Source organism: Salvia miltiorrhiza, chromosome 5 (genome assembly GCF_028751815.1).
Source record: "Salvia miltiorrhiza cultivar Shanhuang (shh) chromosome 5, IMPLAD_Smil_shh, whole genome shotgun sequence".
Taxonomy (NCBI): Eukaryota; Viridiplantae; Streptophyta; class Magnoliopsida; order Lamiales; family Lamiaceae; genus Salvia; species Salvia miltiorrhiza.
In genome coordinates this window covers 41,723,554-41,795,642 of record NC_080391.1, presented here as the reverse complement: position 1 = coordinate 41,795,642, position 72,089 = coordinate 41,723,554, and the positions used below count along the sequence as shown (strand labels likewise).

Here is a 72,089-nt window from a genome sequence, read left to right as displayed (position 1 = left end):
TCGTAAGCCGTGAAAGTTGGTCGTGCCACCCGGGCCTTCCATGCTCCACGCAGAGGGTTACTATTTAATCGTAAGCCGTGAAAGTTGGTCGTGCCACCCGGGCCTTCCATGCTCCACGCAGAGGGTTACTATTTAATCGTAAGCCGCGAAAGTTGGTCGTGCCATCCGGGCCTTCCATGCTCCGCGCAGAGGGTTACTATTTAATCGTAAGCCGCGAAAGTTGGTTGCACCCCCCGGGTCTTCCATGCTCCGCGCAGAGTGCTCAAGCTTGGATGGGAAGCAGCGCGGATGGGAAGCAGCTTGGATGGGAAGCACGAAATCGCTAACAAAGAAATTAATCAAATCCTCGTCAGAGGAGTCAGTGCAATCCTTTCCAGAGGAATCAACCAAATCCTCGTCAGAGGAGGCGGTGAAATCCTTTCCAGAAGAATCAACCAAATCCTCGCCAGAGGAGTCATCACTATCCTCGCCAGAGGAGTCATCAAAATCCTCGCCAGAGGAGTCATCACAATCCTCACCAGAGGAGTCATCACAACCCTCGCCAGAGGAGTCATCGGGATCCTCGCCAGAGGAGTCATCACTATCCTCGCCAGAGGAGTCATCAAAATCCTCGCCAGAGGAGTCATCACAATCCTCACTAGAGGAGTCATCACAATCCTCACCAGAGGAGTCATCACTATCCTCGCCAGAAGAGTTATCAAAATCCTCGCCAGAGGAGTCATCAGAATCCTCGTCAGAGGAGTCATCGAAATCCTCGCCAGAGGTGTCGTCCAAATCCTCGCCAGAGGAGTCAACGGAATCCTTATAGCAGAAATTAAAAGAAATCCCAAGGGAGGGGATCAGAGGAGCATCAACAACAAGCATAACAAGTCAACTCAAATCAGCAGGGGAAAGACGGGAATATAAACTCAAACATCAATGAGCAGGGAGAACAACGTAAAGAACGAAGGGAGAAAAGCGGCACGAGCAAGGAAAAAACTTCACATAAATATGCCAATGAGGCAGAGCTATACACCCCAAAACGAGAAGTAAGTATCCAATTTATACAAACTAGAGAAATTACAAAATTTGTCATCAAGTTAGGCAGGAGGGACGGAGGCATCTGCAGGGGAGGTAAAGGAAGCAGGGACAGAGGCAGAGGAGACCAGAAGAGGGACACCACTTGCGGAGGTCTGGCTAGCAGAGGCTCCCCCTGCAAATACTGGCAGCATGCCAGCTTCCTTCACTTTCGGAAGACGAGCCCCCAGATCCAACAGCTTCACAGCCTCCTGCACATATAGGTTCTCATCTTGATACAGCTCAAACAGTTGGTCCACCGCAGCAGAGGAGGAGGCAGAGTCGGAAAAAGCTGAAGGCGCCAAGGTAGAGGGCAGGGGAGGCTCCATGCTGAACTGAGAAAATCTCCGGGTGCTCTTGCCAGAGGGATCTCGCAGCCGGTTCACAAAGCGCACCAGAGAAGCAGAGAAAGCAGGCATGTACATGGGTGCGGAGGGCAACGAGTCAAATCCAATCCCGAGAGTAAAATAGGGAATGGCTTTCTCCAGCACTGGGTACCACCATTCCGGTTTCCTTGGAGAATTCGCAGGGATCCCCATCAACGCATTTATCTCCTCATCCTTGAGGTTGTCCATCAAGGCGTGCAGGTTCAGGGTAGCAAGTTGCTCTGGGGTGGCTCCCGCCATCTCCAATGCCTTTGTAGCAGTACGCTCTATCACGTAAGCAAAAAGGGGTCCGAAGTCCTCCAGGTATTCGGGAGTCTTTTTGAAGCCTCCAGAGTGCCTTCCAGCATCACCCCCAGGAAGTGTTGGCCCTGCGGAGACAAAAAATACTCCAGGCGTTGATCTCGCGCCCCCATGACATAGGCACGATTTTGCGCTTCCACGAGCGTCTTCTTCCAATCACGCCGAGTCGCCTTGTAGGCTTCTTCGTATCCCGCCTTGAACCTAGCCAGGTTCTCATGACCTTCCTTGGTTGTCCTTGTTAGCTCAGAAACCAGGGAAGATTTCTCCACCTCTACTTGAGCCAGCCGAGCCTTCAACTCAGCAATCTCTGCTTCAGCTTCACTCAGACGCTCCACCACCCTAGCAACATCGTCATCATGCTTGGCGATATCCACCTGCTCTTTCTCTCTTTCCTTCTCCGCCATGTCATAGTCATGAATACACTTGACAGCTCCCCACATCCGAGCCTCCACCTGCAAGAAGACAAAAAGGGTGCCGATAGAACAATAAAAAGGTTAGTAACTTCGTTTTCCTTTTCTATGATAAAAGTATAAGAAGTAGGATACCTGAAGAGCCAACTGGCATAATTGAGTGGCTAAAGTTCCCCGGGGCAATTGCTCCACTTTCTCCTGGTCCTTGGAGTGGACACGAGCTAGCAAGGCATCAATTAGCCCTTGACCTGACAAACTCGAGATCGGCCCAGGAACAAGATCCTCTGACTCATTAACAGAGGGCACCACAGCCTTGCCCTTACCCTTTCCCCCGGCAGAGGGTTTCCTCGCTGGTCCCTTGCCCTTTGCCGGTGCAGAAGAGAGGACCTTCGAACCACCAGCGGACTTCTTCGCTGGCTCTGGAGATTTGCCGGCCTTCTTCAGGCCCTCCTGCTTCTCCTTCTCACCCACAGAGATCAGGGAGCCCCTCTTCCTTTTCTTCGAAAGCTCAGTAAGGGTGGCACCGGGAGCCGAATCGGGCGAAGGAACCTCATCAGTAATATCCACGATCGGGATATCTTCTTCACAGGCGCCAGTGGCATCACCAGCGCTGAAACGTCTGCCCTTGTGAACGAGGGCTCCCGCATCAACTTCCTCCGCGTCAAATAGGCGCGAGGCTTCCACATTCCCCCCTGGGATCTCAACCACAGGAGGAATGGGGATCAGCTCGGTCCCAATGGGCTGCTCCGAGGGGTTCGCTTTGGAAGCAGAACCGCCCGTGCCATGTTCCTCGCTGTCAGCAAGAGAGGGAATATCAGGCAAATTGTCCCCACACTTCTTCCTCCAAGACATATCTGCAGATCAAAATTCTACATCGTCAAAATCAGGGTAACAAAAGTTAATAAGTTTTCTAATTTATATTTTTTACCTATCGATTTCTTGGGATATAGGGGAAATAGGCCATTGTGTGCCAGAGCCGAATTGTTCTCAGCAAGGTATCTACATTCTAAAGGCTTGGCTGCGTTCATGGCATTCAGACGGGCTATAACTCCCAGGTCAAAGTTCGAGGGAGGTTCTAAGGAGGCTGGCCTATAGGAAGTCCGGGAACTATGCCATTCTAGTTCTAAAACTTTGTAATCACGCCAATTGCCGACAAGGGTGCGCACATAGCAATAATTGTATAGAAAGTCCTTATCAAAGGAATTCAAAGATGAAAGAAAAGTGGTGGGATGTTTCGGATGAGCAGTGAAGCTATACAGGGGACTGCCCTGCATGCGGAGAGTCTGGGTTTGACAAAATAATTTACCAGTATCTCCAACACCGTGGGTGCGGCAAAGGATATGGAACGCGTATAACCGTCGGATGGCGGAAGGAGTAACCGGATAAAATGGGATGCGATAGTGGTTACAAACGCTGGCTAAAAGGGCAGGGGGAGGAAGCCTTAGACCAGCATTTATCTGGGCTTGCCAGATAACTATCACTTTGTGGTGACGAAGGCTCTCGGGGGGCGTTGAATCCTTAGAGAAGGCTACGAATTGTAAACTTTCAGGATGTCGGCACTTGCTCTTCAATTTTTCCACCTCAGCGACACTAAGACGGGAGGCAGGAACACGCTTGGGAGGTTGGGGTGTCTTCTTACCCCTTTTCTTAGGTGGGGAGAGATCGGGGACAGTTTGAGAGTCATAAGAGGCAGAGGGGGAAGGGAGATTCTCGAGATCCTGAAGTTGGGGTGAGGAAGATGGAGAGGCTCGGGAAGAAGAGGAAGTCGATTGCGAAGGCTGAGGAGCGGAAGTAGAGGCCATTGTCAAAATATCTAAAACCTAGGGTTTCTAAGCACGCTCAATCAGAGCACCAACAAATTTCGAAACTACTTGTACCAAGCACAAAAATTGCAGGAGAAGAAGATGCACGAATTACCTAGGCCAGAGAAAGATTGATGATAGAACCTGGAGTGGAAAGGTTGCAGGAGAATACGCCGGAACAGGAAGAAAATCACCGGAAAGTGCAGATAAAGCCGTTTGGAAAACTTGGAGAAGAAGAATAGTGAAAAACGGGAGTTCGAATCGACTAAGTAAAATATACGCGGGCAACTACCAACATGCGGGATGAATGACACGTGGCATACGGGAATAAATCGACGGCTAAAAATCCCTGCGGAAAGGCAAAAAGATGCAAGGGTTAAAAAGTAACCTCGGGGTACGGGAAAAAGCACTGTAGATCGGGCAGGCATTTAATGCAGGTGACGTCACCTATGCGGGCGAGTCCTCTGACTAGTTGCACTAATCCAGAGTGAACTAGCCAGACCAGGGGAGGGGGGTGACAAAAACACCAGAGAACAACTCACAGGACTTACCTTTATCTTCGTAAAATATTAGATTGTTTATTTCTTCATGGCTTGCAGGGATCAGGGAAAACATCATAGCACCAGCTTTAACAATACTACAATGGTTGAACACGAAGAATACTCGGTTCAACCAGACCAGAGGGGGGAGTGGTTGATGAGGAGTAATATGTGCAGAGTAGGGAAAGAATATAAATCAGTGGAATCGACCCCGCGGGCGGGATGAATATGGCAGAAGAGATACACTTACCAGAGAAGTCAATTCCAGCCGAGAAGTCACTATCACCAGAGGAGTCATCCTTCGCCAGAGGAGTCATCTTCGTCAGAGAAGTCACCCATGTCAGAGAAGTCCTCCATGCCAGAGAAGTCATCCACGTCAGAGAAGTCCTCCACGCCAGAGAAGTCATCCACGCCAGAGAAGTCATCCATGTCAGAGAAGTCCTCCACGCCAGAGAAGTCCTTCACGCCCGGGAAGTCATCCATGCCAGAGAGATCGCCTCTTTCAGAAGGATCGCCAAAGACGCGGAGGATTTTCCCGCGTGAAGATGAAATTCCTGATATACCCTTTAACCACGTCAAACGCATGCACTAGCATCGATTTTACCTTTTTACCCTCAATTGTAATCTATAAATAGGCTTCGTGCTCGTGTATTATTACTACGCTATCATTTGCTCTTAAATACAATAGTCATATTCTGCTATCGTGTTGAATTCTCCGGTCATCACTTCACTCTTGCCGATTAATTTTACTAGGTATAGCTTATGTTTTTCATCCCGTAGTTTAGGTGTTGGTTTTTCATCCCGTAGTTTAGGTGTTGGTTTCTTTCCCTACTCTGCACATATTACTCCTCATCAATAAGGAAGTGAAGAAATTGGAGCCTAGATGCGAATTAATGTTGTTTATAGGATATCCTAAGGGAACGAGAGGTGGTTATTTTTATAATCCTAAGGATCAGAAAGTGGTTGTTAGCACCAACGCACGATTCTTGGAACATGATTATATAGATAACCACAAGTCAAAGTCCGAGATTGTCCTTCAAGAAATCGAAGGCAATGGACAGGCGATTCCATCACCCCAGCCAAGTGTGCAAGTGAATGCACCACAGGATACTGCACAAACCATTGTCACAACTGTACCACCACCGCTTCGTCGTAGTGGGAGGGTTGTTGTTCAACCCGATCGATTTATGTTCTTGGGAGAATCTTCGGATCTTCTTCCTGTTGATGAACAAAAGGATGTCGACCCTGATAACTATAGACAAGCGATAAAAGATCTAGATGCTGATTCTTGGTACGACGCCATGGTTTCTGAAATAGAATCCATGACTGCTATGGGAGTATACGAGAAAACTGAACTACCTAATGGCTTTGAAGCTATAGGTAGTAGGTGGGTATACAAGAGAAAGCGAGATTCGGATGGCGAAGTCGCAGCTTTTAAAGCTAGACTGGTGGCGAAAGGCTATACCCAGGAACAGGGTATAGATTATGATGAAACTTTTTCGCCGGTTGCCATGCTTAAGTCTATCCGAATACTCCTTGCCATAGCAGCCCACATGAACCTTGAGATTTGGCAAATGGATGTCAAAACCGCTTTTCTAAACGGTTTCCTTGAAGAAGGAAGGGACATCTATATGCAGCAACCCGAAGGGTTTGTGAAGAAGGGCGAAGAGCATCTTGTTTGGAAGTTGAAAAAGTCCATTTATGGACTTAAGCAAGCTTCGAGGTCATGGAACAAGCGTTTTGACGAAGTGATTAAATCCTATGGATTTACTCGCTGTGAAAACGAGAGTTGCGTGTACCGTTTAGATGCCGATGGTGACGTGGTTTTCCTTGCACTTTATGTAGATGATATCCTCCTCATTGGCAACAATGTTGAGCTATTATCGGACATAAAGAAGTGGTTATCCGAACAGTTTCAAATGAAGGACTTAGGAGATGCAGCGTACATCCTGGGGATCAAGGTTGTCCGTGATCGCCAGAAAAGGATGTTGAGCTTATCTCAAGCGACCTACATTGATACTGTGATTGCTCGTTTTAGCATGCAAAATGCCAAGAAAGGCTTGCTACCTTTCAGACATGGCATTCCTCTGTCTAAGGACATGTGTCCTAAGACGCCTAGTGAGGTTGAGGAGATGAGGAAGATACCCTATGCTTCCGCCGTAGGTAGCCTCATGTATGCAATGCTTTGCACGAGACCTGATATTTGCTATGTCGTTGGCATGGTTGCAAGATATAAATCGAACCCTGGACCAGGACACTGGACTGCGGTAAAGCATATTCTCAAGTACCTGAAGAGGACTCGAGATTATAGGCTAGTTTACCAGTCAGACAGTCTATCTCCTTTAGGTTACACCGATTTGGATTTCCAGGCTGACCGGGATGAGAAGAGATCTACCTCTGGATATGTGTTTACCTTGGGAGGTGGAGCCGTATCATGGCGGAGTGCAAAGCAGAAGTGCATTGCAGACTCCACCATGGAAGCCGAGTATGTAGCTGCTTCCGAAGCTACTAAAGAGGCTGTATGGTTCCGGAACTACCTCTTGGATCTAGGAGTGGTACCTAATTTGCCTAAGAGTATCATAATTTATTGTGATAACTCGGGTGCAGTGGCAAATTCTAAGGAACCCAGGAGCCACAAGGCGACCAAACACATAGAGAGAAAGTACCACATCATACGAGAAATCGTAAGCAGAGGAGATGTGCTAGTTGAGAAGATTAACACTTTGGAGAATTTAGCTGATCCTTTCACGAAGAGCTTACCGCAAAAGGCCTACGAGAAGCATGCTCGTGGAATGGGGCTGCGGTTGATGCCACCCACTTAGAGAAAAAACTTTCAGTATAAGTGGGAGAAGAAGTAAAGAGTGAAGTAGATGTTGTAATAGCTAGTATTTAGACACATTGTATACTAAAAGTTTTGCTTTAGTATAAGTGGGAGATTGTTGGATTTGTATACTGAAAGCAAGAACGTTTTATGCTTGTATACAATGATTCCTGTTTTCACTATTTAATCTCCTATCTGATTGGGTTCATGATTGCATATGTATGTTCTTTATCTCTATATAAGTAGATTATATGGTGTGTTGTAGATCACAGAAGACCATATAATTGGATTAACCTTAAGAGATATAATATGATCACAACCGAAATAACTCTAGGACAAGTTATTGGTTTAGGTTGCGGTATAGATGGAAGTAGTTTGTCTTGACTACTTATCTATACTGGTACGTAATACGTATTGATAGGACCACAGTGAGATATATTCTTCTATCTGACTTAAGTGAAGAATTAGAGATCTCGGTGACTTATAAGATCTTAATACTAATAAGATGTCAGATATATATGTTGATTTGTCTATCACTTTGACTTACTATGAGCGAGAGTTATATAGTAACTTGAGTACTCTGTATCTTGGGTGATAGCAGTTAATATATGATATCTGATTATCTGTATTGGTACTCGTATCCGTATAGGATAATGACATCCCCTTAAGGAGCTCAATAATGTTTATTGCGCTAAACCCTGCAGGTTGATTAAGTTCAGGCGCGATAATAAGGTTTGAGTGGTACTGCTTAAGGATTACAAAGAGATTAATTAATTTAGGCTGTCAGAGCTCTAATTAATTAATGGATGTCGGATATTTTAAATACGAGAATTTAATAAGTCTAAATACAAGCCCCGACTCATCACCGGTAATAAAGGGGTAAGTCAATATTGGTTCTCTAGTGGAATGAAATAATATTTATAAATTAATTATGGTCTGGGCTGACCATAGATAAATTAATTTATTTGAGGCCCATCTTTATTCCTTGTATTTGATCCCTGGACTGGCCCAAAGCCTTCCAGCCCAGAGAAAGGCAGAAATCGCCCAACACCCTAGAAACTGGCGCCTCCCCCTTCTGTATTATTTAATACAGCTGTCAGTTCTCAGGAAATACACACACTGATAATTATTAGGGTTTGAGAACTGAGAGAGGCGCAGGAAACGTGGGAAGCTTTCTGTCTTGGGTTTTCTCACAGTTCGTTGTCCATCCAACGGTGAGACTAGAGCGGGATACAGTCTAGAAGATCAGAACTGGAGTTGTTCGATACGATCATCAATCATTTGTGCATCCAATTCACAAGTAAGTAAATCCTAACACCTGTGTGCAGCTGTTAAATTCATAGGAGCATGATTAATCGTTGTATGATAGATTAATAATAATCCAAGAAACGATCATCGGGCAAACGGAACGTTAATTCAATTTAATATTCCTTCAGAGGGGATAAGGAAGAGAGATCGTTAGTAATAAATAGGTTCTCGCGGAGCCGCAGCAACACCATCGGTCTTTCCCCCCTCACGCACTGCTTGATGTCACACGGTCTAGCAAGGAAAAATTTGTGCGTCACTCCCATCGTCTTTGCCTCCACCGGTTGCTCCTTTTTTTGGACCTTGGCTGCCTCTTTGAGTAATTTCACTTGATCCTCATACACTTGTTTGGGACTGAGAGGAACAAGGGACATTCGCTTGTGCTGAAACTCGAAGGAGTACTTGTTTGTGAAGCCGTCATGGGTCACACGCCGATCAAACTGCCATGGACGACCCAACAAGATGTGGCACGCCTGCATTGGGATAACATCACGCAAAACCTCTTCCTCATACCTGCCAAGTCTAATAGGCACACGGACTTGTCTTGTAACTCTAATATTGCCGGCGTCACTCAACCATTGTAAGCGATATGGTTTTGGATGTTTCACTGCGGTCAACCGTAGTCTTTCCACCATGTGCTTACTCGCCACGTTCGTGCAACTCCCACCATCTATAATCACACTGCAGAGCTTGTCATGAACAAGACACCTCGTGTGAAAGAGGTTCTCCCGTTGTTCTAGCTCATCTGGTTGCGGTTGCACGCTCAACGCTCGTCGGGCTACTAAGAAATGTCCTGTGAGTGCATCCATGTCAACCAGCTCTTCCTCCTCGGGCTCTTCCAAATCTGGCATCTCTGGGTCTGTGTCTTCTCCATCAGTGACGACTTCACCATCGTCTCGAAGGATCATGATTCGCCTATTCGAACACTCGCTCATGATGTGGTCGAATCCTTGACAATGGAAACACTTCTTGTCACGGTATCTGCCTTCGGACGCTGTGGCAGAGCTGGAGGTCGTGGTCTTCGGACCCCCGCTACTCTGATTCTTCCTGGGATAGGTAGCAGAGCTGAAAGAGCTCTGGCCTCTGCTCTGACTGCCGCCAGAGCAGAATGAGCTCTGTCGCTAACTCTGGCTGCCGCCCGCGCTGGAAGTATGCTGCCCGCTGCCAGAGCTGAAATTGGTGCGCTGGTTGCTGCCAGCGCTGACATTGCTGCGCTGACCCCCGCTCCTCTGCTGATTGCCAGCGCTGAAAGGGCTCCGCTGACTGCCCCCATAGCTACCTCTCATCTTGAGTTGATTCTCAATCTTAACCGCCATGTAGACCATATCTTCCAACTCAACATAGTGTTGTAATTCCACTTTATCTCTAATGTCCCACTGTAAGCCAGCCAAGAACCTAGCCATGGTTGCCTCCCTTTCTTCCACAACATTAGCTCGTATCATAGCCATCTCCATCTCCTTGAAGTACTCGTCGACACTCTTACTCCCCTGCTTTAAAGTTTGTAACTTGTTGAAGAGCTCCCGGTAGTAATGGCTTGGCACAAATCGCTTCCTCATCACTGCTTTCATCTCGTGCCAGGTCTGGATAGGCGGCTCGCCATTCCGTCTCCGACTAGTCACTGTTTGATCCCACCATACGAGTGCGTACTCGGAGAATTCGATTGCAGCTAGTTTCACCTTTTTGAGCTCTGAATAGTTGTGACAATCGAACATGAGCTCCACCTTTTTCTCCCATCCAAGGTACAGCTCTGGATCATTCTTCCCTTGGAACGAGGGAATATTCATCTTGATATTGCCGATGTTATCATCTTGATAGTTCTGACCATTTACTCGACGCCAACGCCCCTCGCCATCTTCCTCATACTCGGACTCCTCGGCCTGCTCTTCACGAGGGTGAACATGTCGAATCGGCATGCGCCAGCCTCCATTACCATGACCACCTCCTCGTCCTCTACGACCACCAAAGTCACCGCGATTTGAATTGGAGTGAGCTTGTTCAAATTGGTCCATCCGCTCATGCATGCCCTCAAATTCAGATCGCATAAGCCTGCCAAACTCCGACCGCAAAGCTTCCATGATGAACTTTGTATTTGGATCGATGGTAGGGTGCTCCTCCGTCGGTGACTCCTGTCCATCTTTCTTAGACATTGTGACCCTGAAACAAAAAGGTTAGCAAAAAGAAAAGGAAAAAAAAAACCTCACCGCCACATAACACTCGTGTATAACACACAAAGATGAATCGCTCACACTCGTGTATCACACAAAGTACGGTTTTTTCCCTTTAATGATCTCACCACTCTTGCCTTTTTCCACTCGATTTCTCTTCTCAAGAAAATCAAACTCCCTCGATCTACCACTTGAATTCAACGTACCAACTGCACAACGAGAACACCAAGTGCACTCGACGAGAGCACTCGATAACACGCCCCACAAGTAACCACAGTCAACACACAGAATTGATAGGACTCGACAAAAAAATTAAAGGAAAGACTCCTAGACGCAGACTGGGACCCAAAGTCAGTGTTGCACAGAAAACAAGTGCCTCAACTAGTTATGCTACCCAATAAAGTAAAGAACACACGAAGAGCTAAGAAACAAGAGGTTTCGAGACTTGCAAAAAATTTGATGCTTTCTGCTTCCTTTTTTCTTTCTTTTTGTTTTTTTTTATTTTTTTTTTGTTTTTTTTAACGTATGGAATATGTATTTCCGAAAAGCTAACAATGGTAAATTTATATGGAACGATGTAGTAGATGGAATGGAATATGATATCGATGTGAAAGGTGTGAATATGGATTATGGAACGTAAAGTATATAGAGAGAGCAAAACCCCTGGAAATTGCAGCCCTTACGAAACCTGGAAAGATCGATACCAGATTATGTGACCTTCACCGGTAATCTCTCGAACTTCACCGGATTGTACTGAACTCACGCACGGAAGATTGAAATACCCAACAGAAACAAGATAAAGTATGGAAGTTTGTCCCAAAACCCCTGACCTAATCTACGAAGCCTAGAGAACGGATCTCTAGACCCCAACGATGTGATCGGAGCAGCAACTCAGAGACGTTGAATGACACACGACGAGGGATGATGAACTCGTCGATTCGCCGATATGTTGAAATCTTGTTTGGTAAAATCAAGAAGAATTCGAAACTTGAGAAGAATAAGTCACTGTATTATTATAAAAAAATCAACTCACTCTCGTCCAACACATAGCATTCATATTTATAGGTAACAAGAAACCCTAACGTAAAGAAGGAAACAAACGTAAACAAAAGACATAACGAAACTTGCTCAGCAAGCTGAAAACCCTAGCGAGAAATCCAGCTCTGTAAGCTACAGTTCTGGCATGCGTCGGCCCCGAAAGAACGCGCGCTCTGAAAAGCATGACTCTGGCGAGAATGCCAGCTCTGAAACTTGCAGCTCTGAAACTCTAGCTCTGACCCTCAGCTCTGAACTTCAGCTCTGACCCCTCAGCTCTGCTCTGCAGATCTGTTCTGCTCGGCATGTATGCTCTGCTTTGCGGCTCTGCTCTGCTTTCTAAGTCTGCTCTGCCGATATGCTCTGCTCTGTAAGTAATAAGGTTTACCACTTTTGAGCTCTGCTCTGACGACCCTTCTCCAATTGGCTTTCTCAGTTCTTGCCTCCAGATTTCTTCCACCAACGCCATTAAGCTAGCCTTGAACGTTTTGGCTCTAGCTCTCGTCACTGGACCAACGAGCACATGTACCGGATCTCTGCTCTGTGCTGCCTCTGAAACTCGGCTCTGCTCTGTATCCGGAGCTCTGCTCTGGACTGCATCAAAGGCTGTCACTAAAAAATGTAAAACAACTGATAGCCCTCCAACTGTTCGTAATAATGCTCAAGAATGAAAATAAGTCAATATCTCTTGAAGGTTGAAAATCTCAGCCACCCTCGAGATCTGGCAACATGCTGCTGTTTTGTCCTCCAACCAAAATGCCAACCCCCATCGCAAATGTCATTATCAGCTGAAGATAAATGACATTATCGCAAGTAGGAGAGATAAATGAAGATATTCTTTTTAAAATGAGAAGATAAATAATTATGTGTGAGTCACAATGACATGTGATATATATATTAAATTATGTGAGATTATTTGTTATGTATTACCTTTAAAGAAATGACCTATTGAAATGAAACGTGTAAATAAGAAATGTAATCTATTAAATTCAGAGGAATAGAGTTATATATATATATATATATATATATATATATATGGTTGATTCGTAATCCTATTGGATGGATTTATGGTCCTGAGTTCGAATCCCAAAGGTAGCAAAAATTTATTTTTCACAATTCATCCAACAGGATTACGAATCAACCGTAGATCTTGATGATCTAAGGACTGAAAATTGTTTATATTTTATATTTTAAGAAGTGTTTTTATTTTAGCCCTCCCCTATATATATATATATATATATATATATATATATATAATATAGGGTGTGGTTCTAGAGAAAACTCAAAAAAAAAAAAAATTGCTCCCTTCAGGATTCGAATCCAGGACACTACTACAAAAATGCACATACATAACACTTCATACATAACGGTTTTTTTCAAAAACCGTTATGTATGAGCGCATTTTTTGAAAAGATAACGGTTTTGACAAAAAACCGTTATCTATGTACTGTTGTCCATGGAAATAGATAACGGTTTAAGTTAATCCGTTATGTTTATGCGTTATCTATTAGTTTCATACATAACGGTACTAGAAAACCGTTAAGCCGACCGTTATCTATGAGCATATTTTACAACGGTTTATAAAACCGTTATGTATCAGCACTTTGAAAACTGTTATGTATAATTTTTTTTAATTTTTTTAATTCTTTTTTAATTTTTTTTAATACTTATATTATATTATATCATTTGAAACTCATGTTTCTCTCAAATCCCTCTCAAATCCCTCCCAATCGAGCTCTCCTAAAAATTTACACAAAGAAAATTCTCTCCCCCTTCTCTTTCAAGCTGAGCGGACCAGCTAGGGCTCCGCCGCCGCCGCCGCCGAAGTTCCGGCGAGGAGAGCCGGCCTCGTCCGCCTTATCTCTCTTTCTTTTGACTCAATTCGGGCATTCACAAACTCACACCACCGCCCGACTTCTCAATCTCCGGCGAACTGCAGTGAGAAGCCGCCGCCACTCTCCCTCAAAATCTCACCTAACCACCGCCTCAATTTGAAAAGGTTCCAGCCGCCACCACCGTCTGTATCTCAAGCGGCGGCGCCACTCTCTCCTCCAAACCCTAGATCCCTAATTCCTCTGTCTGAAACCCTAGGGCCCCAGATCTAGACTCCATCCTCTCCGACCTCCGGCATCAATAGCAGCTCCTCGCCGCCGTGCCTAGACTATCCGACAGGAGTTTCCGGAGCTTTTCTACCGAGAGCTAAGCTTTTATACACGCATTTTTTGCTCGTTGATGCGTTTTTTAGCTTTCAAGTTTAACTTAATTATTCGTTTAGTTTTGGGGATCATAGTGAAGAAATTAACAAGCCTACTTTGAGTAAATGAAGTACTTGGGACTGGTTCACTGAATTAATACGAATTGTTTGATATGGTAGTTTTGGGGATCATGGTTCTCTTGATTTTTGGCTTAACTATAATAATATTCATTAAGGGGATAATAGAATCAAGCATTCCATCTTTAACATTGCTGAAATTCTTGGCCCTCTTCTGGGAGGGGATACAAACTAGAAACTTATAGTTTGTCGTCTTGGTCACAGGATCGTTCTGTATTGATGGAAAGAGAACTACCATATACTCCATAGCATGCCCTTAATACTGCTATCATGTTCTGAGGTGACTTGACTGGTGATGCTTGATCCAGAACCTAAGTTGTCTAGAAAGTTGGTGGCTTCTTCTCCTGCTTTAGAGTTGTGGCCTTGAATAGTTTTATGATATTATCCATTAAGGTTCCTGATATCTCAGTATAGACTTGTTAAGATTGGCTCCTTATACAATTGGACAATACCTCTAATCTAGAAAGTTGCTTGTTTTGTGGTTTAAACTTTGGCTACAAAATTGAAATAATGAGATGTTTAACCATTCAATTGATGTATGAAAATAGTGTTTGAAAAATAGATGCTAGTCACATAATGGTCATAACCTAGAAGTTTGTTGTGTTCTCTAGGCAATTAGCAAGCTATTTATAACTTATGAACGCATGAAATGTGCTGACATTTTGGTGATGCTGTTGTTATGTTTGCTTAAGATCAAACTTAGTAGGTTAATGTCATATTTTTAGATGCTGGAGTGGTGTTTGAAAATGTTTAGTAGTTTCAGACTTAGAGATCAACAATGGAATTACTCTCTCTTTTAATAAGAATCGAATGTGTAATGAGACGTGCTGCTTTAGGCGGCCAAATGAATGTGCAATGTTGCTTACTGGACCAAATATATTCTTGATTCCTCTCTACATGAATAAGATATGGTTTTATTAAAGTGGGAATTAAATATAAGACCACACTGGCATATGATCTTTTCTTTTGGTGTAGGTTGTGTAGAGAATGAAGGTACTAGAAATCTCTTGTTCTTATTAATATTAATATGGCTTTGAAGTTGGTTCCCGAGGAATAATTATGGGCTAGATGCTTTTCCATTTATATATATGCTTGGCTCATATATTTTCTGACCCTCTTTAACTTTTTTCAGAGTGTATATAGTAACTTTTTTCAGAGTGTATATAGAGGTTATGTTGCTGCTCCTCCTGATTTGCCTCGATTATGCTCTCTCAAACGGCTGCAAGTGCATGCTCATACAGGTTGGGATTCACCCCTTGACATCTTCACATCGTTGATTGAGGCATCTCCACACTTATGTGAATTTAGGATTGAGGTGAATAAGCTTTTGTTGAATTGATTTTGTATACTCATATATTCATACCTTTGACTCGACTCATCTGATTGTATTTTTTTGTGACAGCTAAGCTACTTGGAAGAACCTTATGATGTACTACACTCTGACTCTACTTGAACAATTTGGTTTAGTTTTATATAAGAATTCGAGTATTAATCTGTTGGTCTTGATCATGGCAGGCACGTAGGTACGAACTTCCTCGTATAGTAGGATCCAAGGTTGGGAAATTCGTTCATAGAAATTTGGGCATTCTTGAGGTAAGATAGCTAAATGTTTGATGCTTATGTAATTGAACTCTTGGAAGCGTGGAATGTGATTATATGATAGAAATTGGGGGATATTGAGCATGTTACTATGTGTTGAGCCAATTTTGATTTATGAATAAGGGAAGAACGACTTTTAGTATTGTTGCTCTATGTTTGAATTCATCTTCTCTTTCTCAAAGCATAGCTGACTACCAGCTTTTAATAAGCTCACTCGTCATTGCAGGGAAAAGCTTAACTCCATGAATTTGATGCTTTATATGGCACCGATTGCTGTTGTAGTTTGGCTGTGTTTGTAATGGAACCTGATATATTTAACTTAGTTGTCGCACTTGGAAAGGAACATAAATTCATGTGGATTCTTCTTTTCGTTAATTCAACAGTGGATTATGAAGCGAACTTGTGCAATTTCCTGGTGACTAAGCATACAAGTGCTCTAACACTCCAGGTTCGTCTCCCTCGACCAAATTGTGTGTAGGGTAGATAGTATGTAATATGTTTATCTCAGGGGCATTTACTTTTTAGTATTAAGAATATAGTATATGATTGTGTATTTGAAAGATAATACGAGTGATGTGATAACATTAGACCAGTTTAATAAAAATTGCCAACTTATATGGAACTCACATCACTGTCATATTTGCTTATTCCTACTGAGTTCTTGCATCAATTTTGGGTACTTTTAGTGTTTAGTAATATTTCCTAAAAAATGTGAAATGGAGAAGTTTTTAGTGCTTAGTAACTTGATAGGTTTTGTCCATTTTACCAATCACTTTGATATGCTTTTTAAGTGTTTATCATGATGCTCTATATTGTGATTCTTGGTTGGCTCTTTGTATGATTTTGTGGCAGGTTTGTGGTGGATTAAATGAGTCGTACGTTGAGCTGAAGAGACTTGTGAATTCACAAGAAAAGTTGTACCATATGGCTAGCTAGTTGCATATTTAATATGTTTAGTATTTTTGTAAGGCATAATAGTATAGATAGAACAGTTGTTGAATTTTGACTATATTCAAATCTTGTATGAATTCTTTTTTATGATAATAATATAAAATTAAATATTTTGGATGATATATAATATTATTATTGTTGGTTTTATCATTTATATTGTTATGTATAAATTAATAGATAACGGAGAAATAGAAATCTAATTACGGTAAAAAACGTTATACATAACGGATTACCAAACGTTATTAATATAAAAAAACCGTTATGTATAGGTGTGTACATAACAGTGAATATTAAACTTTCATGACGGTTTGAAACGTTATGTATAATACTATAGATAACGGATATAATCCGTTACGTATATATAAACAATCGTTATGTATAATAGAATAGATAACGGATATAATACTATAGATAACGGATATAATCCGTTATGTATAATACTATAGATAACGGATATAATCCGTTACGTATATATAAACAATCGTTATGTATAATAGAATAGATAACGGATATAATACTATAGATAACGGATATAATCCGTTATGTATAATAGAATAGATAACGCTTAAATCTCCGTTATGTATGAAATCCACATACATTACACCATTATATATTACGGATGTTTTCGCACATAGATAACGGATAAAATCCGTTATCTATGAGCGAATCTGGCGTAGTGGGATCTGCATTCATCCAACAAGATGATGCATCCACCGTAGATCTTGATGATCGAATGTCTGAAAATGGTTCTCCGTTCTTCTTTTATTTAGTCGTTCTTTCTTGAACCTCTCCCTATATATATATATAAACTAATAAAGAAATTGTAAGTTCGGTTACAAGTAGATTTTGAAAATGACCACTTTGCAATACTAAAAATAAAAATTATTCACTAAAATAAAAAAATTAAAAATTAGCTACACTTATCATTTACCCTTTACATGAAAATTTAAAAATTATCCACTGACTTTTAGTTGTGAATTCGAGTTTTTGAACGACAATCAATAATATTTCTAGTCGTGAATTCGAGTTTTAAAGCTTGAATTCACATCTAGAAATAATTTTGGTTATGAATTTGAATTTTAAAACTCGAATTCACGATAAACACTATTTCTAGTTGTGAATTCAAGTTTAAAACTCGAATTTACGACTAGCACTATTTCTAGTTGTAAATTCAAGCTTCAAAATTCGAATTCATAATGAACACTATTCTAGCTGTGAATTCAAACTTCACAACTAGAGCTATTTCTAGTTGTGAATTCAAATTTTAAAGTTTGAATTCACAACCAACACTAACTATTCAGTTGTGAATTCATTGAATTGGTTATGAATTCAAGAATATTAACAACTCAAACTCACCTCCACATTCGTAGCTTTAGAATTTGATATCTCCATATCAAAAATTTACAAAACTGCAAAAAATAAAATAAATAAATATTGAAATGCATAAATCTGCAAAATCATCAAATTTGAGTGGATAATTTTTAGTTATACTATAACAAATTGGTCATTTTCATATATTGACTCAATATATATGCGACTTACAAAATCTTATTATAATTTTCCAAAAAATGAGAGAAGAAAAATCCCACATTACTATATTAGCATAACTTTATACCTTACATATAACGTATATAATTAATCGACACCAGAGTTTAGAAGGTTGTGTGAGTACATATAATTCGAAGGGTAAATATAATTTTTGGCCTATCGTTTGATCGTTTTTTTAAAAAATATTCCACCTAAGTTAATACACGTGGATTATTTTAGGTGAGCTGGAAATTCGATTAGAAATTAAAATAAATAAAAACCGTCTCTTTTGAAACTCATGCACGCACACACACACACACTAACACACAAACCCTTACTCTCTTTTTTCTCCTAGACTAAGTTGTCGTCTCCTTCTCCCTTGGCAGCAACAGTCACCAACATGGTCACCTCAACCACCAACGTCTCTCTGTCTATCGCCTATGATTCTCTTTTTCCATCGCTCCTGAACATGCACACAGCACAAACATTGCCCCACTCTTCTTCCTAAATCAACTGCCATCACCTCCTTCAAATTGTCGGTTAAACCGCAACAGCACAATCGTTGCCTTAAGCCCTCTCGTTTCTTTCTCTCTGATCCACCTCCTTTGTATTTCTCTAAAAATTGAACATAGAATTAAAATTCCCCATTTCTATGTTCTTTTACAAAAAATTTGGTGAGAATCAGATGACATCAGCCACCGCGTCCAGCCTACCATCTCTAGTTGCGTCGCTTCAAACAACACCAACCAGGATTCTCCTCCCTAACCTCTCTCTTTTCCCGAGTGAACAGTAGCGGCTAATTGAGCCGCCGCCATCGCTAGCTACTTTCTCCTCCACTCAATCTCCTCCTCGCCTCTCACCTTGATTCCCTCCTCTCTCAAACACACGCACGATAACAATCAAACATTGAGCCCTAGCTCATAGCAACGAATCTAGCTACAACAACAATACAATATTCACTTATTTCTTATATTTTGTTATTATTTTTTGAATCTATGATTATATTATGTAGAATTTTTATTTTTAATTTCCACCTGAACTTCCAGCTCACCTAAAATAGTCTACGTGTAATGACAATGTGGATGTCTGCCAAAAGACATTAACATTCAGTCGCTAGATTTTATTTTTTCAGATCGCAAACAATAACAAAAATGCAACGATGTATTATTTTGTAATTAGTCATGGAGTAAAATATTTTAGAAAAGACGCTCAAATAAAGGGCTAAAAGAAGTGATATTTACACTAACTATAATCATATTGAATTAATGCACAAAAATAATATTTTCGAATTTACAAATATATAAGATAATGCCTCGTAAGTTAATTAATGTCTCGAATTCAATTATTGCACTTAGTATTTCACTGATTCAAGTAATTGCAAAATTAGTTGATGAAAAGCTTTCCCTTCAAAATGTTGTTTAGTAAACAATTATTATTGAGTTTTCATTTATTTATTTTTGTGTTTGACCTACAGCAGTATGATTTGTGAAATGATATAGTAAGTTCTCATGGGTGAAGCTGAACACAGATGGTTCTAACGATTAACAGACGCAACATAGTGCGGGTGGATGAGAGGTTCGTGATCACACTGGAGCCATTCTCATTGGCTTCTGCACTCCATGTGCTGCCACTTCTAGTTTTGAGGCTGATTTGACTGCTTTGCTAGAGGGTCTTAGGCTGGCTATTACTTTTTCAGCTCATATCTGGGTTGAATTGAATGTTGCAGTGATCGTTTTGCTCCTGACTGCTGGACATCATGGTCATGCTAGTATTCGTCATGTTGTTGCCTAGATACGACACCTCCTTCGTACCGGCAGGTGCATTTCACTCACATCTATCGCGAGGGAAACCAGCCTGCTGATTTTATGGCTCGGAGAGGTCATCGGGTCATGGCACTGGTCACTATTTTCTTACCAATAAAAAATACCACAACTAACACAGTGTAATCATAGCATAAATAGCAAGTCAAGTATCGTATCCTCATGGACTGATGAACGAACTACTCTAAGTAATCCTAAATAAGACTCTGGTAATATTCAAGCAACACACAAAGATGAAATATTTAAATAAAACTCAACTCAAAGAACAACAAATAAAAATTCAGAAATAAATTTTAATGATAAAAAGACTGACCCTAGGGTAGTAAATTCATTAACCAAATTCACACAATCAATCTATTAATCATATTAACCAATTTAATACAGTTATGATGGGAGATCACACATATAATCAATTACTCTTGTCATAGCAACAAAGATCGTAGATTAATAAACTATCTATATCAGTCAGGTCTCAAGATAATCTACTAACTCCCAATAGCTCCTAAGAATAGCTCCCTCTGATCCACCTATCTCCGTCAGGTCTCAAGGTTAAATCACATCATACATTCCTGAATCCGCTAAACAATTATCTCCGTCAGGTCTCAAACTGAATAGCTACACATGCAAACTATTGATCAGATAATTCACAAGAATTCAAGCACCAGTAATTATGAATTATAAACTGGAAGGCAAAAAAGGTAATAACAAATTAATCACATAAATTTAATCAACTATTTACACACCCTAGAATCAACTAAAGGAAACTAGCCAGACATAATAAAAGAAAACATAAGCATAATTAAAAAGAACGCAATTGTAAAAACTGAAAAAACGAATGTAGCGGTTTGAATCTTCAATCTTGATCCAATCCTTCAAAACTAGAAAACAATGTAAATCTAAAGCTATATAACTGAAATATAAAGTTGGAGCCCCTAAATAGGTCAAAAGAAGACCTATATATAGTATCAGGGTAAAAAACAGAGTTTGAAACCCAGAAAAACTCTAAAAATAGGAAAAACTCACAAAACTGCCCAACTCGGTGACCAACTCGGCGACCGCCGAGTGGGTCGCCGTTTTTGTGCTAAAAAACCTCCAAAAACAACGCTCACCGAATTTCCAGAGCGAAGCATGAAAACGAGACAGAAAAATCGGTGACCAACTCCAGTAGGTCACCGAATTTCACCTTCGAAACGTCGATTTCGGCAACCTACACCAGTGGGTCGCCGAAATAAACTGCTGCGCGCGACGTTTTTGTTTTGGCCATATATTCCCTATCCAAACTCCGATTTGCAATCCGTTTGCACTCACGAACTCCTCTCGAGACGAACTAGAACTTCTATTTCAGTCCATATTTCTAAATTCGATCTCAAGATTCCTATAAAATCCATCAAAGTTCGAGTAAGAATCATATTTCACAAGATAAAGCAATATAAGCACAAAACAACTATCAAACACTCAATTTCCTATAAAATTAACATCATATGAACATTAAAAATCATGGAAACATGAGTGTTATCAGGCACTGACTACTTTTGATTGTTTTTCTGCCCCGCGTTATTTCCTTGCTCTGTTTAGGATGGATCAGTTTGATTATCCTAACTTTAGATTCAGATATCATGTCCATAGCTAGTTGGTTCTTGGTGTGTTCCTTTTTTATGTTCGTTTTTTTGTCTCCTGGATGCAGTCACTTTTGGACAAAAAACGCAAAACCCCAAGGCCTTTTAGTCCTGAGGGTCAACTAGCCGGGCTTTTTAGGCCAGAAGTTTTTTTGGACCTCTAATTATCAAGCCCAACCCAGTGAAATCCGCGCGGGTGGGGCCAATCCATTGGGCCGGGCCAATTTTACTAGCTTCACCTGAGAGGTATGATAGCGTAACACTTTTTTTATATATCATATCAAATACTCCCTTTGTCCCAATAATAAAGACACAATTTCCTTATTAGGTTGTTCCAATAATATAGACACATTTCAAAAAATAGAAAAAATTAGGATATAATTAAAACTAACTAATTAACACTTAATCATGGTATAAATAAAGAAAACCCTAATCTATTTTCCAATTTCTATCTCACTATCCGCCTCCCTCTTCTCACACCAGCGGGCGCCGCTCCTCCCCTTCTCGGCGAAGTCGTCGTCTCCCTCAAACCCTTTCTCTTATTTCCCTCACAAAACTCCGACGAACATCAACCAGACCTCGGCCACCTCACTTTTGCACTCAGCTCCCAATCATTTCTCATTTTTTCCGAAAACCTAGATCCCCAAGTTTCCCTTCAAGATTTAGCCCCCATTTCAGAACCTTCGATTTCCAGCGACAGCGTGGCTTCAAGATTTAGGCTTAATTGTTCTAATTTTAAGGGTTTATATGAGCTTTATTTTAAGATAATCTTCTAGAAATTGGTATGTTTTATGGCTTGTTTGATGCTTTGCAGGAGATTTAGGTTTTTGGATGGAAGAATACAATTCTGGAGATTTCGGGGCTAAGGATGGCGTTTTTAGCTAAACTCTTAACTCTGTAGCAGAGAAGCAATCAAGATTCAGAGAAGCGAAGCCCCGTGTCAGAACCGAGAAGGCCCGCGCTAGAGCTAAAACCCCGCGCTGCAAGCCAGAGCAGCGGAACCAATCACCAAAGCAGCGAAGTCAATCTCCAGAGCGGAAGAGTTAAGCCAGAGCAGAGCCGACATCTCCGAAGCAGCGAAATGAGAAGCCAGAGAAATCAAAGCCCAGAGCAGCGAAGTCAACTAGTCAGAGCAGAGGAATCACTAGTCAGAGGGGAGAAAAGCCAGAGCAAAGAAATCAAGAAGCTAGAGGAACCGAATGTCAGAGCAGCGAAGTGAATCGCCAGAGCGGAAGCTGTTCCTCTGGCGAGAGCCGCGAATTCGGCCAGAATGGAGATGACTTGCAGCACGCGACACAGCTGGAGAGTTGCCTTATCTTGCACGATTCTATTTCCTTTAAGAGTCCAGCTTTGCATGGCAACTTCCATAGTGATCAAGAAGGATTTGAAGTCTATAAATAGGGCTTAATTTTCGTCTTTCATAGGATATAATTCCTTGCCCTAATTTTCGTCTTTGCTGGAGATCATCTTTCCCTTGGCAGCCGCAAACTTTAGACTTAGACTTATTAGTTTACTGTGATTACGTTCATCCTTTTGCTTTAGTTTTTAGTGCAGACGATTTCTCTTTTCATTCCAGAGTGGTTATTTTATTTTCTTTGCAATTTAATTTATTCTCTTGTTCTATGTTTACTTTTATTTCTTTGCTTGTTCCTAATTTAAGCATGAGTAGTTAAACTTTTAATTCGGCAAGAATAATGAAACTCTAATTTAATGATCTGTGAGACCTAATTGGTTTAAAATTGATTCCTATTGATTTCGATTAATTCCTAGGTTCAATGATAATTCTGATTTTATTTAAGCCTGATCAACTTAGGTTTAATTGGATTATATTCAATTAGCACCTCCAATCCGTAATTGTTGGAATAGGGCTGATTAGTGACAAAACTACCATGTTCGTAGTAGGAAGTAATTGGTATATTAATTATTACTAGCGTATCTAGGATAATTGATATAAATGGGGTTCCTTCACCTTAATGCTATTAGAATATTAAATCTAAGACTGGCGTATCCAGCTAGGTTATATTTTAATAAGGGAAATAGACAAGACTAGCGTATCTAGCTGTCTATCGACATAGTAAGTAGGAATTGGGGTATGTCAGTGCGTATCACGGTATCCTATAACTCGTTGGTTAATAGGGATTAATTGATTATTGCGTCGAGGATCAGAGATTAAATTAGTGTGAATTTATTTGAGCCGAATTACCTTTCTGTTGATATTTTTCTAGAGCCTTTTATTTGATTAATTTTGTTTTCTTAGTTTAATTAATATTTTCTCCAAGGTTAAGGCGTGGTGGCATCACCGTTTTTATAGATTTAGGGATTTGAATGATTTTTAACTGCTCTCTGTGGGATCGACCCTGCTTACCATTATACTAATTTATTTTGGTAATTCCGCAGGAATTATTTGGTGGTTGGCGACGTCCACCAAATTGGCGCCGTTGCCAGGGAACGGTGTTAATTAATTCTTTTCCCTTTGTCTATTTTTTTTTCTTTGTTTATGAGCAGATCGTCCAAGCCGAACCTCCTCTACGATAGTGAAATTGAGAAGACCACGAAGAAGCTAAGGAAGGAGGCAAAGGCGAGAAAGCTACTGGATCTGCTGGATTCGCAGGCTGACCTTCCCGTTCGACAAGAACAGTTCATCAAGAAGAAACCCGGCACTGTCGCTGCTGAAGAGGTTCTGTTTGCCCAAACAGACCACGACTCGGAGACAGAATCAGACTGTGAAGAAGAAACCGACTCAATTTCGGTTGCAAGTACTGAGAGTGACATGGCTGACGATCCGAGACTGTGCGATCTCTCCAGCCACGAAGCTGAGGACCCCCCAACTCCGATCCGGATGCCGGCGGCTGCTACAGCTATAGAAATTAAGCTTGGGTTGCTTAATGTTCTTCCTAAGTACTACGGGAAGAAAGGAGAAGATCCATATAATTTCCTAAGCGAATTCATCAAGATCTGCAAGGTACAGAAGCGCCCAACTGATGTAACGGAGGAACACTTCAGATTAGCTGTTTTTCCCTTCACCATGACAGCAGAGGCGAACTCTTGGTTCGCAAGTCTCCCACCTTATTCTATCGCTACATGGGCGGAGATGAAAAGGCTATTCCTGGAGCACTTTTTCCCTCCCACCAAGACAAACGCGCTAAAGAAGGAGATCAGCGGTGCAAAGCAGGAGTATGATGAGTCGTTAAGCGCCTACTGGACCAGATTTAGGAGATTGGTGGATAGTTGCCCAAACCACAAGTTTTCTGAGGGCGACTTGCTGAAATATTTCTACCAAGGGATGACCGTTGACACTAAGAATTTGGTTAACTCAGCAAGTGGAGGGGGATTTTCCCAAAACACGGTGAGTGAAGCTAAAAGATTAATTCAACACTTGGTGGAGGCTACGAGGGAGTATGAGGAGCCGCGCATACAATTGCTCAAGAAAGCTGCTCAAGCTAGTTCGTCGGATTTTGAGGATAAGTTCGAAGCAAGGTTGGGAAAAATTGAGAAGATGCTCAGTACTGTGGTGGAGAAGGTTGCAACTGCTGGACAACCGACAGAGAAGCCATGTGGCGCATGTGGTAATCCAAGCCACACGAGCTTGCAATGCACAGGAGATGAGGAAGAGTATCAAGCCCATGCGAACTCTTTCCACAATTTTTACAGCTGCGACGCGCCACTGCCCCCTTTACCCAAACGGGACCCATACACGAACAATCACAATGCACCATGGAGAAACCATCCCAATTTTCGTTGGAGAGATCCGGAGCAGAGGCAACAACAGCAGCTACCAGCGATGCAACCGCCGCAGCAGCAAAACTATCGTCCTCCACATCAAAGGACGGGGTATCAAGCTCCCCAAGCTCAGCAACATCCTCCCGAGAAGCAAGGCAAATCACTTGAGGAGATGATGGCGGATTTGATATGCAACCAACAATTTTTGCAAGGTAATGTTCAACAGCTTCAACAATCTCAAGCCGAGCAGAAGGTGCAAATCGAGGGACTATCTCGTCAGATGTCTCAACTCGCCACATCCATGAATCAACTTAAAGGACATAATGGAGCCTTACCATCTCAAGTTCATGTGAATCCCAAGGAGAATGTCAACAAGATCACATTGAGGAGCGGTACAGAGTTGAACGGACCAATACCCCAAAACTCTCAAGATGGACAGCAGGCAAATTCTGGAGTCAAATTTCGTGTGGAGGAATTCGAGAGTTCTATTGGCACAAAGGATTTAGTCATTCAGCAGGTCGAACAGCCCGGTTTGGCCAAACAGAACTAGTGCACCAGAGCAGAGACGCGCTGCAGAGAAATGGATTCCCGCCAGAGGAATCAACAGTCAGAGGAATCGCCAGAGGAATCAACAGTCAGAGCAGAGGCGCGCTGCAGAGAAATGGATTCCCGCTCTGGCGACCTTCTCTTCTCTGCAGCGAACAGAGGTTCGACAGTTGAGCAGCACTTGAGTCCACCGAGGAGGAGCAAACCAAGGTCTCTAAACCTTCGAGCCTACCTGATCCTAAGGTTGCAATATCAGTTCCCTTCCCAGGACAATTGGCGAAGAAGAAGCCGAAGGAGGAGCTCATCGATTTTGTGAAGATCTTCGGCAAACTTGAAGTGAATCTTCCCTTCCTTCAAGCATTGAAAATTCCTCCATTTGGGAAATTTGTGAAGGACTTCATAGCTGGAAAGTCAAAGGCAACTGGAAAGATTGTGATGGGAGAGAATGTTTCAGCAGCAATCAAGAAGGAATTACCGGCTAAGTGCAAGGATCCAGGTATGTTTTCTCTGCCATGTTACATCGGTGATACTAAGATTGAGCATGCTATGTGTGATCTAGGAGCTTCTATTAATGTCATGCCTTTAGCTGTTTATAATAGTTTAAATGGTGTAAAGTTGGTAGATACTAGAGTTGTGATTCAATTAGCCGATGGATCATGTATGCACCCTGAGGGTTTGCTTGAGAATGTCCTTGTGAAAGTGAATAATTTTGTTTATCCTGCTGACTTTTATGTGGTGAAAATAAGTGGTATGCAGTCGAAAGAGTCAGCCGGTGTTCTGTTAGGTCGTCCTTTCTTAAGGACCACTAGGGCAGTCATTGATGTTTATAGTGGTACTATTTGTTTGGATTATCATGGAGAAAAGTTTACTTTCAACATTGATGATACCATGAAAAGTCCCCATGCTGTTAAAACTTTTTGTGCCACTAATGTTACTGACCCTTTTGTCCAAGAACATCTTGAGACTAAATCTGCGCAGGACAAATTTCTTCATGTTGACCCGAAACTCGCAGGTTCTGGACATACGGACTGTTTGCCCAAACGGAAGCCACGCGACAGAAGTCTGCATTTTGATGTGGAACCACCCGACTTAAAAGATAAGTGTGTGGAGGAGCTTCGTCTTGAAGCTTATGACGCCGCGATGTGGTATAAGGATCGCACCAAGATGTGGCACGACAAGAACTTGCGAAGAAAGACATTTATAGTCGGCCAAAAGGTACTTTTGTTCCAGTCAAAGCTGCGGTTGATGACCGAAAAATTGAAGACAAAATGGGTTGGTCCGTTCGTGATTCAGTCTGTCTGCCCAAATGGGGCGTTTGAGATACGCAGCCTAGATACGGCGAAGACATTCACCGTGAATGGACAACGTTTGAAGCCATTCTATGATGCCTCCTCTTTAGTTCCAGCGGAGTCTGTTTCGCTGTTAGTTCCGGGCACTTTTTGAGCACTTGTGCAGTCGAGCTGGCGACTTTCAAATCTAGCGCTTGGTGGAAGGCAACCCACCGTTGGTTTGTTTTTAGTTTTTGTTTTTGTTGTTCTTGTTTTGTTTTTAGTTGGTGTTTTGTTCTTTGTCCTAAGTTCGGTTGCTATGCGGATACTATGATTCTGGAGGTGTCCATGTTTCTGCAGCCCTGCCAGCGATGCCACTCTCTACTCTGCCCTGCCAGCGATGCCACTCTCTACTCTGCCCTGCCAGCGCTGCCACTCTCTACTCTGCCCTGCCAGCGCTGCCACTGTCTACTCTGCCCTGCCAGCGCTGCCACTCTCTACTCTGCCCTATCAGCGTTGCCACTCTCCACTCTTCACCACCTCTCACGATGCTTCAGTTTTTCATTGCCGATAATCAGGGACGTTTTCTAAACTCTCCTTATTTCTTTTATGCCCTGAGGACATGGCATGCTCTAAGTGTGGGGGGGTGTGTTTTGTTGCTTATATTTTCAATTGGGCGAGATTAGTCTTTCTATGCTTAGTTTTGGTCTTTGTCTCGTGTGAATTTTTATGAATCGGTGGAAGAAGAGATGGTTTTCGATGTGACTTTCGGGTATGTGAATGAATGGTAGCAATTGGGGGTTTTACCTTCGATATATGTTTCTTGATTGTGCAAAGAATTATGAGTTTTGTTGCAACACTTTTGTAAGTAAGTAAAACGTGATTTGTCCGGTAGATGCTAGAAGGAGTGTTGTCATTGTGATTGCCTACGATCGTATCTTATCTGTGAAATGTGAAAAATGTTGGACGAATTGCCAACTCTAAAAATGCCAGCTCTGAAACATCTGGCCGGCTCTGAAAACGTGACAGCTCTGAGTCTCTGCTCCTTTAGTCTAACTATGAGCATGGGAAACCACGTGAAAAGACTTTTGATTACATCCAAATGGTTTTATTTCATGAATTATGGCTCAACTGTCGACTGTCGAAAATTTTAAGCACAAAAAGTGTAAAAAATGGTGATATTGATTATAAAGGTGATCACATTAGGGAATTCACTTCTAGCGGAGAATTGGGTCTGATCGAATTACTTGCATTACTCTTTTGTTGCTTCTTAAACTTTGAGTTACTTGCATGATCGAGAGATGTGTGTTGATTGTAAAATCTTGAATTGACTTTGTAAATGTTTGGAAATCAGCATTGTTGAAATCAATCTCTTCCTAGGATTCATATGGATTTTGCTTGAGGACAAGCAAAAGGCTAAGTGTGGGGGTTGATTTATGCTTAATTGTTCTAATTTTAAGGGTTTATATGAGCTTTATTTTAAGATAATCTTCAAGAAATTGGTATGTTTTATGGCTTGTTTGATGCTTTGCAGGAGATTTAGGTTTTTGGATGGAAGAATACAATTCTGGAGATGTCGGGGCTAAGGATGGCGTTTTTAGCTAAACTCTTAACTCTGTAGCAGAGAAGCAATCAAGATTCAGAGAAGCGAAGCCCCGTGTCAGAGCCGAGAAGGCCCGCGCCAGAGCTAAAACCCCGCGCTGCAAGCCAGAGCAGCGGAACCAATCACCAAAGCAGCGAAGTCAATCTCCAGAGCGGAAGAGTTAAGCCAGAGCAGAGCCGACATCTCCGAAGCAGCGAAATGAGAAGCCAGAGAAATGCGCCAGTGCCAGAGCAGCGAAATAAGAAGCCAGAGAAATCAAAGCCCAGAGCAGCGAAGTCAACTAGTCAGAGCAGAAGAATCACTAGTCAGAGGGGAGAAAAGCCAGAGCAGAGAAATCAACAAGCCAGAGGAACCGAATGTCAGAGCAGCGAAGTGAATCGCCAGAGCGGAAGACGTTCCTCTGGCGAGAGCCGTGAATTCGGCCAGAATGGAGATGACTTGCAGCACGCGACACAGCTGGAGAGTTGCCTTATCTTGCACGATTCTATTTCCTTTAAGAGTCCAGCTTTGCATGGCAACTTCCATAGTGATCAAGAAGGATTTGAAGTCTATAAATAAGGCTTAATTTTCGTCTTTCATAGGATATAATTCCTTGCCCTAATTTTCGTCTTTGTTGGAGATCATCTTTCCCTTGGCAGCCACAAACTTTAGACTTAGACTTATTAGTTTACTGTGATTACGTTCATCCTTTTGCTTTAGTTTTTAGTGCAGACGATTTCTCTTTTCATTCCGGAGTGGTTATTTTATTTTCTTTGCAATTTAATTTATTCTCTTGTTCTATGTTTACTTTTATTTCTTTGCTTGTTCCTAATTTAAGCATGAGTAGCTAAACTTTTAATTCGGCAAGAATAATGAAACTCTAATTTAATGATCTGTGAGACCTAATTGGTTTAAAATTGATTCCTATTTATTTCGATTAATTCCTATGTTCAATGATAATTCTGATTTTATTTAAGCCTGATCAACTTAGGTTTAATTGGATTATAGTCAATTAGCACTTCCAATCCGTAATTGTTGGAATAAGGCTGATTAGTGACAAAACTACCATGTTCGTAGTAGAAAGTAATTGGTATATTAATTATTACTAGCGTATCTAGGATAATTAATATAAATGGGGTTCCTTCACCTTAATGCTATTAGAATATTAAATCTAAGATTGACGTATCCAGCTAGGTTATATTTTAATAAGGGAAATAGACAAGACTAGCGTATCTAGCTGTCTATCGACATAGTAAGTAGGAATTGGGGTATGTCAGTGCGTATCACGGTATCCTATAACTCATTGGTTAATAGGGATTAATTGATTATTGCGTCGAGGATCAGAGATTAAATTAGTGTGAATTTATTTGAGCCGAATTACCTTTCTATTGATATTTTTCTAGAGCCTTTTATTTGATAAATTTTGTTTTCTTAGTTTAATTAATATTTTCTCCAAGGTTAAGGCGTGGTGGCATCACCGTTTTTATAGATTTAGGGATTTGAATGATTTTTAACTGCTCTCTGTGGGATCGACCCTGCTTACCATTATACTAATTTATTTTGGTAATTCCGCAGGAATTATTTGGTGGTTGGCGACGTCCACCACTTCAACACCGCCACGAATCTCGCCCTCTCCGGTGGCGTCAGCGGTATTCTCCCTGAGACGCTTAAGATTCTCACCTCTAACAACCTGCTGCTGCAACCTCTCGCGACGACAAGCGGTCGGAACTCAGGTGCTCTTGACGTGGGTTTGGCAAGGAAATCAGCTGCTCTTGGTTGTTGTGCCGCTGTTGCTGACATAATTCGAAACCCTTGTTGTAGATCTCCTCGTGAGAGTCTCTGTGGTTTAGTAGCAGAGGGAAGAAGAAGAAGAGTGGTGGTTAAAACCTAAATTCTCTAATCTAATTCTCCTAAATTCCCGTGCCGAAATGAAGTGTGTCTTCATTATTGGGACGGATGGAGTATGATATTGATATCTAGTAAATTAATAGACAATTGTCCTAACAATTTTATTATTATTATTATTATTATTATTATTATTATTGGTGAAACTATAAACCAACACCTAATCTAAAGAGTAATAAGCGTGATTATACCTAGTGTAGATGATCGGAGAAAGCAAAGTAAACAATTGGAAAACCGGAGCTCAAGAGAAAACTAGTTGTTGTATTTGAAAATAAGAGATAGCGTAATTACAATGCACGAGCTCAGGTTGTATTTATAGACTACACAGGAGGGCAAAATAGTAAAATCATCTGTGGTGCATGCGCTTGGCGTGATAGAGGGGCATGTCGGTAAATTTGTCTTCATGCGGGAAATCTTCCGCGTTTCTGGCGATTCCGCTGATGAAGGTAGTTCCTCTGGCGAAGGCTGCTTCTCTGGCGAGGGTGACTTCTCTGGCGACGATGACCTCTCTGGCGAGGGTGACTTCTCTGGCGAAGGTGACTTCTCTGGCGATGGTGACTTCTCTGGCGATGGTGACTTCTCTGGCAAGGGTGACTTCTCTGGCGATGGTGACTTCTTTGGTGTATATAAGATGCCTTTAGTGAATAAGATCCCTCTGGCGGGGATAATTTCCTCTGACGAGTACGCTTCCTCTGCCATACTTATTCCGCTGGTGGAGTCGATTCCTCTGATTTGCATCATTTCCCTACTCTGCACATATCACTCCTCATCAACCACTTCCCCCTCTAGTCTGGTTGAACCGGGTATTCTTCGTGTTCAACCAGCGAAGTATTGTTAGAGCCAGCGCTATGCTGTTTTCCTTGGTCCCTGCAAATTATGAAGACATGAGAGTTCTTATATTATAAGAAAATAAAGGTAGGCCCTGTAAATTGTTCTCTGGCGTTTTTGTTACTCCCTCCCCTGGTCTGACTAGTTCACTCTAGGACGATGCAACTAGTCAGAGGATTCGCCCGCGTGGATGACGTCACTAGCATTAAATGCCCGCCCTTTCTACAGTGCTTTTTTCGTATCCCGAGGTTACTTTTTAACCTTTGCGTCTTTTCGTCTCTCCGTAGAAATTCTTAGCCATTGATTAATTCCCATATGCCACGCGTCATTCATCCCGTATGGTGGTAGTTGCTCGCGTACGTTACTTAGTCAGTTTCGAAATTTTGCTTCCCACTATTCATCTTCTCCGTTTTTTCCCTAATTCCTTCATCTGCGATTTCCTGCGATCCTCGCTCCTGTTCCGGCGTACTTCCAGCGACCCTTCCATTCCGGTACTTACAGTCAATCTTTCCTTGACCTAGGTAATTCGCGTAACCTCTTCTTCCAATATTTGTGATTAGTTGTAGTGTAGTGGTGTACTTGTTGGTGCTCTGATTGAGCGTGCTAGAAACCCTAGGATAAAAATTTCTGATAATGGCTTCCACTTCCGCTCCCCAGCCCTCGCGTTCGCCCTCTCCCCGAGATTCTTCATCTTCCTCCCCCCAGCCTCAGGGTCTTGAAAATCCTCCTTCCCCCTCTGTTTCACGTGACTCTTAGGCTACTCCCAGTCCCTCTCAACCCAAAAAGAAAACTAAAAAGGCTCCCCAACCCCCTAAACCTGTCCCCGCTTCTCGCCTTAGCTTCACGGCGATGGAAAAGATGAGAAGCAAGTGTCGTTTCCCTGACGGTTTAAGATTCGAGGCCTTCTCTAAAGCCTTGAAACCCCCGGAACAACTTCGTGACCACAAAACAATAGCCGTCTGGCAAGCCCAGATAGACGCTGGCCTAAGGCTTCCTCCTCCTCCTCTTCTGGTTGACGTCTGCAACCATTTTCACATCCCCTTTTATCAGGTTACCCCTTCTGCCATCCGAAGGTTATATGCCTTCCATATTCTCTGCCGAGCCCATGGTGTTGGGGACACCGCTACACTATTCTGTCAGACCCAATCTCTCCGCATGCAGGGCAGTCCCTTGTATAGCTTTGTCGGTCTTCAGAAATATCCCACCTCCTTCCTTTCCTCCTTAAATTCTTTCGACAAGAATTTTTTATTTAATTACTGTTACGTGCGCACCCTAGTTGGTTCCTGGCGCGATTATGGCGCCTTGGAGCTGGAGTGGCATAATCCTCGGACTACCTATAAACCAGCCTCTCAGGCTGCTCCCTCTAATTTTGACCTGGGCGTCATAGCCCACCTTAATGCCATGAATAAGGCTAAGCCCCTATCTTGTAAATATCTCGCTGAGAACAATTCGGCTCTGGCGTACAATGGCTTATTTTCCCTATATCCAAAGAAATCAATAGGTAAAAAATATGAGTTAGAAAATATATTAACTTTTGTTACCCTGATTCTAACGGTGTAGAATTTTTTATTTGCAGACATGTCTTGGAGGAAACAATGCGGAACCAATTTGGCTGCCATTGCTTCTCCCACCCGCAGCGGGGAACATGGCTCGGGGGGCTCTGCTTCCCGCACGGACCTTCCCGTTCAACCCACTGGGTCCGAGATGGCTATCACTCTCCCTGGGGCAGAGGTCGCAGAGAGAAGTGTGGAAGCCTTACGCACATTTGATGCAGAGGAGGTCGATACAGGAGGCCTTGTTCACGGGCGCAGACGCCCCAGTACTGGTGACGCATCTGGTACTGGTGGAAAAGGTGTCCAAATTGTGGACATTACTGACGAGGTTCCTTCTCCCAACTCTGCCCAGGACACCGCCACTCCCGATCTCTCGAAGAAGCGGAAGAGGGGCTCTCTGATCTCCGTGGGTGAGAAGGAGAGACAGGAAAGCCTGAAGAAGGCTGGCAAGTCCACGACTCCAGCCAAGAAGTCTGCTGGTGGTTCGAAAGTCCCTCCTTCTGCTGGGGGAAAGGGCAAGGGCAAGGCTGTGGTCCCTGCTGTTGATGAGTCGGAGGATATTGTCCCTGGCCCGATTTCAAGTTTGTCGGGGCAGGGGTTTATTGATGCCTTGTCTTCTCGTGTTCATTCGAAAGACAAGGAGAAAATGAAGAACTTGACACGAGGGGCTCTGGCAAGTCTGCTTGCCCAGACGGCTCTTCAGGTATTTTGCAGCTTGTATCCTTATCTAAAAATTTAAGTTATTAACCTTTTGACTGTTCTGGTGGCCCCCGTTTCTCTGAAGAAAATCATTCCTTTAGCGAAGAGTATTTCTTTGTTCTGACATGATCCGTTCTATTTCCTTGTAGGTGGAGTCTCGGCTGTGGGGAGCTATCCTGCGCATCCACGATTATGATGTGCTGGAGAAGGAGAGAGAAAAAGAGCAGGCGGACATTGCCAAGCGTGACGACGCCGTCGCTGGGGTAGTGGAGCGCCTGAGTGGAGCTGAGGCAGAGATTGTTGAGTTGAAGGCCAAGCTGGCCCAAGTAGAGGTGGAAAAGTCGTCCCTGGCCTCTGAACTGACAAGGGTGACAAGGGAGAGCCATGAGAGCCTTATGAGGTTCAAGGCGGGGTACGAAAAAGACTACAGGGAAGCCAGGCGTGACTGGAGGAAGACACTTGTGGAGGCTCAGAACCGTGCCTATGTCCTGGGGGCACGAGACCAGCGTCTGGAGTACTTCTTGTCTCCTCAAGGCCAACACTTCCTGGAGGTGATGTTGGAGGGCACCTTGGAGGCCTTCAAGCGAACTCCCGAGTACCTGGAAGACTTCGGGCCCCTCTTTGCTTATGTGATAAAGCAATCCGCCACGAAGGCGTTAGAGATGGTGGGGGCATCTCCGGAGCAGCTTGCCACCCTGGATCTGCGGGCCTTGATGGAGAACCTCAAGGATGAGGACATAAACAAGCTGATGAAGATCCCTGAGAATTCCCCGGAGAAGCCGGTGTGGTGGTATTCAGTGCTGGAGAAGGCCCTTCCTTATTTTACCTTTGGAGTTGGGTCTGACTCGTTGCCCTCTGTTCCCAAGTATATGCCTGCCTTCTCTGCTTCACTGGTGGGCTTCGTGAACCGGCTACGGGATCCTACTGGCAAAGGCACCCGGAAATTTTCTCAATATAGCATGGTGTCTCCCCTGCCCTCTGACTTGGCGGCCTCAGCTTTTGAAGACTCGGCTTCCTCTTGTTCTGCAGTGGAACAGCTTTTTACCCTGTATAGAGACGAGAAAACATATGTACAAGAAGCTGTGAAGCTGTTGGACGTGGATTCCCGTCTCCCGAAGACGAAGGAAACTGGCATGCTGCCGGTGTTTACAGAGGGAGCCTCTGCCAGCCAGGTCCCCGCAATTGCCACCTCTGCTCCAGTCTCCCCTGCCCCTGCTGAAGATTCATTTGTTCCTCCTGCTTGATAACCTTGCTCTCCTTTTTGATTTGGCAAATATTTTTGTAACTTTTCAATTTCCAAAAACTTGATACTTACCTCTGATGTTCAATGTATAGCTTGCCTCTTTGGCATTCTTTGTTTGAATGAGATTGCTTTGCTATTTGTCTTGCCTTTTAAGTTTCTGTGTTACTTCTGCCTTCCTTTGTACTTCGTGTTATTTTTGTTATCCGCTGATGTTGAGTTTGCGTTCCCGGATCTCCAACTGTGGTATATATTTTTGGTGTTGATGTTGATTTCTGACTTTGTTGAAATCTGAATGACCTTTCTGCTGATTTTGACTGACTCCTCTGGCGAGGATTTTGATGACTCCTCTGGCGAGGATTTTGATGACTCCTCTGGAGAGGATTTTGATGACTCCTCTGGTGAGGATTTTGATGACTCCTCTGGCGAGGATTTTGATGACTCCTCTGGCAAGGATTTTGATGACTCCTCTGGCGAGGATTTTTCTGCTGCTTCCCGTTCAAGCCTTCCTTTGTTGCTTCCCATCCAATGCATTCCTTTGCTGCTTCCCATCCAAGCACTCATTTGCTGCTTCCCATCCAAGCACTCCTTTGCTGCTTCCCATCCAAGCTTGAACACTCTGCGCGGAGCATGGAGGACCCTGGGGGTGCAACCAACTTTCGCGGCTTACGATTAAGTAGTAACCCTCTGCGCGGAGCATGGAGGACCCGGGGGGTGCAACCAACTTTCGCGGCTTACGATTAAATAGTAACCATCTGCGCGGAGCATGGAGGACCCGGGGGTTGCAACCAATTTGTGCGGCTTACGATTAAATAGTAACCCTCTGCGTGGAGCATGGAGGGCCCGGATGGCACAACCAACTTTCGCGGCTTACGATTAAATAGTAACCCTCTGCGCGGAGCATGAAGGACCCGGGGGGTGCAACCAACTTTCGCGGCTTACGATTAAATAGTAACCCTCTGCGCGGAGCATGGAGGACCCGGGGGGTGTAACCAACTTTCGCGGCTTACGATTAAATAGTAACCCACTGCGCGGAGCATGGAGGACCCGGGGGGGCAACCAACTTTCGCGGCTTACGATTAAATAGTAACCCTCTGCGCGGAGCATGGAGGGCCCGGATAGCGCAACCAACTTTCGCGGCTTACGATTAAAAGAACCCCCTGCACGGAGCATGGAGGACCCGGGGGGTGCAACCAACTTTCGTGGCTTACGATTATGTGCAGTCTCTACGCGGAGCATGGAGGGCCCGGATGGCACAACCAACTTTTACGGCTTACGATAGCTTCTCTCCCTCTGCGCGGAGCATGGAAGGCCCGGGTGGCACAACCAACTTTCGCGGCTTACGAGCGCTTCCCTGCCTCTGCGCGGAGCATGGAAGGCCCGGATGGCACAACCAACTTTCGCGGCTTACGAGCGCTTCCCTCCCTCTGCGCGGAGCATGGAAGGCCCGGATGGCACAACCAACTTTTGCGGCTTACGAGCGCTTCCCTCCCTCTGATGACAGCGTGATTAGTCTGCTTTTCCCTTGACTTGCTGATGAGCAATTTTTGGATTTTTGAATTTAAAAATTAGGGACTACGGGTATACACCCTACTCCCCCCTCTGGTGACATGTGCAATACTCTGTTATGAACATGTTGGCCCAATTACTTCTTATTCCATCTTCGGCCCATAAACTCGCGTGAGCCCGTTACCCCTTAGCCCTTTTCTTAAGCCCAATACCCTCTCTATATATACCCTTCCACCCTTCATGACCTAGCTTAGAATCCCTTATCTTATTTCCGCCGCCCCAATCTGATCTCCTCTCAAACCCTAGATCTCCCGACCCCTTGTCTCTTGTATCATGTATCCCTTCCTATCTTGGTTGTAAAGCACTCAGTCGGGGGAGTGAGTCATGTTAAGAAAGTGCACAATGTTGAAGACTGAAAAAACAGGACTCTCCCCCGCCTGAGAGTTTTATCTCCAGGGTTCCTGAAGAAAACTTCCTCGTCATCCCTAGTTTGGTTATAAGGCACCCAATTGCGGGAAGTCCTGTTCAGGGCACCCATATTTTTGAAGGCTCCATCCTTCCCTTTGTGTTTCCGGGGTAGATCTCCGGTATTGTGGTTGCAGGGAGCAGGCTTCCGGCAATCGGGAGCATTATCCCCGGCTTCCTGAGATCTGGATGTTGGTTGGTTTGTTCCTCTTCTTTACTCTTTCTTTTTGGCACTTTGACTTGCTTGTTTTTTCTTGGTGTTCTACAGGCGTTAGGTAGATCTGGAGTAGATCTGAGAAGTGGGCATGTCTCAGCGAAGAAGAAGAGCTTGAAGTGTTGGCGCATGGAAGAGAAGTCGTCAATCCCTGATGTTTGCTTTCCCTTTGACCTGCTAAGAAGCAGTTTTTGTATTTGTTTCTCCCTTGTCCTGCTAAGAAGCAGTTTGTATTTTGAATTTGTAAATTGTGGGCTAGGGTATACACCCTACTCCCCCCTCTGGTGACATGTGCAATGCTCTGCATGAACATGTTAAGTAGCATATGTAATGTAAAAAAGCGATAATTTAAAGTAAATAAAACAACACCAGGGAATTCCCTAGAACCACATATCTGTTTTATTGATATTATGGCCCCGGACCTCGTTAAAACCCCTGTGGGGAAAAAGAGTATCCGGTCTACATTGGCATTAGTCCTGCTAAGTAGCAGTTATACATAAAACTTTTTGAGACTGTTAATATTCCATGGTCTAGGAAGAGCTCTGCCGTCTGGATCCGACAATGTATAAGCTCCACCCCCTATGACCTCTGTGATGATAAACGGGCCTTCCCAATTAGCTTCGAACTTGCCCACTGCCTTCAATGCATCAGCCCGCTTGAGAACCAGATCTCCCTTTGACAATTTCCGCGCTCTGACCCGCTTGTCATACCCTGCCTTGATAATGCCTTTGTATTTTGCTGCTCTGACCCGGGCTTCATCCCTCTGTGCTTCCACCAAATCTAGCTCTGCTCGGCGAAGTTCAGCATTGTGCTCAGTATCGTAGGTTGTTATTCGATATGATTCCAATCTTGCCTCTGCTGGTATTACCGCATTAGATCCATACACCAGAGTGAATGGTGCTTCACCCGTGGCTGTCTTTGGGCTAGTGCGGTAGGCCCAAAGTACGGTATCCAGCTCCTCAACCCATTTGCCTTTGCTCTGAGTCAGCCTCTTCTTGATCCCTTTGCATATTGTCCTATTGGCCAACTCCACTTGGCCATTCGCTTGCGGATGAGCTACCGAGACGAATCTTTGAGTGATGTCCATCCGATCACAGAAATCCACGATCCTCTGCCCAGTGAACTGGGTTCCGTTGTCAGAGACGATGATCATGGGCACACCAAATCTGCAGCATATATTCCGCCAAATGAAGCGCTTCACAGTCACCTCATCAATTTTTCCCACAGCTTCAGCCTCTACCCACTTAGAAAAGTAGTCCACCGCTACGAGTAGAAAACATTTGCCTCCTGGTGCCATGGGCAGCTTCCCGACTATGTTGATACCCCATTTGTTGAATGGACATGCAGCGTACATAACGCCCATAGGCTCCCCTGGAACGTTGATTCTCCCAGCGTGTCTCTGGCAAGCCTCGCACTTGCGGACAAACTCTCTGGCGTCTTTGTTGATATTAGGCCAGTAGAACCCTGCCCGAATGATTTTGCGTACAAGGTCCCAGAATCCCGTGTGACCACCACAACAACCTGCATGAACTTCATTTAACGCAAAGTTAGCTTCCTCTGGAGATAAGCACTTTAGTAAAGGCTGAGTAAAGGATCGTTTGTAGAGTTGGTCATTAAGTAAGCAATAATTTTCGTATCGTGCCCTCTGATTAGATTCCTTGCTCAACCGCTCCCCTGTCTTGAGAAAGTGTAAAATAGGAGCCCGCCAGTCGTCTCTGATTTCTACGGAGAAGACCTGTGAAGTCCCCATATCTCTGGTATCACAGAGTAAAATAATTTCATCACTCCAGGTTTGTTCCACTGCACTAGCCATTCGCGCCAGTAGGTTTGCTTTCGTATTATCCTCCCGAGAAATCTGCTCGATTTTGAATTCCATAAACTTGTCCTTCATCTCGCTGAGCTTGCGGTGGTACGCCCTCATGCGTTCGTCTTTGACACTATAACCCCCTGAATATTGTTGGGCCACTAACTGGGAATCTGTCTTGATGATGACACATTCGGCCTTGAGTTCTGATAAAATGTGTGCCCCTCTGACCACAGCTTCATATTCCGCTTCATTGTTGGACAGTCGGCAAGTGAATTTGATTGCAAACTGATATGTACCATACCCTGGTGATGTGATATATACCCCAATTCCGCATCCATCTTTTGTCACTGATCCGTCCACAAAGGCAACCCAAAATTCCGGTACGGGACGGCGAGTTGTTTCTTGGATGAAATCTGCCAACGCTTGTGCTTTGATCGCTGTTCTTGGCTCGTACTCCACATCATACTCCCCCAACTCCACAGCCCACTTCACCATTCTGCCCGACAAGTCCGGGCGCCCTAGCACTTGTTTGAAAGGTAAGGCAGTGCGCACCACTACCCGATGTGACAGAAAATATGGCCTCAACTTTCTCGCCGTGACCATGACCGCCAGAGCAGCCTTCTCTATCTCTGTGTAGTTCAATTCAGGACCCTGGATGATTCGGCTGACGAAGTAGATAGGTTTCTGGTGACTTCCCTCCTCTCTGATATGCACAGAGCTGATTGCGTCTTTCCCCACTGCTATGTACAGATACAACGTTTCTCCCGGGACCGGCTTGGTCAGAGTCGGGAGTTTTGCTAGATATACCTTGAGATCTTCAAATGCCGCTCGGCATTCCTCTGTCCATAGAAATTTAGTGCCCTTCCTTAAGATTTTGAAAAACGGCATGCTGCGCTCTGCCGACCGTGATATAAACCTGCTCAGAGCAGTGATGCGCCCATTTAGAGTCTGCACTTCCTTGATCCCTCTGGGTGGTGTCATTTCCATGATGGCCTTGACCTTCTCTGCGTTAACCTCGATCCCTGCAGGGGTAACCTTGTAGCCCAAGAATTTGCCTGTTGTGACCCCAAAAGTACATTTTGCTGGATTCAACATGAGCCGATGCTTTCTAACCACAGTGAAGATTTCCTCGAGATCAGAGACATGGTCCTCTGCCCTTATACTTCGCATAAGCATGTCATCCACATACACCGAGATATTCTTGGAGAGCTGTTCCTTGAAGACTTTTTCCATCATCCGCTGATACGTGGCTCCCGCATTTTTTAAGCCAATCGGCATACTCCTCCAGCCGTAAACCCCGCAACAAACGGCAAAGGCCGTTTTGGCAATGTCTCCTCGGTTCATTTTAACTTGATGGTATCCCTGATACGCGTCCATCATAGAAAGTAAAGCGCATCCCGAAGTGGCATCCACCAGCTGGTCAATCCTCGGCAGAGGATAGTGGTCTTTTGGGCAAGCGGCGTTCAGATCTCTGAAATCTACGCACATTCTCCATGTATTTGTTTTCTTTGGTACCATCACCGCGTTTGAAATCCACTCTGGATATTGCACTTCCACAATGTGCCCTGCTTCCAACAACCCATAGACATGTTCCCTTATGGCAGCGTCCTTCTCGGCCCCAAAATTCCTTGTTCGTTGCTTTACTGGCTTAATTTTAGGATCCACATTAAGGCAGTGCTCTGCCAACCCTCTGTCAATGCCCTTTAAATCGGCGGTGCTGAATGCGAACACATCCGTATTCCTGCGCAAGCAAACAATGAGCTCGTCTCTGACTTGATCACTCATGTTAGACCCAATTTTAGTCTGAAAACCCTCTTTCCCCGGGAACAATTCGATCATGTTGCAAACGTCACTAGTAGACACCAGCGCGGTTTTTTCTGTACTATTCCTGTCTTTCAATACGTCTGCCAATTCCTGGCACTCCTCTGCCGAGGCATTCACTTCGCCCACCTTCCCCTTCTTCCGTGTATCCAATCCCTCTGTCACTCTTTCCCTTTTCTGTCCCGCTGAATGTGTAAGCATTTGTACATGGCAAGCTTTCGACGCTGTTTGATCACCACAAACTTCTCCCACTCTCCCTCCCTCGATGGGGAATTTCATTTTCAAGTGAAACATAGAGATCACCGCCCTAAACGCCATCAATGCAGGCCGGCCAAGTATCACATTGTAGGAGGGCTTTGGCATGTCAACCACCAAGAACCGCACCATCCTAGTTTTGCTATTAACAGCCGTAGTGCCGAGATTTAACGGTAACTCCACATAACCCAGAGGCATGACCATTTCTCCTCCGAACCCAAACAAAGGGGCATTCGTTGGCTCAATGTGAACGTCGATTCCCATGTTTTGAAGGCACTCCCAATATAAGATGTTCACCGCGATGCCCGAGTCTACAAAGACACGGTGAACGATACAGCCGGCAATATCCGCCATAATAACCAGTGCATCATCGTGCGGGTACATTAATGTACGTAGATCCTCTGCCCCAAAGGTGATCATCGGCTCTTCTGCCGCGGTTGTAACCTCCATAACCTGCTTGTGGTAGTATCCTGACTTCACTGCTCTGACCACTTGTTTCTTAGCCCTATTTGATGTGGGCGTCCCATTCTCTCCGCAAATCATATGAACTTCCCTCCAATACGGGGGAGGAGGTGCTTGTCTTTCTGGCCCTTCCCTACGATTATCCCGATTATCATTTCTCTGATCCTTATTATTCCCCTGTTCTTGTCGCTGATCCCGGTTATTTCTCTGATCCCTCTGATCTCTATGATCCCTCTGGTCCCTATGATCCCTCTGATCATTCCTCCTCTGACCCTCATTTCCTCTGTCAATGAACTAGTCAAGGTTTCCCTGGCGTACCAGTAACTCTAACTGATGTTTAAGATGCCCGCAATGTTTTGTGTAATGTCCAAAAGAATTGTGATACTCACACAGCTTATTATTGGGCCCCTCCTGTGGCGGCCTATCCCGGTAAGTTCCCGGTGCCCGAAAGAATGGTTGATCCTTTACCAAATGAAAGATTTCCTCCTGTGGTTTATTTAAAGGCGTGTACTCAGTAAACCGCGTGACTTCGTTCACGGTACGTTGCTGCTGGGGCGGCATTCCTCCTTGGGGTGGCAGTACCCTCGGAGGTAACCCTCTGAATGGTGCTCTGTCCTGGTGTCTCTGTCTCTCTGGTGCTTCCTCAGCTCTTTTAACTTTATGTTTATCGTTTTCCGCTTTTCTCGCCATCTTAGCGTCTTCCAACTGTAGATAGCCTGGCAACCTTGCCATAATATCGTCGAAATCCCTTGCAGGCCGGATCTGTAGCTCGTCAAAGAAGAGCCCCAGCTTGAGCCCTCTGACGTAGGCACAATTCTTAATTTGAGATTCCGCCTCTGGCACCTCCAGAGCGGCTAAGTTAAACCCGGCAGTGTATTCTCTCAATGTTTCATTTTGGTCTTGTTTGATATCCATCAACGACAGAGCTGACTTCCCCACCCTTCGCGAACTTGCGAACTGACGTAAGAAACGGGTCTGTAAATCCTCAAAGGAGTGAATAGAGTTGGGGGCGAGCGTTCCGAACCATAGATGGGCTGGTCCAGTGAGAGTAGTGGAGAAGATACGGCACTTGATGCCCTCAGTATACATATGCAGTGTGACCAACCCTTCAAAATGATTGAGGTGGACCTTTGGGTCGGTAGTGCCATCGTAATCTAGCGAGATGGGTTTATAGCTCCTGGGTAAAGTGTCTGCAAAATATCATCAGAGAAAGGACTACGGTTGCTGATAGGATGAAACCTTGAAGTCTTAGCCCTCTTGTCCTCCTTATACCTTCCCTGCTCCCTTCTGTCCCTTGGCACGTCACGGTCATGACGCTTGTGAGCCCGGTGCCCTGGCCTGCTAGAGGAAAACTCCAGCTCCCTTTCTTCTGCTCTTTCGGTGTACCGTGATTTTTCTGGGCGATGGGACTTTTCTGCTCTGTACGACCGCTCAGATCTCTGTTCCCTGTCGTGCCTCCGGGATTTCTCCCTCAACGATTCTTCCAGATTCTCGAGTTGTTGTTTCAGCTGCGACACTTACTTTTTCAACCGTGCCTTCTCCTTCGGTCTCTCTTCCTCAAACACAAGGGAGACGGATTGACTGTCAGACTCGTCAACCCTCTCCTTCCTGACAACACTGTTGAGCCTAACACGGCTCCCCTCTGGTCTAGCTAGTTCTCTGTCAGCAGCGTTCCCTTGCATTTCCCCAGGCATCACAGCCTGTTTGTTGATTGCCAACATGTTTGCCTCCTGAGCAGCGGGAGGTGGGGCGTCAGTGCCCTGCGGGTTGGCCGCTCCAACCGGGGTAGCCACAGTGGGGATGACAGACATCATCGGAGTTCCCAGTGCCTGACGCATATTAGCATAGCTGAGTAAAGCCATCATTTGCTCTGCCAGCCCGAAGTTAAGCGATCCCCCTCCAGACGTGGGGGCCAGACTTGGCAGATCCGAGCCCGGTGTTACCAGAGCAAACCTCTGGGCGTTGACGTTCAACCCTGTTGTCGAAGTGGCTGAGATAGCCTGAACCCCCGGTGGCACAGTGAAAGTGGGGTTACCCTGAAGGCCATTGAACAATGAGGTAGGCACCTCGGTAGTGACAGCCGCAGAATCGAACTCCTTCTCCAAGTTGCGGTGAGCATCAGAGGATCCCATAGTACCTGCACATAAACAAAGTGAGAAAGAATCCATACGGCCAATGAATAGATCCTCCCTTACTGATTGAAAACCCAATATGAGAAATTCCAAGCACCGCCGCAGAGGCCGTTAAAAAATTCCCTCAAGGTAACTCTATACACTGGGAAATAAACCCAGGGTATAGATTAAAATAACAGAGCCCGAATAACAGAAATATCCCCTGTAGACTCTTATCAAGATCCGGCAAAAGAAACAGAGTGTCCAGAAAACCAAAGTAAGATATCCAGAGATGGATATAAACAGAACAACCACCAAGAAGCTTGTTAGCGCAAAACGTTAAGCATGATATATAGTAAAGAATTTGCAAGAAAACGAACATCATAACCCGAAATTACCACGATCATGTGCTATTTTAACCACAGAAACCCAAACACAACAGAGTTACCATGGAAATCAGCCGGATTAGTAATATAACGTGCTAAACAGGGCATATAACAAGGATTAGTCGAAGAAAATATGGAGCACACCAACAATTATCACCCTCAGACGAAACATAGTCGTAAATTAACAGGGCAAACCCAATCATCACAGAAACAAATCATTACCCCATAATCCACCGATAGAAAACGAAGATTAGCCACAAAAACATGAGAAATATCGACAATTATTACCCTTAAACGAAAAACATCCACAAATCAACAACACAAGCCCAATCAACAACATTCTACCGAAGCAAAACCCCATAAATCGTCAACCAAAACCCAATTCAAGCAGAAACAGAGCGATACTCCACAATTCACCGGTATAAACATCAGATCTATAAATAAAATCCCGATTCTACGAAGAAACTTTGTATTCACCCATAATTGAACCGATCAATCGGTAAATAAACACATATTCCCCCAATTCATGATTTACGACTTTCGCCACCTTTCCCCATGCACCAAAAGCATAATTAAACACATATCGTAAAGAATTGAAAGCACATCAACCCGAGAAAACGTAATTAACAGCTCACAATCATCTGGGTGTCCGAATTATCGGCTCCAGCGGTACCGACGCGCGCAAACCCGATTGGAATTTCAGATCTGCCCGCGCCGGCGTCCGTAAACTCACATCCTAACTCAGTAGCTTTCCCACAGACGGCGCCAGTTGGTGAAACTATAAACCAACACCTAATCTAAAGAGTAATAAGCTTGATTATACCTAGTGTAGATGATCGGAGAAAGCAAAGTAAACAATTGGAAAACCGGAGCTCAAGAGAAAACTAGTTGTTGTATTTGAAAATAAGAGATAGCGTAATTACAATGCACGAGCTCAGGTTGTATTTATAGACTACACAGGAGGGCAAAATAGTAAAATCATCTGTGGTGCATGCGCTTGGCGTGATAGAGGGGCATGTCGGTAAATTTGTCTTCATGCGGGAAATCTTCCGCGTTTTCGGCGATTCCGCTGATGAAGGTAGTTCCTCTGGCGAAGGCTGCTTCTCTGGCGAGGGTGACTTCTCTGGCGACGATGACCTCTCTGGCGAGGGTGACTTCTCTGGCGAAGGTGACTTCTCTGGCGATGGTGACTTCTCTGGCAAGGGTGACTTCTCTGGCGATGGTGACTTCTTTGGTGTATATAAGATGCCTTTAGTGAATAAGATCCCTCTGGCGGGGATAATTTCCTCTGACGAGTACGCTTCCTCTGCCATACTTATTCCGCTGGTGGAGTCGATTCCTCTGATTTGCATCATTTCCCTACTCTGCACATATCACTCCTCATCAATTATTATTATTATTATTATTATTATTATTATTATTATTATTATTATTATTATTATTATTATTATTATTATACTCCATGCGTTCTCATAAAAATTATTCACTTTTAAATGACATTGAATTTAATAAAGTGATTGAATGTGTTGTTAGTGGAAGTGGAGTAAGGGTCTCATTATACTGTAAGTGAAAAACTTACTAAAAATCGATTGAATATATTTTATGAAAACAAACAAAAATAACAAATTGAGTACATTTTATGAGAACGAAGAAAATATTGCTTTATATCATCCCTATTTTTTATATATATAATTTTTACTTTATTCATCAAATTTTATAAGCATAAGCTCATCAAATATCATTCCCACCGTCACCCTCACCCCAATCGTTTCATTAGTAAATTAAAGTTGTTTTATGTACATATCGAATAAATTTTGTTGAAAATATATAGAGATGTATAATTATATGATTTTGACAAATTGAGTAGAAATTATAAATTTAAATAAAAAATGTGTTATTCACGATATCTTATCTACTACTAACATTTTTTCTGAGGGGTTGTGTTATATAAAAATTATTAGTGTATTGTGAGTTGAGAAAATGTCACACTTAAAAAGTAGTGTTAATAATGATAATTAATTATATTAGTCCACTATATAATAAAAAAAATTAAAAATAAAAAATATTATTCTATCGTCTATTTGAGATCACAAAAACTTGCGTACACCCGAGTCGTACCCGACCCGAATCCTAACCTGGATCCGACCCAACTGGACTATCCTACCTGAATGTAAAGTGTTAGTGTTATTTCGATATAGTGTTAGTGTCATTTACATGTAGTGTTAGTGTCATTTCAATATAGTGTCATTTGTAAAATAAAATAGTGTTAGTGTCATTCCAATATCGTGTTAGTGTTAGTGTCATTTCTTGTTAGTGTTAGTGTCATTTCAAGAAAAAATAGGCCAAGATAGTCCAATTGGGTCAGGATGCAGGTCGGGTACAACACGGGTGTACGGTACACCTGAGTGTACAGGAGACCACTGGCTGATGCAGCTGCATCCCAAAAAAAAAAAAAATAGTAGTATTAATATTCATATATAAATTATTTTAGATTTAGTTTTTGCATCCCCAATTAAAAGTTTTAATCCAAAATAAAAGAGAAATTCAGTTTTTAAAATCCTAAATTCCATTGGCCCAACTAAAAAGAGAGCTCATCATCTCTTTCTTTTTCATTATTTTGATCAAGCCCATCATTTAATCAATCAATTACTTCAATTCTTAATTAAACAAAAAAGTTGAAAGTATACATTTTGCATTTGGAATGCAAAGTTATTACTATTATATTTGTATTTTAGTAAAAGAAAATGTCTAAAATGTATTGAATGTCTCAAAAAAAATTCCGTCCCCGTAGAAGTTCAACTCCCTCAAAAAAAATCCTAGCTCCACCAGTGTTTATAAGATTTTTTTTGCATCCCCAATTTAAAAATCCTGGATCCGCCACTGCAGGAGACCATCTCATTTGAGAATGACACGAATTTTAATAAAGTGATTGTGTGTTGTGAGTGAGAATAACAGTCTCATATTTTATATTTTATGTGAGTGTTAAAATAATTAAAGTGAAACAAGAGTTTTACCTATTTTTTCTAAGAATAGAAATAATTATCAAAATATAGGACAGAGTAGAATAAAAATATAAATACTGAAAATTAGGATGAAGAACGAAGTAATTTTATGAAGATTCTAAAATAATAAAAAGTGATTATTTTGTTTGGATGAGGTCATTTGAAACTTGAGAGAAGTAAGAGTGTATCTGTGTGCATGGAAATTGTAAAACAGAAGAAGAGCCCCCGGGATTCGCTGACCAGGACACGTCACATCCCAATGAATTATCTCCACGTCGGTAACCCCAGCAACGGCTGAGATCGTCCCGATATCTTCATCCTACGGCTCATATTCCGCATTCTAGACACTTCCACAAATGGAGGCTATATAACTCGGGTTGGCTCAAACTAGCCGCACGTAACGCGTAGCTTTGGTCATTCTAGCTCTAGAATTTAAAGCGAGCCGTTTTAAGGGAAGCCAATATATAGAAAGGTAGAAAAAGAAAAAAAAGAGAATAACACAAAAATATTTTTTTTAAGTAGTATATATACGAACAGATATATCCACATATAGATATAGATATAGAGAGAGAAAGGGCTGTATAGAGAGAGAACGTGTGAGCACACCAACAAGCAAGAAAGTAGAGGAGAGGGGTTTTGGTGGCTTGAGGGCGAAGGCGAAGACTCTACTTCGCATAAAACTCTAGCCGTTAGGCCGTCTGCTTGTCTATTTTTCCCCACCGTTAAATTCTCGATGCTTCCAGTTTTGTTTCTCTCAACAGTCTTGTAGCTGTGTACTGAAGCAGAGGGAAGAACAGGGTGATTTCTCCAGATCCGCCCATTTGGTGAGTTGATTTCTTAGAGCGTTCGGCTACTGAACAGTTTTATATCATAGATATGTGAATGATTATTGTGCCAGCCGCCTCAGGTTTAGTAGGCAGGATTACAATTTCAGCTGTTTTAATTTGACTGAGTGTCAATGGTAGTCTTCTTATGCATAGTGTTTGGAGTTTATTCATTTGTTAGTTCAGATCCGGTGAATTTAGCGGAGAGTCGGGGACTGTGCGTTTGTCTAATTTATTCTTTCTTACCCGATTAATTTAATGTTTATCGTGGTTGGTGCTGAGAAATAGAGGTAGTCACTGCGTGTTTGCTCCGGAGTTCGTTTGCTGTGGAATGATTTATAGTGTCTATTTTCATGCTTTTCTTGTTAGTGGTAATTTTAGTAAACTGTTAATCGATATCTTATCATCTCGCTTGTGGTTTGTGAATTTGGGAGTTGAGCATGATATGTATTGAGCGAATCAGCTGGTTACATGTTTTGATTTTTTAAATCTAGAGTTTCTTGCTACTTTATGTGTTTATGTTCTACGATTTCTTTCAATATTTACCTTTTCAGCTAATGAGACTTTTTTAATTAGCTTTTTGTGACCTTAGTTGGTCTTTTGCCTCTACAGATTATCTGAGGCTTGCTGGAGTCATCATATGGCTCTCTCGATGTAATGACGTTGTAAATCTCTCGCCTTTTGCCTTCTGAAAAACCAGTGTTTCTTCTTTATTGAGGTTTTTGGTGCTTTCGGAGGGTGGGAATTCAGATCTTGGATTTTCCGGTTAATGATCCTTGTTGGGTTTTATACTATTTGTGGTTAACTCAAAATCAGCTTCTGAGTTTGGCGCTAAAATAGAGAGTTGGAACTTGGAAGGGAAAGCTCTTACCTGCTGCCGTCTTGGTTGCCTGGTGTGAGGAGTACCACTCTTAGTCTATCTCTTCCTTTCATGTCTCCTAACCTTGATAGCCCTGTTCGAACAGAGATGGCTGTGTCATTTTTCAAGAGTCCTCTTGGTGGTGGGGAGCACCTTCAAACGAATATGATGGAAAACAAAACGACTGGTAGGAGACGTGTTTTTGTGCAAACTGAGTCGGGTTGTGTGTTAGGAATGGAGTTGGACAGGAGTGACAATGCACATACTGTGAAGAGGAGGCTGCAGCTTGCCCTCAATTTTCCCATTGAAGAAAGTTCATTGACATTTGGTGATATGATTCTTAAGAATGATCTGAGTGCCATTCGGAAGGATTCCGCTCTTCTGTTGACCAGGAATTTCCTCCATAGAAGCTCATCAACTCCCTGTTTGTCTCCCACAGGTAGGGACATGCAACAGAGAGATCAGAGTGGGCCAATTGAGATTTTGGGACACTCGACATGTTTTGCTAAGACAAAAAATCTAGTCAAGGAAATTGTGAAGGGAATGAAGAATGGGGTTGATCCACTACCTGTTCACAGTGGGCTTGGGGGAGCATACTACTTCAGGAATGTCAGAGGTGAGTGTGTTGCTATTGTGAAGCCCACAGATGAGGAACCATTTGCACCAAATAATCCGAAGGGCTTTGTTGGTAAAGCTCTTGGACAACCTGGCTTAAAGCGTTCCGTAAGGGTAGGGGAGACTGGCTTCAGAGAGGTTGCTGCTTATCTCCTTGATTACGATAATTTTGCAAATGTTCCACCCACTGCATTAGTGAAGATTACTCACTCAATCTTCAATGTTAATGATGGTGTCAGTGGAAACAAGCCCCAGAACAAGAAAATTGTTAGCAAGATTGCATCCTTTCAGCAGTTCATTCCCCATGATTTTGATGCCAGTGACCATGGAACCTCGAGTTTCCCTGTTTCAGCTGTGCATCGCATTGGGATATTAGACATTAGGATTCTTAACACGGATAGGCATGCTGGTAACCTTTTAGTTAGAAAACTTGATGGCTTTGGGCAGTTTGGTCAAGTTGAATTAATCCCTATTGATCATGGTCTTTGCTTACCTGAGAGTTTAGAAGACCCATATTTTGAGTGGATTCACTGGCCTCAGGCTTCAATTCCGTTCTCAGATGATGAACTTGAGTACATAGAAAATCTTGATCCTGCTCGTGATGCGGAGATGCTACGAAGTGAGCTCCCTATGATTCGAGATGCGTGCTTGCGTGTCTTATACCTTTGTACAACTTTCCTGAAGGAAGCTGCTGCACAAGGTCTCTGCCTTGCAGAGATTGGTGAGATGATGAGTAGGGAGTTCCGCAGTGGTGAGGAGGAACCAAGTGAGCTCGAGGTCATATGCATCGAGGCGAGAAGGTTTATGGCTGAAGAGATGTCATCTCCAAAGTCTGGAGCAGACTTTGTTGATGCTTTCCAGTTTGACATAGATTGTGATGAAGGTGGCCATGATTTCACCCCACAATTCTCCTCGGAAGACTTCGTTGGAGGAATGCCCTTACATTTTGGGTTTGGAAGTGTCAATGGTCGTATGCCTCTTTCCAAACTAGAGGAGAGCATTGATGAAGTGGAAAGTGAAGGAGAAGGAGAAGAGGAGAATGGGTTTATTAGTGTTCCACCCTTAACAAGAAGTAAAACTATCCCGAAACTTTCCATGTCTCTGAAAAACACTAGCTTAGGCGAGAAAAACCCAAAGTTCCCCAAGTTCTCTGGGATGAAGCCTGATAATGGTTATAACCTTGCTAGTTCCTCGTCCGGCCATCGAAGTGCAAATGAGCAGCTCCCTCCAAGCGCGAGCTTCGTGAAGCTCGCGGATATGAACGAGGAAGAATGGGGAGTGTTTCTGGACAAGTTTCAGGAGCTGCTCAGGCCTGCTTTAGTGCAGCGAAATTCCATCAGCGTTGGCCAGAGGCAGAGACAGAGGCTTGGGACTTCTTGCAAGTTTTGAGGTATGGCTTCCATACATTGCTATGGCTTAGAGTGATGAATTTGCAGGCTTGTTGAGCTAGTGTCCTAGCTTTAGATATCTTTATGCTTTCTCCCCGTTTGAGTCAACCTTAGGTCGGAGCGGCGGCGATAGACAGTGATGTGTAAATATTCTTTGAATGAAAGGCCAAAACTAGAATTGGCTGCATTTTTTCTTTCTTTTAAGCTTTTAGTTTCTTGTTTCTTTGGGCCATGAAATAATATTGTTCGATAAATAAATTGTTAAAGTGCATGCCCTGTATTGTAAATATTGAATCTTGTTTGAGGTAAATCTTGGAATGGTGTTGTTGTTTCGTATTCTTCTTTTCTAGCTTGGTACGAGGAAGTTGTTTGCAAAAATATAAAGTAGATGTTTGGTGTGGTTTTGGTCAATTATTGGGGTGGAAAAGGGATAAAGTTTGAGGTTTGGTGCAGGTCTCCATCCACAGCTGTCTTGGAACAAGAGACCTGCGATAATTTAGCTGAAAAAATTGACCAAAAATGGCAGCAGATAATTTGGGTATGAGATAAATGAAACGATAATGTTGTTTGGATGGTATGGTGTGGCGGTCTAATCAAGTGCGGTGGCCCTTGTTTTTCTGTATTTTTATGCAACTTGTGTCTTGCCGAGTAGCTTTCAAGCCGAGATGTATTGTAGTATGTATGAATTCACCGTGTATGCAACCTAATTAAAATTTACACATGTTATATTGTATATGTATTATCGTAAAACTGCTTTATAAACGGTAGCTGGATCAGGTCGCTTATCGCATGCTTTCAAGGCCATCTTGCATTTTATGAAATAATGCACCTTATGGTATATTTTATTATTTTTCAAATTTTAAATTATATAAAAATGACAGTATCTATGAGTTAGATTAATTGGTAAACAAAAAAATTATGTTAATTTAAATATTACTTATTTGATTTAAAATAGTGTATAACTATTTACACGTCGAAATTTGATGGGAAATCATTTTACATAATAATTATTATTATACATTATTTATAATTATAGAATGTGAAATGGTTTTTATATAAATTATTTTTATATACCAATTTTAACAATTTTTGTTAGTTATATGTTAATTTTCAACTGATAATTAGAATAGATTGTTTTTTTTTATTATTATAAGCTTTCATTTGATGAAATGTCATAAAAAATTGACGTAAGCTTTAAGAAAAATAAGAAGAAAAAAATACATGTAAGTTTGACATAGGATATGATGGAGAATTGATTCATCGTATTTCTTATTAGTTATAGGAAATATTTACTAATTTTATGAAAGTATAATTTTTTAAAATTGACAGGTAAAATTTATTTAAGATTACATTTTATATATGAGCATAATTTTATTCGAACCTTACAAAGATTTAAGCATTATCTTGTTGTAGTTCGAAATATCACATTTAATTTTTGTACGTTTGAAATATGATATTTGACTTATGAATATTACCAATTGGAATTTGAAAGAATATAACTAACTTTTAAGTATCATCTCATCTGCAACTTGAAAGATAAGAACTAACTGAGTTCTTGTTGAGTTGATGAAGTTGACTTCCTTAACATCTCATCTGGAGCTCGTAAGACCATAACTAACTTGTAAGCATCATCTTGTGTGGAGCTTGAAAGACCATAACTGACTTGTGAGCATCATTTTATCCATAGTTTGATAAACCGTAGTTGAGTTCTAAATATCACTCATTTGGAGCTTGAAAGATTGGAGTTGGGTCCCAAGCATAATCTCATTTGGAGCTTAAAATGTTGGAATTAAGTTATAAGCATCATTTTCGTTTAGAGCTTGATAAATCACTTCTAACTTCATAAATTGAAAAGTGACGAAAATTAATTATCGTTAGATATATTTTTCAATTATTTTATAGTGGGAGTGATTGCAAGTGAAGGAGAGTTAAGAAATTTTGAAATGGTAAAATTTGAGTATGCCATACATAGGATAAAGTCATTTTCCTATATTAATTAAGCAAATATAAATTGTTATATATAGACACTACATAAAATCAATTAATCAGCGATGAAATTTTCTGTCACTAAAGGCAATCAACGACGGAATAGTTACTGATTTATTTTGAAGTTAGATTCATGGTTGCAAAAATAACGACGAAAAAGTAGTCTGTTACTAGATCTAACGACGGACCAATGACAAAAAAAATTGTTGCTACGCAAATTGTCGTTGTTTAGTCGTATATATTTAACTACGGACTAGCGACAGAATTTATCGTCGCTAACAGTGACATAATTTATTCCGTTGCAGTTTTGATTTAAAACTTCCGTCCTGTCGCTAAAAGACAATAGATTTTGTAAATATATTTTTTATTTATATTAAAATATTTAACCTATTAACACAATATTAATGGAACCTATACAACAACATATAAATCACAAAGAGTCTGATATCACATTAATTTAAAGAAATCTTATAAAAGATCATATGTTCAATCTTCAACATAACAATAATATTCATAAAAAAGTTAAAATTCAATTGTTCAAAATAGTTCCCTACCAGCATCCAAAGACAAAGGAAATCAAGATAAAGATGGTGGATGTCCTCTATTGCTATCTAGCTTCGATAGAACTCGCGCTGTCACGCAAGAGCCTTCTGCTGAGCTCGCAGTTGAGCCTGAAACGGTGCCTGAATCTGCACATGTGCCTCGTCCTGCGCCCTCAGCTCAACTTGTATTTGCGTCTGTGCCTCGTCCCGCTCCCTCAGATAGATATATCAACAAATTCGGTCGGATGGATCAGGCCAGGATCAGAAACGAGTGAATATGGGAGATTTTTTTGGATCGTCGGCTAGCTTCCAAGATTGCATTCCGGGAATTGGACTGGCTTAAACAAGATGACTCCGAAGGTACGAGTCTTCTCCAAGGTATTAAACATTCCTCCGATTGGGAAATCATAAGTTCATATGTGAACAACCCTCAACGCCGCTCATTTATGAAGAAATGGTAATCAAACCACAAACCATATGATCGAACGAAAGCAATTTAAGCGCGAATGACCAATGTGATCCTCAAACTGCTATATGTTTTTTTAATTTAGCCCAAAAGGAGAATAAAGAAAGCTAACAATGAAAAATTGAAGATAAAATAAAGTAGACAAAGAGAGAAGGTTACTTTAACTTTTACTGAAATCAGATTTCCTTTTCGTGCCATATGCACTTAGTCTTTACTCTAGGATGAATTGAGCCATAGCTTCTAGGGCATTCCCCATATCCTTGTGATTAGATCTGCTCGACATGCAAGTAGTCTATTCATGTTCTGACACTCTTAAGCCAGACAGTAAACTACCCTCCTCAACTATTTTAGACCAATCCCTAGAGATTAGCTTGGTACTTTCGCATGATCGGTACAAGCATCCGGTAGAGTTAGAGATGAAGACCTATCTGATAAAGTAAATTGCAGTTGGTTTCGCTTTATCCAAATAGTTTGGCAGGAGCAACTCCCTAATACATAGAGGTTTCTTATGGCATCGAGTGATATCTGTCTTAAGAGTGTTGTATGTAGTTAAAAGCCTAAATATGGGATCTCTGATCTCGAGCGATGATACATGGATCTCCTAACCAATGCAATCGGTAGGGGTTTTGTAGAAGGATAGGTTACCATCTTCCTTCAATCTTTCGTTTGTCTTACATGTATCTCTGTATTGTGTGTCAAAGTTTTGGTTGATAGAGTCCGACTGGGACTCGTGTGAATCAATTGATGTTGGTTAAGGTTTTTAGTATAAGGAAAAATGAAAGCCATTGTTCTAAACCATGGCCCTTGAGTTCAATTTCTTTTGGTTTAATATGGTAGCAATCTAACTAAATATTTTGATTCCAATTGAGAAGAGCCATCGAACCAGATTTGTCATAGGGAGTGAGTGAGGGAGGCTGGGGAAGGTCCGGAATCACTTTATTGGTGGGACATTTGGATCCTCTTTTCCTCTCACTCGGACCCGGTTCTGATTCAAGAAACGGTCAACGCAAGGATCTTACTTCGAAGTAATCTCTGGAGTTTTCCCTTATTCGAACGAGTCTTGCAAGAAAATAAAATTTCATATTGAGCTCCAAATATATACTATTAGATGGGATGGCTCCTACTAGCTCCCCCTTAAGAACCGAACGTGCGAGTTCCCCCGCATACGACTCAAGTGGCGGAGGCCTTTCATTTGCGCTTGGTAAGCGCTTTGTTGTAGCCAAGCTTCGATCGCGATTGCTCGTCACTTATGTCCACCTTATTTCATCACCCGAGATCCAAGTCAGCACCGACAAAAGATATATTGATTCCTCACGGCCGGTTGGGAGAGCATGGTCAAGGTATGGGACGAGTTGGGCGTGTAACCCTCCTAACCTCGGAAGCAAATGGCAGCTACCGATCGTCCTATATGCGCTAACCAAAAAGCTACTTTACTAGCAGAAAGTTCAATTGAAAAATTGCGTTAACCGATTAGCAGCTACCAAAAAGATCTAGTTCAACTAGAAGGAAATATCTAATTTAGACTATTCTAAAATTCATTATGTTGGGAAATTAATTGAAATATCCTATCCTTATTTTGATGATTTCAAAACACGTAGTTTATCTTCACTAGGCTAGAGTATTTCTGGACTCAAGTGTTAGAGTCCATGTTTTTAGCTAGACTAAGAGTATAAGCGAAGACTGAAGATCAAAGTCTGAAGACTGAAGAGCAGAGAAACTGAAGTTTGAAGATTGAAGAGCAGAAGAACTGAAGATCGAAGACTGAAGACCAAGAGACTCAAGACTGTTGACTCATACTTGAGGACACGTATACTGAAGTATCAATGTTAGAAAAATACGGATACATTCCACGTCGGATAAAGCAATGACTGACACTGAAGTAAAGTATCAGTTGAAACCTCGGACTTACTAACTGTCCTAAACTGATTCTCAGTTTAAGGATGTTTTATTCGTTTCAAAAGAAGCCACGTGGAAAGTAAAGCAAGTACAACTGCATTTAATACGAAGATTTGCAGAATCGTCCTTCAGAGAGCGGAGTTCTGTCCACTGATCCTTTTTTGAATCCTTGATCTAGTAGATATTCTGATAAAGTATTGTACCATGCTCTTGGAGCCTGCTTCAGTCCATAAAGTGCTTTCTTCAGTTTGTAAACTTTATCAGGTCCAACAATCTCAAATCCTGGAGGCGGCGCTATATAAACTTCATCAGTAAGCACTCCATTGAGAAATGCACACTTCATGTCCATCTGATGAACCTTGAACTTCATGTGTGCAGCATAGGCGAGAAAAAAGCCTTATTGCTTCCAGTCTGGCCACTGGAGAAAAAGTCTCGTCGTAGTGGATGCCTTCCTCTTGACAGTAGCCCTTTGCCACTAGTCTAGCTTTGTTCCTAACTACGAAACCCTTCTCGTCCTTCTTGTTCTTGAAGATCCACTTCAGTCCTATCACCTTCTGCTATTCTGGTCTGTCAACCAGTTCCCAAACTGAATTCTTGCTGAATTCATTTAGTTCTTCTTGCATCGCCGTGATCCAGTGTGTGTTGCGCAGTGCCTCCTAAAGGTCCGTGTTGGATTTGTATACTGAAAGCAAGAACGTTTTATGCTTGTATACAAATACAATGATTCATGTGTTCACTATTTAATCTCCTATCTGATTGTGTTCATGATTGCATATGTTTGTTCCTTATCTCTTTATAAGTAGATTATATGGTGTGTTGTAGATCACAGAAGACCATATAATTGGAATAACCTTAAGAGATATAAAATGATCACAACTGAGATGACTTTAGGATGAGTCATTGGTTTAGGCTGCAATATAGATGGAAGGAGTTTGTCTTGACTACTTGTCTATACTGGTACGTCATAGCGTATTGATAGGATCACAGTGAGATGTATTATTCTGTCTGACATAAGTGAAGAATCAAGATCTCGGTGACTTAATAGAATCTTAATACTAATAAGATTTCGAATATATGTGTTGATTCGTGTATCACTTTGATTTACTATGGTTGAGAGTTATATAGTAACTTGAGTACTCTGTATCTTGGGCGATAGCGGTCAATATATGATATTTGATTATCTGTATTAGTACCCGTATCCGGTAAAGGATAATGCCATTCCCTTAAGGAGCTCAATAAGGTTTATTGCGTTAAACCCTGCAGGTTGATTAAGTTCAGGCGCAATAATAAAGTTTGAGTGGTAGTGCTTAAGGATTACAAAGAGATTAATTAATTTAAGCTGTCAAAGCTCTAATTAATTAATGAATGTCGGATATTTTAAATACGGAGATTTAATAAGTCTAAATACAAGCCCCGACTCATCACCGACAATAAAGGGGTAAGTCAATATTGGTTCTTTAGTGGAATGAACTAATATTTATAAATTAATTATGGTCTGGGCTGACCATGGAGAATTAATTTATTTGAGGCCCATCTTTATTCCTTGTATCTGGTCCCTGGACTGGCCCAAAGTCTCCTAGCCCTAGCAGAGAGAATTTTCGTCCAGCACAAGGAAACTGGCGCCCTAGCTGTGATTTATTTATTTAAATACAGCTGTCTGCTCTCAGGGAATACACACATAAAATTAGGGTTTGAGAGCAGGGTAGGGGGCGCCAGACGTGTAAAGCAGAGTTCTCTCTTGGGACTTTCATAGCTCGTTGTCCATCCAACGGTGAAAGCTGAGTGGGATGCATTTCAGAAGGTCAGAGTTGGAGTTGTTCGATTCAACCATCAACAGCCTTTGCATACAGTTTACAAGTAAGTAATCCTAACTAGTGTTGCCGCCGGTTCAGGAACCGGCGGTTCAGGGTCGAGAATTCGGCGAACCGGAACCGGCCCGAATGAAATATAAAGGGCCGGTTTTCGGACCCTGAACCGGCGGTTCCGGGCCGGGCCGAAAACCGGCGGTTCAGGGCCGAAAACCGGCGGTTCCCGGTTTTTCACAATTTGTCACTTTTTTTTAATGAAATTAAATGATTTGTGTTAATTTCAACTAAATGTAGCTTCACTATTTATAGTGTACTACACATGGTAGAGAATCCTATATTTTTCAATGTGGGATAATGTAGCTTCACTATTTATAGTGTACTACACATGCTAGAGAATCCTACATTTTTCAATGTGGGATAATTTTAAATTAATGTAGCTTCACTATCTATAGTGTACTACACATTGTAAAGAATACAACATTTTTCAATGTGGGATCACTCATACTACACATTGTAAAGAATACAACATTTTTCAATGTGGGATCACTCAACCTAGCTTATAGCTTCACTATTTATAGTGTACTACACATGGTAGAGAATCCTACATTTTTCAATGTGGGATAATGTAGCTTCACTATTTATAGTGTACTACACATGGTAGAGAATCCTACATTTTTCAATGTGGGATAATTTTAACTTAATGTAGCTTCACTATCTATAGTGTACTACACATTGTAAAGAATACAACATTTTTCAATGTGGGATCACTCAACCTAACTTACAAATATATAATTTATATTCATGTAATATATAACTTATAACTTATAAAAATATAACTTGTAACTTATAACTTATATTCATGTAATAGTTTTTACTTTACAAATGTTGAAAAAAATATTAAAATTACTCAACTTATACTATATAGTTTTATAAATTATGATGTTAAAAACTTAAAATGTTAAAATTACTCAACTTAAAGTCTTAAATTACTTAATAACTTATATACTATTGTCATATAAATATATAATTTTTAAATATATGTTTTGTTTTTTAAAGCTTGAAATTACTCAAGTTACCAAGTAAAATAATTTTCAAATTTACTCAACTTAAAAATCTTAATAATATAATAATATTTTTTATGTCATCTTTTTTTTCAAATGACAATTGAATTGAAATAAAGTAAAGGAAAAATAATTAACACATTGAGAACCAAAAATTCAAATGAATTCATAAAAATAGATATCTTTATTGAATTTATTCTATGTACCAAAAAAATATTACAAGGGTACAAATTACATAATCTTTAAAATTGAATAAGTAAACTAACTAATTGATCCCTCGACCTTATAAGTTATAAGTTACATATTTATAAGTTAAATATTTAGAAGTTTTTTTTTTTTTTTTGATCGGGCAAAGTCATGTTAGATGTTAGTAGTTAGTTCTCCATCCACTCCAAGAACCACCTTATCTCTCCATTCACCAAACTCCACCTTATATCTTCAATCACCAATTCGTTCCCAAGAGGGATCGAACCCGGGTCACTTCACTTAAGTGAGGACCCGGTGGCCAGTGGGCTAAGCCCCCTGGTTAAATATTTAGAAGTTATAAGTTATTACATGAATATAAGTTATATATTTATAAGTTAGGTTGAGTGATCCCACATTGAAAAATATAGGATTCTTTATAATGCGTAGTACATTATAGATAGTGAAACTACATTATCCCACATTGAAAAATGTAGGATCCTCTACCATGTGTAGTACACTATAAATAGTGAAGCTACATTATCCCACATTGAAAATTGTAGGATTCTCTACCATGTGTAGTACACTATAAATAGTGAAGCTACATTATCCCACATTGAAAAATGTAGGATTCTCTACCATGTGTAGTACACTATAAATAGTGAAACTACATTTAGTTAAAATTATTAGGATTTGAATATAAAATTAAAAAAAATAAAAAAATTGGCCGGGCCCGGCGGTTCAGGGCCGAACCGGCGGGCCGGCCCGGCGGGCCGCGGGCCGCTCTCCCCTTGAACCGTAACCGGACCGAGCTCCTTGGCGGGCCGGTCCCGAAACCGGCCCGTGGTCAACGGTCCGGGCCCGGTTGAACCGTTGACTTTCGGGCCGGTTCAGGGTTGGCCCGCCGGTCCCGGTTGAACCGTGGCAGCACTAATCCTAACTCCAACGTGCAGCAATCAAATTCATAGGAGCATGTTAGGATTAATCGTTGTATGGTAAATTAGGATATCCAAGAAACGATCCCGTTGGGGCTAATAATCCTTCAACTGGTATCAGAGCCTGGATTGCTTTTCTTGGCTCTGTCAGTTAGGGGTGGAAAATCGAGTTGCGGGTATCGGGTATACCCTCACCCGTCCCGATACCCGCGCGGGTATCGGGTACCCGATACCCACAAAATTCGGGTGGAGGATCGGGTGCGGGTATCGCATCCTCAAAAATTGCGGGTAGAGGGTACCCTCGGGTATACCCGCGGATACCCGCAAATAACATTATAAAATTAAAATTAAATAATTTTATTAGATTTTACTTTTAGGAATTAACCCCCAAATCCCCAAAACTCCTCCTAGCCCTAATTTTTCTCTCTTTATTATTTATTCGTCACAGGTTTTATGGATAATCGATGAAATAGAAATGATATTTTCAATTTTTTTTGTGAAATGCGGGACAAAATACCCTCTCGCGGGACGAAATACCCTCCAGCGGGACCAAAAACCCGCAAAATTATAATTAAAAAAAATCGCGGGACTGTGAGGGTACCCTCATACCCGCAGCGGGTATCCGCTGCGGGTATTCGGGTACCCGCATCGGGGAAGAGGGTCGGGTGAGGGTGCCGTTTTTGGCAGTTTTCGTCCCGCGGGTACCCGCATTTTGCGGGTAGGGTACCCGCGGGTACCCGATTTTCCACCCCTACTGTCAGTTAATTTGCGTACGATTAATAATGTGCATTTGTTTTTTTTTTGTTTTTCTGCTGCTGTTCTTCGTGTACTTTTGATTCGTAGGATACGTCGTTTTAACCTTGTAATTGTTTTTCCACCACGAGAAAACCCGTGGTTAGATTAGAATTTCATTTGTTTTTGTTTTTCAGTTGTAATCTATAATTGCGGAAAACGAGACGAAGACGACGACGATTAGATCGGAATATCGGAGGACGAATTGGAGTTGAAATCGACGGAGGTGAGTTTGCGCCGGGATGCGGCGTGCACCGCAGGTGCGCTGGGCGGCACTGTCGTGCGTGCCCGTGCGCTGCTGCGCGCGCGCCTCCGGCTGCTGTAACGCGCCAGGCGCCGTGTAAGGGCGGACATACCAGGGCGAGGCGAGGGCCGTGCACGCCGAGGGTCGCGCTTGCGCGCTGTGCGCTGCGCACCCGGTCGGGCGATGCTTGGCCGCCGCTGTTGTCGCCTCTGGCGCGTGCCGTGTGCTGCTGCCGAGGACGGTTGGGCGAGGCGGGGCGAGATAGGGCGAGATGGCATGCAGGGGCTACGCGCGCCCGGTCAGGCGCCGCGCGGCCGCTGCTGCCGAGCTGTTGTCTGTGCGCGAGGGCCGCTGAGACCGCTGAGACCAGGGTGTCGAGGCTACCGAGCCATGCCGTCGCTGCTGCCGTGTGTTGTTGTTACTGCTGTGCCGAGGTGGCGCGATTCTCAAACCCTAGGGGGCCCAAACCCTATTTTCAAAGACAGGCCTGATGGAGCTGTTTCGAGCCGAGTTTACGTTTTTGAGTTTTTGTAATTTCTTTTTTGTTCCATGTAATAGATTAGAATTGGGATTCCGCGAATGGGTCACAAAGAACTTTATTGTTTTTATTCTGTTCTTTGCATGTCGTGGTGTTAATCCTTTATGCTCTTTACCTGCTGTCTTTGTCTTTGCTTGTTAGTATGTGTTTATTAACTGCGCTTAGACAAGCATGCTAGGTTTATCGTTTTCCTAAGCATGTTTTACATGTTGCGTTCTAGAAGAGCATGTTTAGGATTATGTACTTGAGCATGTACAAACCTTTTGAAAGAAAAATACTAAGCAGTTTTAATAATTTTTAAGTGATTAAAAATTATTTTAAACCTCCACATGCGGTCTCTAGACAAAGTGATTGGCAATGTGAGTAAACGTCCACCCGCGTGGCTTACTTCATGTTTGTTCTTTCATAAGTTTGTCAGATGAGGTTTCTATAAAAATATTTAAATCTATTAAAGTAGTGGGAGTTATGTAGTAAACGTCCACCCGCGTGGCTTGCTTGTATGATTCTCACGAGTACTTTGGAGAATGAAATTAAATAAGATAACCAAGATAATTAAATTGAAAGCGGCATGGTCCGAGTGAGTATGTCAATTTCGAAAATTTAATTATCAAGGTTAAATTGTGGTCATTACTTAGATATCATATCAAGTACAATGTACAACTCCCCGCGGAGTCCCTTCTTGATTATGATATGGTCTAGTTAAGGTCCAACTATTAATTTCCTTTGTCAAAAGGTTAAGTTGACATGGATGGAAATTAAACGACTAGGTAAATAGTCTGGTTGAGGAGTTCGTGTGTAAACGTCCACCCGCGTGGCTTGTACATGGGATTCTTTGAGCGGTTGGAGGTTTCATTAATATTATTTTATCAAAAGGTTACAATATTATTGTTACGAATTATGTGCTTCATGTTCTTACATATTTATTTTGTTTACATTCAGATATGTATATGTCTCCAATCATCTCTATTCTTGCAAACAATCCTCTCACCGGTCCAAACTATAGTGAATGGAAACATCATATAATGTATATTCTTGACACTGAGGAGCACAGTTTTGTGCTTACTACTCCATGTCCCGCGGCCCTTACTGATGAGTCGACTGATGCGGCACGAGAGGCGCATAAAAGGTGGCACAAGTCAAATAATATGGCCAAGTGCTATATTATGATGACTATGTCACAAACTTTGCAACTCCAGCATCAGGTCATGAATGACGCGACTGACATCATGTTGAACCTCTCAGAGGTTTATGGGGAGTCCGAGAGATCTGCTCGCTTTAACATAATGAGAGAAATCTTAGCATGTAAGATGAGCGAGGGCAGTTCTGTTCACAAGCATGTCATGCACATGATAAATCTTTTTGATAGGCTCGAGTTACTCGGAGGAGGTATCGAAGGAGAAGCTAAAGTCGATATCATCCTGAACTCTCTCCCCAAGTCTTTTGAGAACTTCCGTCTCAATGCCATTATGAGCAAAGTCAATTATACTCTTAACGAGTTATTGAATGCTATAGTTACGGCAGAGGGAGTCATGGGCAATAGGACAGAATACTTGTCGCTGCCAAGGGAGGCAAGGAAGCTAGTGGGAGTGGCAGAGCGGGCGGCCCTACCGGCGGCGTGAAGAAGCCTACGGGAAAGGGAAAGTGCTTCAAGTGCGGCAAGACTGGGCACTGGAAGAAAGATTGTCCAGTGCTCAAGGCAAATGGACAAGGTACGTCACAAGTTATGGTAACTGAGACATGTTTAGCTACGTTTTCTACTCATTCTTGGGTAGTGGATAGAGGGGGCAACTGATCAAGTTTGTTACACCTTGCAGGGCTTCAAGCCGACAAGGGAGCTGGGAAGTGATGAGATCACCATCTCCATGGGCAATGTGTCGAAGGTCGCAGCTGTTGCTATTGGAGATTTACCTTTATGTTTTGGTGATGACATTTTAGTTTTGAGAGATATTTTATATGTGCCGGAGTTTCGGTGGAACATAATTTCTGTTTCAAAATTATTTTTGGATGAATATTCTGTTACTTTTGATAGAGGTGTCTCTATCATGAAAAATAACATGACTATTTGCTTCGGAATTTTGAACAACTCTCTCTATACTATTACATGTCCAATTAATAACTCTGTCCATGTTGCATCTACATCACAAATCTATCCAAATCCAAATAAAAGGAAATACTTTTCTCATGAACAATATACACATGCGTGGCACCTAAGGTTAGGCCACATCAATCTAAATAGGATCCAAAGGCTCGTGTCAAATGGAATCTTGAAAGACTTTCAAGCTGTTCCATTTAGAACCTGCGAATCCTGTATAGAAAGAAAGATGATGGCAAGGCCTTTTAAGGCAAAGGAGAATAGGGCCTCGCATGTGTTAGAATTGATTCACTCTGACTTGTGTGGACCGATGTCCACAAAAGCTCATGGAGGGTATGAGTATTTCGTCACTTTCATTGACATTACTCAAGATATGGGTATATTTACCTACTTCAACGCAAGTCTGAATGCTTTGAGAAATTCAAAGAATTCAAGGCGGAAATGGAGAAGAGAACGGGTAAATCTATCAAGTCATTGCGGTCTGATCGCGGTGGCGAATACCTCGGGAATGAGTTTTTTGCAATTTTTGTCAGATTCTGGGATTACATCCCAATTGACTGCACCAGGTACTCCCCAACAGAATGGTGTATCGGAGAGAAGAAACATGACTCTTTTGGAAATGGTACGATCAATGATGAGTTATGCATCGTTGCCTATTTCGTTTTGGGGATATGCCTTGGAAACAGCGGTCTACTTGCTAAATTTAGTGCCGTCCAAATCGGTTCCTAAAACTCGTGTCGAGTTATGGTATGGGCGTTAGCCCAGTCTAAACCATATAAAGATATGGGGTTGTCCTGCATACGTGCTAGACAAGGAAGCGAAGAAATTGGAGCCTAGATGCGAAGTAATATTGTTTGTAAGATATCCTAAGGGAACGAAAGGTGGTTATTTCTATAATCCTAAGGATCAGAAAGTGGTTGTTAGCACCAACGCACGATTCTTGGAATAGGATTATATATATAAACACAAGTTTAAGTCCGAGATTGTTGTTCAAGAAATCGAAGGCAGTGGACAGGCGATTCCATCACCACAGCCAAGTGTACAAGAGAATGCACCACATGATACTGCACAAACTATTGTCACAGCTGTACCACCACCGCTTCGTCGTAGTGGGAGGGTTATCGTCCAACCCGATCGATTTATGTTCTTGGGAGAATCTTCGGATCTTCTTCCTGTTGATGAACAAAAGGATATCGACCCTGATAACTTTAGACAAGCGATGGAAGATCTATATGCAGATTCTTGGTACGACGCCATGGTTTCTGAAATAGAATCCATGACTGCTATGAATGTATACGAGAAAACCAAACTACCAGATGACTTTTTAGCTATAGGTAGTAGGCGGGTATACAAGAGAAAAAGAGATTCGGATGGCGAAGTTGCAGCTTTTAAAGCTAGACTGGTGGCGAAAGGTTATACCCAGGAACAAGGTATAGATTACGATGAAACTTTTTCGCCGGTTGTCATGCTTAAGTCTATCCGAATACTCCTTGCCATAGCAGCCCACATAAACCTTGAGGTTTGGCAAATAGATGTCAAAATCGCTTTCTTAAACGGTTTCCTTGAAGAAGGAAGGGACATCTATATGCAGCAACCCGAAGGGTTTGTGAAGAAGGGCGAATAGCATCTTGTATGGAAGCTGAAGAAGTCCATTTATGGACTTAAGCAAGCTTCGAGGTCATAGAACAAACGTTTCGACGAGATCATTATGGATTTACTCGTTGTGAAAATGAAAGTTGCGTGTACCGTTTAGATGCCAATGGTGACGTGGTTTTCCTTGCACTTTATGTAGATGATATCCTCCTCATTGGCAACAATGTGGCGCTGTTATCGGACATAAAGAAGTGGTTATCCGAACAGTTTCAAATGAAGGACTTAGGAGATGCAGCGTACATCCTGGGGATCAAGGTTGTTCGTGATCGCCAGAAAAGGATGTTGAGCTTATCTCAAGCGTCTTACATTGATACTGTGATTGCTCGTTTTAGCATGCAAACTGCCAAGAAAGGGTTGCTACCTTTCAGACATGGCATTCCTCTGTCTAAGGACATGTGTCCTAAGACACCTAGTGAGGTTGAGGAAATGAGGAAGGTACCATATGCTTCCGCTGTAGGTAGCCTCATGTATGCAATGCTTTGCACGAGACCTGATATTTGCTATGTCGTTGGCATGGTTGCGAGATATCAATCAAACCCTGGCCCAGGACACTGGACTGCGGTAAAGCATATTCTCAAGTACTTGAAAATGACTCGAGATTATAGGCTAGTTTACCAGTCAGACAGTCTAACTCCTTTGGATTATACCGATTCGGATTTCCAGGCTGACCGGGATGAGAAGAGATCTACCTCTGGCTATGTGTTTACCTTGGGAGGTGGAGCCGTGTCATGGCGGAGTGCAAAGCAGAAGTGCATTGCAGACTCCACCATGGAAGCCGAGTATGTAGCTGCTTCTGAAGCTGCTAAAGAGGCTGTATGGTTCCGGAACTACCTCTTGGATCTAGGAGTGGTACCTAATTTGCCTAAGAGTATCATAATTTATTATGATAACTCGGGTGCAGTGGCAAATTCTAAGGAACCCAGGACCCACAAGGCGACCAAACACATAGAGAGAAAGTACCACATCATACGAGAAATCGTAAACAGAGGAGATGTGCTGGTTGAGAAGATCAATGCCTTGGAGAACTTATATGACCCTTTCACGAAGAGTTTGCCACAAAAGGCCTACGAGAAGCATGCTCGAGGGATGGGATTGTGGTTGATGCCACCCACTTAGGAAAACTTTCAGTATAAGTGGGAGAAGTTATAGTGTTGTAATAACTAGTATTTAGACACATTGTATACTAAAAGTTTGCTTTAGTATAAGTGGGAGATTGTTGGATTTGTATACTGAAAGCAAGAACGTTTTATGCTTGTATACAATGATTCCTGTGTTCACTATTTAATCTCCTATCTGATTGTGTTCATGATTGCATATGTTTGCTCCTTATCTCTTTATAAGTAGATTATATGGTGTGTTGTAGATCACAGAAGACCATATAATTGGAATAACCTTAAGAGATATAAAATTATCACAGCTGAGATGACTTTAGGACGAGTCATTGGTTTAGGTTGCAGTATAGATGGAAGGAGTTTGTCTTGACTACTTGTCTATACTGGTACGTCATAGCGTATTGATAGGATCACAGTGAGATGTATTCTTCTGTCTGACATAAGTGAAGAATCAAGATCTCGATGACTTAATAGAATCTTAATACTAATAAGATTTCGAATATATGTGTTGATTCGTGTATCACTTTGATTTACTATGGGTGAGAGTTATATAGTAACTTGAGTACTCTGTATCTTGGGTGATAGCGGTCAATATATAATATTTGATTATCTGTATTAGTACCCGTATCCGGTAAAAAATAATGACATCCCCTTAAGGAGCTCAATAAGGTTTATTGCGTTAAACCCTGCAGGTTGATTAAGTTCAGGCGCAATAATAAAGTTTGAGTGGTACTGCTTAAGGATTACAAAGTGATTAATTAATTTAAGCTGTCAGAGCTCTAATTAATTAATGGATGTCGGATATTTTAAATACGAAGATTTAATAAGTCTAAATACAAGCCCCGACTCATCACCGGCAATAAAGGGGTAAGTCAATATTGGTTCTCTAGTGGAATGAACTAATATTTATAAATTAATTATGGTCTAGGCTGATCATGGAGAATTAATTTATTTGAGGCCCATCTTTATTCCTTGTATCTGGTCCCTGGACTGGCCCAAAGTCTCCTAGCCCTAGCAGAGAGAATTTTCATCCAGCACAAGGAAACTGGCGCCCCAGCTGTGATTTATTTATTTAAATACAGCTGTCTGCTCTCAGGGAATACACACATAAAATTAGGGTTTGAGAGCAGGGTAGGGGGCGCCAGACGTGTGAAGCAGATTTCTCTCTTAGGACTTTCATAGCTCGTTGTCCATCCAACGGTGAAAGCTGAGTGGGATACAGTTCAGAAGGTCAGAGCTGGAGTCGTTCGATTCAACCATCAACAGCCTTTGCATACAGTTTACAAGTAAGTAATCCTAACTCCAACGTGCAGCAATCAAATTCATAGGAGCATGTTAGGATTAATCGTGGTATGGTAAATTAAGATATCCAAGAAACGATCCCGTTGGGGCTAATAATCCTTCAGTCCGTTGGTTCAGTTTGAGATACAAAACAACTGAAATGTTCAGATTCGTTGATGGTGCACTGATTTATGTCATAACGAGGTTACACACTGAACTTCGGGTCTTCACTCGATTAGATGGTTCTCCGATGATGTTGTCTTGAGAGTGACTCTCGAACCATCTTCTATATCTTCTTATCTGCTCTAGTGATGGCTGTGGATTATCGGGGACGAGGGGTGAAGCCTGAGCATCAGTTTCTGCTCGTACTGGGGAACACTGAGCTGCGGGAGACTGAAGATCAGTTTGAACTTCAGTTTCTGCTTCTTTCGATTCTTCAGTGGGTAGAATTCTGCCTTGACTGATGCTTACTGAAGGAATTTCAGTTTGTCCTTCAGCGTTAGGACCAGTATTCTGATACTGATCCGCTTTAGTATCTTCTTCTTCTGCTGGACTCCAAATCAATACTTCTCTTCTTTCAGTGTCTCTGCCTTCAGTGTTGGCTGCTCCATCAGTTTTGGAGCTATCACCAGTTTCTGGTTGCCTGACATCATCAAGTTACTCTGAAATTGTACCTATTCAATATCCATTCGTCTCGCACACATATAATGTTAGAACAATTATAGAGACTCAAACAGAAACTTATGCAGAAATATAAAGAACACAAGAACACCAAAAATAATTATCCAGTTCAGTGATAAAACACCTATGTCAAGGGGTCCACACCCAATTCAAATAGTTCACTAGTGATGATAAGATATACAAAGAACTTACACGCGAAGACTCGATCTTTCTAGCCTCTATATCTTCCCAAACTATCACCATCGTGAACAATAGAGAGCAAGATAAAACTTACTCCCAAAGCGTGATTGCAACTCAATTCACCCTCAACTCCAATACAATATATCACTCCAACATGCTGGAGTAATATACAAGAACAGAAACAAAACTCACGCTTACGAAGAGACAAAGCGTAAAGTAATAGCACACCCTCACAAACTGTATGCTCTCAATGTGCACGAAAATACTCTCACAAATAAGAAGAATAACAATAAACGCAGCAGCCACTCAGTCCACTTTGTCTTCAATATATATGTAAACCCACGAAGATGTTTGGTTGAAGTAGGACACTTGGGAATAAACTTGCGGCACAAATTAGGGTTCATAGAAACCCTAGGTAGAAGGACACCAATACAATCTGGAGAACCAAAAGATATATATATCCGTAGGAAAGCTCAAGTATATCTCCAACAATATCTCCAAATCCCGCAAGTATATGCTGCTTAGGAATCTCCAGAATCTTGTAACATCGGAAATAACTCATTATGAAACAACAAGTAGAACTCATGAAGACACTCATGCTAGTCTACACAATGACAACAAAATATAGAGTATAGAAATACTCTAACAATCTCCCCCTTTGTCATTGGTGTAGACAAAACTATTTCTACACAACTCAAGAATGCACAGCAGAAAACAAAACTCCCCCTCAAAGATATAACCATATATAAAGCAGTCAACATGTGTAAAGCATAACAGAAATGCTAAAAGAGTTTAGGGAGTTACATACCACGATCCAGCACATCAACATACAAATAGTTAGCTACAGGCAAAAGCTACTATTAGATGTTCTATATACAGACACCAACTGCACCAAGAGATCTTTCCAAAATGTCACACCAAAAACCATCAAAAAATATATACTCCCCCTTTTTGTCACAGCAATGACAAGGGGCTTATGCCTCTAGATCATCCTGATCCTCAGAGTCATCGGCTTCATCTTCAGGAGTATCAACAATAGCTAGGAGAGTTTCTGGAACCAGTTGGACCATTCTTGATGTCATAGATAAGCGACTCCACAGCGGCTCTACGTTGAGTAGTGCAAACTTGAACGTCAGTGAGATAGACAAGCTCGCGCTCAAGTTCTTGAATAATTCTGGCAGATTGAGCAGACAAAATAACTTCAAGAAGAGCAGGACGTGAGAGAACATTATAAGTCCCACGAGCTTTGCGGCGACCTTGAGTATTTCCACCAACATCCTTCACATGAAGGTCTTCATTGAAAAGTTTCTTGTTGATAAAGATTTTCTTGGGCTTTTTAGTAAACAAGTCTGCAGCAGAAGTAACCTTAATCTGGCTGGAGATGATCCCATAAATCAACCCTGGAAAGCCCATAGCAGAGGCTTTGGTTGTGCTCTCGACATTCATCCCAACTTGATTGAATATAATATTTCCATAATTGATTGGAATTTCCATACCAATTTTGTACATGAGAGTACCAACCTCCTGAGTGATAGAAGATTTGTGCGAGGTGGGAAGCCAATTGCGAATTGCAATATTTTGTGCAATATAGAATACTGTGTGGACAACTCAGAACTAGGAATGTTCCCAACAGAAGGCCAGAGAGTATAGGTACCCTTCGTGAGTTCTTGATCCAAGATATGTTCATTCACCTGTTCGTCAGGATGCATAACTGGTTGACGACCAACAAATTCATCAATGACCTTGGGAGAAAACTCAAAATATTGTCCACGAACAAAGGCTTTGAACTTATCAGGGGAGCAATCATCAAACATATCCACAGTCAGGTTGCAATAAAACTCCAAGACTAAATTATGCACATACGACCTATTCTCATTCACAGTGTTGGCAAGTTCATTCCTAACAAGCAGATCCATAATACCAGTCCCCACCAATTTTTTTGTATCCAACATACCATCTTATAGTTTTTGCATTGAAACCAGCCCTCATAGATTAATGAAACGCAGAACAGAACTTCTGAGAATCAAACTGAGAATCAGAGATACTTTGTAAGTTAGGTGCAGAGGAATGAGTCGAGTTCTTCATTTTCCCAATCAAGGGTTTTGAAGTAGCTCTATTTTTCAATAACTTTTTTGTCTGTCCACGAGTGCGTGAGGCAACACCAGGAGGAATCTTAGCTTGCACAGAACATTTTGATGAGGAACCTTTCTTGATGGAGCACCCCTTCTTCTTCAAAGAATGAGGACGGGTAAAAACTTTCCTCTTCTTAAGATGAGAAGATACTAAAAGAGTCCGCGAATGATCAGGAGACTCCGAAACTCTTTAGGACTTTCCATCAATTGCAATATGAGGCTCACCGGCTCCCCCTTCATATGGTTCATCATCTTCATCTTCATCCACAAGAGACCTTTCATATCCATTTTTTCACAAAAGCTTCAAGATTCATTGCATGAGAGGTGTTGACATCAACATCTTGAGACAAATTAGGAAAAGAGAAAGAATTTACTTCATTCACAAGTGAATCCTTCAAATTAGCATCACTTCCCTTAGAAGTAGAAACTTCGGAGGAGAATTTGTAATAGGCTTTTGAGTAGCAGTCATTTGAGCCCTAATTTCACAGGCAATTTGAGCGGCAGTGCGAGGAGGAACCTCTTCTTCGCTTGATTCATTATCTTCTTCATTTCTCTTTTCATTTTGGACGGAGGGTGCAGGGTGTGAACCCTCGTTGGACTGAGAGTGATCGGAGTGATTAGAATTGTCGGAGAACTCCGTAAGATGACCATCAGACACCATGATGAATCTTGTGAAGAAAAGAGACTGATCGGAGCAAAAGAAATTCAAGGGTTTCAACTTGATGTAACTTCCCTTGAGAGAGAAAGAGTGCATATCATAATTGGCGAGGATATCAAAATGGGAAGATGAAGTCTCCGGGCTTGGGAGAATTTTTTGTTTGATATGCCAAGATTGATAAAGTCCAATTGCTTTCTTTGGCAGAAGTAAATATAGCCCATATTATTTGACAAAATAAATACGGCCCAGATAAGAAGAGTAGAACTGGCCCATAATAGTAAATAGTTTTCGATCCAATATAGAACTGGCCCGATAACACCAATTTTGACCAAGAGCAGTGTTCATAATATCTTCAAAGACAGAACTTCTGAGAAGACTTCGAGTGAAACACGAACATAAAATGGTATTTTTGCTAGAACACCCCATAAAATAGCAAAGTACCCGTGTTTTGAGAACAGATAGTCATAAGATGTAGAGCCCAAGCTCTCCGCGAAGTTTCTCAAACCTTTCTTCATCCAAAGGCTTGGTCAATATATCAGCTATCTGCTTTTTAGTAGGCATGAATTCCAGGTTGAGAATTTTCTCCTTCACTAATTCTCGAATGAAATGATGGTGAATCTCTATGTGCTTAATTCTTTAGTTTTGACTGGAACTTCAGTCTTCGATCTTCAATCTTTGGCACTTCAGTCTTCAATTCAGACTTCAATCTTCAGTCTTTGGCACTTCAGTCTTCAGACTTAAGTCTTTGGCACTTCAGTCTTCAAACTTCAGTACTTCAGTCTTCGGTCTTCAGTCTTCGATCTTCAGTCTAGCTAAAACTATGGACTCTAACACTTGAGTCCAGAATTACTCTAGTCTAGTGAAATAAACTCAGTGTTTTGGGATCATGATCACTATTTTAATTAGCAACAAAACCGCAATTCACACAGTGTAATTGTAGTAACAAATAGTAAGCAGAGTATCGTCTCCACAGAGACTGATAATCGAAATAACCCTAGCTACTCCCTAAACAAACTATCACAGTAGACATGCAAACATAATAAGAAAAAGATTTAACTAAAACTACTCAAATAGCAGCAAATAAAATTCAAGACAAAAAAATCAAATAATGAAAACGACTGATCCT

The 72,089-nt window shown here is 42.0% G+C and overlaps 3 protein-coding genes and 1 long non-coding RNA gene across 7 annotated transcripts; 3 read left to right on the top strand and 1 right to left on the bottom strand.

The window, feature by feature from the left end:
- The first annotated feature begins 15,910 nt into the window (after positions 1-15,910).
- Positions 15,911-16,821, top strand: LOC131026182 (uncharacterized). Its single transcript, XR_009102207.1, has 2 exons — positions 15,911-16,198; positions 16,603-16,821. It is a non-coding gene; the product is annotated as an uncharacterized LOC131026182 (long non-coding RNA).
- Positions 16,822-24,755: 7,934 nt separating this feature from the next.
- Positions 24,756-25,934, top strand: LOC131025946 (uncharacterized). The gene is made up of 2 exons (XM_057955724.1): positions 24,756-25,473; positions 25,597-25,934. Exons 1-2 carry the CDS (start codon positions 24,756-24,758, stop codon positions 25,932-25,934), a joined length of 1,056 nt encoding a protein of 351 aa, XP_057811707.1.
- Positions 25,935-37,683: 11,749 nt separating this feature from the next.
- LOC131025945 (uncharacterized) lies at positions 37,684-39,888 on the bottom strand. The gene has a single exon (XM_057955723.1). It carries the CDS (start codon positions 39,886-39,888, stop codon positions 37,684-37,686), a length of 2,205 nt encoding a protein of 734 aa, XP_057811706.1.
- Positions 39,889-47,437: 7,549 nt separating this feature from the next.
- Positions 47,438-51,513, top strand: LOC131024481 (phosphatidylinositol 4-kinase gamma 5-like). Of its 4 annotated transcripts, none has more exons than XM_057953987.1 (3): positions 47,438-47,861; positions 48,474-50,725; positions 51,177-51,513. In XM_057953987.1, exon 2 carries the CDS (start codon positions 48,793-48,795, stop codon positions 50,722-50,724), a length of 1,932 nt encoding a protein of 643 aa, XP_057809970.1. In that variant the 5' UTR covers positions 47,438-47,861; positions 48,474-48,792; the 3' UTR covers position 50,725; positions 51,177-51,513. The 4 variants fall into 4 exon arrangements, with proteins under 4 accessions (XP_057809970.1, XP_057809969.1, XP_057809971.1 ...); XM_057953989.1 differs by having other exon boundaries at positions 47,529-47,861; positions 48,454-50,725; XM_057953986.1 differs by lacking the exon at positions 51,177-51,513 and having other exon boundaries at positions 48,474-51,059.
- The last annotated feature ends 20,576 nt before the right edge of the window (positions 51,514-72,089 follow it).

What these genes read in the sequence shown, in the direction of transcription:
- LOC131025946 (XM_057955724.1), top strand. Translation starts at nt 24,756, where the DNA reads ATGAAAAGGCTATTCCTGGAGCACTTTTTCCCTCCCACCAAGACAAAC. An exon ending in GCCGCAGCAGCAAAACTATC is followed by an intron (nt 25,474 to 25,596) that starts GTCCTCCACATC and finishes AATTTTTGCAAG; the next exon opens with GTAATGTTCAACAGCTTCAA.
- LOC131025945 (XM_057955723.1), bottom strand. Translation starts at nt 39,888, where the DNA reads ATGCCGTTTTTCAAAATCTTAAGGAAGGGCACTAAATTTCTATGGACA.
- LOC131024481 (XM_057953987.1), top strand. Translation starts at nt 48,793, where the DNA reads ATGTCTCCTAACCTTGATAGCCCTGTTCGAACAGAGATGGCTGTGTCA.